The sequence below is a fragment of the Zea mays genome, chromosome 6, assembly GCF_902167145.1.
Source record: "Zea mays cultivar B73 chromosome 6, Zm-B73-REFERENCE-NAM-5.0, whole genome shotgun sequence".
NCBI lineage: Eukaryota > Viridiplantae > Streptophyta > Magnoliopsida > Poales > Poaceae > Zea > Zea mays.
Window position 1 is genome coordinate 91,566,191 of NC_050101.1, and position 72,089 is coordinate 91,638,279.

At 44.7% G+C, this 72,089-nt stretch overlaps 2 protein-coding genes, 1 long non-coding RNA gene and 1 other non-coding gene across 36 annotated transcripts; 2 read left to right on the forward strand and 2 right to left on the reverse strand.

Annotated features, from left to right (window-relative positions):
- Positions 1-22,331: 22,331 nt before the first annotated feature.
- LOC103629544 (vesicle-associated protein 3-1) lies at positions 22,332-26,176 on the reverse strand. Its single transcript, XM_020539802.3, has 8 exons — positions 25,964-26,176; positions 25,607-25,677; positions 25,419-25,500; positions 25,217-25,332; positions 24,993-25,115; positions 24,157-24,616; positions 23,539-23,621; positions 22,332-22,858 (listed from the first exon to the last, which is right to left on the reverse strand). The coding sequence occupies exons 1-6, from the start codon at positions 26,019-26,021 to the stop codon at positions 24,446-24,448; spliced, it is 621 nt and encodes a 206-aa protein (XP_020395391.1). The 5' UTR covers positions 26,022-26,176; the 3' UTR covers positions 22,332-22,858; positions 23,539-23,621; positions 24,157-24,445.
- Positions 26,177-27,134: 958 nt separating this feature from the next.
- LOC100384849 (uncharacterized) lies at positions 27,135-33,882 on the forward strand. 33 transcript variants are annotated; one of them, XR_002262633.3, is made up of 9 exons: positions 27,135-27,460; positions 27,561-27,613; positions 28,976-29,089; positions 29,191-29,234; positions 29,809-29,896; positions 29,984-32,643; positions 32,913-33,051; positions 33,134-33,293; positions 33,530-33,882. XR_002262633.3 is itself a non-coding variant. In XM_020539137.3 (9 exons), exons 6-9 carry the CDS (start codon positions 29,999-30,001, stop codon positions 33,728-33,730), a joined length of 3,108 nt encoding a protein of 1,035 aa, XP_020394726.1. In that variant the 5' UTR covers positions 27,159-27,460; positions 27,561-27,613; positions 28,976-29,089; positions 29,191-29,234; positions 29,809-29,896; positions 29,979-29,998; the 3' UTR covers positions 33,731-33,882. The 33 variants fall into 33 exon arrangements, 23 of the variants coding, with proteins under 23 accessions (XP_020394726.1, XP_008648216.1, XP_008648209.1 ...); XR_004849995.1 differs by having other exon boundaries at positions 27,159-27,460; positions 29,979-32,643; XR_004849993.1 differs by having other exon boundaries at positions 27,159-27,460; positions 30,011-32,643.
- A 2,978-nt stretch (positions 33,883-36,860) lies between these two features.
- Positions 36,861-36,932, forward strand: TRNAP-AGG (transfer RNA proline (anticodon AGG)). The gene has a single exon. It is a non-coding gene; the product is annotated as a tRNA-Pro (tRNA).
- A 25,963-nt stretch (positions 36,933-62,895) lies between these two features.
- On the reverse strand, positions 62,896-67,882 carry LOC109940170 (uncharacterized). Its single transcript, XR_002262709.2, has 3 exons — positions 64,147-67,882; positions 63,950-64,068; positions 62,896-63,867 (listed from the first exon to the last, which is right to left on the reverse strand). It is a non-coding gene; the product is annotated as an uncharacterized lncRNA (long non-coding RNA).
- Positions 67,883-72,089: the final 4,207 nt, after the last annotated feature.

Consider the following 72,089-nt stretch of genomic DNA (forward strand, 5'->3'; position numbering starts at 1 on the left):
TCTTTTTCTCTTTTGGACTTCGGCATCCTTGTCTAGCCGCTCGTAGTCGGGGTACTCAAAATCCAGAGCATCCATTACTCGATTTAACCTCCGCTTTGGACGGGTGCCGAAGGCCGCAGTCATCAATTGATCTTCTTTTTTAGAATAATTGCCGAGTATTTCATTGCACATTACTTCAATTGTGTCCAGCCACTCTTGGCAAGGCACTTTGAAATGTTTCTTGAATTTGTAATAGTAAGGCAACTGAACAAATTCCCCCTTCTTCTTTTCCCCTTCAGCTTCGGCATTTCCTACTCCTTCAAAGTTGGGAACACTCTGAAGGCCAAAAATTCTTGCACTAAGTCCCTAGTGCCAATATGATCTGCAATAACTCGAAATTCAGCCAAGGCGATTTGGCTCGGACTCCCTGGTGTCATGTCGCACCAGGGTCTGGTCTCTCCGAAGATCAATTCCAACTGACTCTGGACTAGCTTCTCCTTCTCTTCATCAACTTTGACGTAGAACCACTCAGACTTCCAGCCAGCTGGCCATTTGCTTCGGTAGCTAATCACTAGAAATTTTGTAGTCTTGCGATAGGCAAAGTTATAGCAGCCAAAATTTTCATGTAGCCCATCTCCTCTAGCTTTCGTCTGGTAATAGAGCTCGTGCACTCGGCAGAAGCCTTCGCCAAATGGTTCCACCCCTTGGCTTCGGATAGCCCAGATATAAACACTAAGCCTAACGATAGTGTTAGGAGTTAGCTGATGTAGGTAGATCCCAAACTTCTTCAGTACATCAGCAATCATCTTGTTCAAAGGAAATCTTCAACCATCTTTAAAGAAACTTTTAAAGACCACTACTTCATCCATTCCTGGCTTCGGAGTAGTCTCTTCCCTACCAAAACGAACCAGCTCTTTCTTCGCTTCATTAAAATAGCCCAAATTCAACAACTTAGGCAAATCATCTTCGGTGATGGTGGATTTCTCGAAGTCCAGATGGCTGGGTTTACTTGGCACCGCACTGTAATCATCTTCAGACTCAGTATCAACATCAGCTTGCTCTGCTTCAGCGGCAGGTGCATCCTCCGATGCTACTAGCCCTGAGCGCTGCATCACTTTAGAGATTGGGGCAGTTTCAGCACCTTCGGCTTCCTCTCCGTCGCGCGTAACCCTAGCTGTGGAACGCACTCTGGCCATCTGATGATTAAATTTCTTGTTTTTTGAATGAAGTTGAAATTTTTTTTCTTTACTTTGCCGAAGCTCTTTCTTGTTACGAAGCTTGAGAAAAGAAAATAGCTTCGGTTGAGGATGCAGCAAACAAGCTTCAGCTTTGGTCAATATTTTGGCAGCAAAACAACACAATAGCAATGAATGTTGTGGTAACTTCACACCTACCCCTCTGTTTATATAGTGCCGCAGGTGGGAAGGTGAACCGTCAAGGTCTTCCGCACCGAATAAACAGTCACCCGCACTCACTGAACGGTGGGCCACAGGGTCCGAGAAGGTGAATTGCCAGGGCGCGCGTAACTGCTGCAAGATGGGGCCACCTCGCGCGCGGATTATTTTAATCGTTTCTCGCCAACGAGCTCAGGGAAGGTGTTTTTCGGATCTTCGGCATCCCGAAGCCTAGAAGACTTTTTCACGGATCAAGTGAAAGGGAATTAGGCTTACACCTATTTCCTAAATGATTTTGGTGGTTGAATTGCCCAACACAAATAATTGGACTAACTAGTTTTGCTCTAGTATATAAGTTATACAGGTGCTAAAGGTTCACACTTAGCCAATAAAAAGACCAAGTATGGGGTTCAACAAAGAGAGCAAGGGATAACCGAAGGCACCTCTGGTCTGGCGCACCGGACTGTCCGGTGTGCCATCGGACAGTGTCCGGTGCACCAGGGGACTTCACGCTGAACTCCTCACATTCGGGAAAATCCAGAGGTGCTCCGCTATAATTCACCGGACTGTCCGGTGTACACCGGACAGTGTCCGGTGCCCCAAGGAAGAGCGGCTCTAGAACTCGCCAGTCTCGGGAATTAGCTCCGCTATAATTCATCGGACTGTCCGGTGTACACCGGACTGTCCGGTGAGCCAGCGGAGCAACGGCTACTTCGCGTCAACGGTCACCTACAGGCGCATTTAATGTGCGCCTGAAGCGCGCAGAAGTCAGGCACGCGCGAGACGGTGCACCGGACAATCTACAGTACTTGTCCGGTGTACACCGGACAGCTAGGCGGGCCCAGAAGTCAGAAGCTCCAACGGTCGAATCCCAAGGGCCTGGTGACGTGGCTGGCGCACCGGACATGTCCGGTGTGCACCGGACTGTCCGGTGCACTATACGACAGTCAGCCACCACCAAACGGCTAGTTTAGTGGTTGGGGCTATAAATACCCCCAACCACCCCACATTCAAGTCATCCAAGTTTTCACACTTCAACTACTTACAAGAGCTCTAGCATTCAATTCTAGACACACCCAAGTGATCAAATCCTCTCCAAACTCCACACAACGCCCTAGTGATTAGAGAGAGAGATTTGCTTGTGTTCTTTCGAGCTCTTGCGCTTGGATTGCTTTCTTCTTTCTTTGATTCTTCATTGCGATCAAACTCACTTGTAATTGAGGCAAGAGACACCAATCTTGTGGTGGTCCTTGTGGGAACTTTGTGTTCCAAGTGATTGAGAAGAAAAGCTCACTCGGTCCGAGGGACCGTTTGAGAGAGGGAAAGGGTTGAAAGAGACACGGTCTTTGTGACCACCTCAACGGGGAGTAGGTTTGCAAGAACCGAACCTCGGTAAAACAAATCCGCGTGTCACACCTCTTATTTGCTTGCGATTTATTTTCCACCCTCTCTCGCGGACTCGATTATATTTCTAACGCTAACCCAGCTTGTAGTTGTGATTAACTTTGAGAATTTCAGTTTCGCCCTATTCACCCCCCCCCTCTAGGCGACTTTCAATTGGTATCAGAGCCCGGTTCTTCATTAGAGCCTAACCGCTCGAAGTGATGTCGGGAGAACTCGCCAAGAAGGAGATGGAGACCGGCGACAAGCCCACTACAAGCAACGAGAAAGCTCTATCGGGAGAGTCCCGCAACAAGGAAAAGAAGAAGGAGAAGAAGAAGGAGAAGAAGACTTCTTCTCACAAATCGCATCGGAGTGGCAACAAAATAAAGAAGATGAGGAAGGTGGTCTACTACGAGACCGACACTTCATCACCTTCTACCTCCGGCTCCGACGCGCCCTCCATAACTTCTAAGCGCCATGAGCGCAAGAAGTTTAGTAAGATCCCCTTACACTATCCTCGTACTTCTAGACACACTCCATTACTTTCCGTTCCATTAGGCAAACCGCCAACCTTTGACGGTGAAGATTATGCTAGATGGAGTGATTTAATGAAATTTCATCTAACCTCACTCCACAAAAGTATATGGAATGTTGTTGAGTTTGGAGCACAGGTACCATCCATAGGGGATGAGGACTATGATGAGGACGAGGTGGCCCAAATCGAGCACTTCAACTCCCAAGCCACAACCATACTCCTTGCCTCTCTAAGTAGGGAGGAGTACAACAAGGTGCAAGGACTAAAAAGCGCCAAGGAAGTTTGGGACGTGCTCAAGACGGCGCACGAGGGTGATGAACTCACCAAGATCACCAAGCGGGAAACGATCGAGGGGGAACTCGGTCGCTTCCGTCTTCGCCAAGGGGAGGAGCCACAAGATATGTACAACCGGCTCAAGACCTTGGTGAATCAAGTGCGCAACCTCAGGAGCAAGAAATGGGATGACCATGAAGTGGTTAAGGTTATTTTAAGATCACTTATTTTCCTTAACCCTACTCAAGTACAATTAATTCGTGGCAATCCAAGATATACACTAATGACTCCCGAGGAAGTAATCGGGAATTTTGTGAGCTTTGAATTTATGATCAAGGGCTCATGGAAGATCAATGAGCTTGACGGCCCCTCCACGTCCGAAGCTCAACCGGTTGCATTCAAGGCGACGGAGGAGAAGAAGAAGGAGTCTACACCAAGTAGACAACCAATCGACGCCTCCAAGCTCGACAATGAGGAAATGGCGCTCGTCATCAAGAGCTTCCGCCAAATCCTCAAAGAAAGGAGGGGGAAGGACTACAAACCCCGCTCCAAGAAAGTGTGTTACAAATGTGGTAAGCCCGGTCATTTTATTGCAAAATGTCCTATTTCTAGTGACAGTGACAGGGGCGATGACAAGAAGGGGAGAAGAAAGGAGAAGAAGAGGTACTACAAGAAGAAGGGCGGTGATGCCCATGTTTGTCGGGAGTGGGACTCCGATGAAAGCTCTAGCGACTCCTCCGATGACGAGGATGCCGCCAACATCGCCGTCACCAAGGGCCTTCTCTTCCCCAACGTCGACCACAAGTGCCTCATGGCAAAGGATGGCAAAAAGAAGATATGAGTCTTCTAGTGATGAAAATGCTAGTGATGAGGAAGATAACTTACGCACTCTTTTTGCCAACCTAAACATACAACAAAAAGAAAAGTTAAATGAATTAATTAGTGCCATCCATGAGAAGGATGACCTCTTGGACACCCAAGAGGACTTCCTAATTAAGGAAAACAAAAAGCATGTTAAGGTTAAAAGTGATTATGCTTTAGAAGTTGAAAATGTGAAAAATTATCTAGTGAGCTAAGCACTTGCCATGAGACTATAGACAACCTTAGAAATGAGAATTTTAATTTGTTAGCTAAGGTTGATTCTATTGCTTGTAATGTTTCAATTCCCAATCTTAGAAATGATAATGATGATTTGCTTGCTAAGATTGAAGAATTAAACATGTATCTTGCTAGCCTTAGGATTGAAAATGAAAAATTGCTTGCTAAGGCTAAAGAATTAGATGTTTGCGATGCTACTATTTCCGACCTTAGAACTAAAAATGATATATTGCATGCTAAGGTTGTAGAATTAAAATCTTGCAAACCCTCTACATCTACCGTTGAGCACACTTCTATTTGTACTAGATGTAGAGATGTTGATGTTAATGTTATTCATGATCACATGGCTTTAATTAAACAACAAAATGATCATATAGCAAAACTAGATGCTAAGATTGCCGAGCATGACTTAGAAAATGAAAAAATTAAATTTGCTAGAAGCATGCTCTATAGAGGGAGACGCCCTGGCATTAAGGATGGCATTGGCTTCCAACAGGGAGGCAATGTCAAAATCAATGCCCCTCCTAAGAAGTTATCTAATTTTGTTAAGGGCAAGGCTCCCATGCCTCAGGATAACGAAGGTTACATTTTGTACCCTGCCGGCTACCCTGAGAACAAAATTAGGAGAATTCATTCTAGGAAGTCTCACTCTGGCCCTAACCATGCTTTCATGTATAAGGGTGAGACATCTAGCTCTAGGCAACCAACCCGTGCTAAGTTGCCTAAGAAGAAAACTCCTAGTGCATCAAATGAACATAACTTTTCATTTAAAACTTTTGATGCATCTTATGTTTTAACTAACAAATCCGGCAAAGTAGTTGCCAAATATGTTGGGGGCAAGCACAAGGGGTCAAAGACTTGTGTTTGGGTACCCAAAGTTCTTGTTTCTAATGCCAAAGGACCCAAAACCATTTGGGTACCTAAAGTCAAGAACTAAACATGTTTTGTAGGTTTATGCATCCGGGGGCTCAAGCTGGGTAATCGACAGCGGGTGCACAAACCACATGACAGGGGAGAAGAAGATGTTCTCCTCCTACGAGAAAAACCAAGATCCCCAACGAGCTATTACATTCGGGGATGGAAATCAAGGTTTGGTCAAAGGATTGGGTAAAATTGCTATATCCCCTGACCATTCTATTTCCAATGTTTTTCTTGTAGATTCTTTAGATTACAATTTGCTTTCTGTATCTCAATTATGCAAAATGGGCTACAATTGTCTATTCACTGATGTAGGTATCACTGTCTTTAGAAGAAGTGATGATTCAATAGCATTTAAGGGAGTGTTAGAGGGTCAGTTATATTTAGTGAATTTTGATAGAGCTGAACTCAACACTTGCTTAATTGCTAAGACTAACATGGGCTGGCTCTGGCATCGCCGACTAGCACATGTTGGGATGAAGAATCTTCATAAGCTTCTAAAGGGAGAGCACATTTTAGGATTAACCAATGTTCATTTTGAGAAAGACAGGGTTTGTAGCGCACGCCAAGCAGGAAAGCAAGTTGGTGCCCATCATCCACACAAGAACATCATGACGACCGACAGGCCACTGGAGCTCCTACACATGGACCTATTCGGCCTGATCGCTTACATAAGCATCGGCGGGAGTAAGTACTGTCTAGTTATTGTGGATGATTATTCTCGCTTCACTTGGGTGTTCTTTTTGCAGGAAAAATCTCACACCCAAGAGACCTTAAAGGGATTCTTGAGACAGGCTCAAAATGAGTTCGGCTTGAGGATCAAGAAAATTAGAAGCGACAATGGGACGGAGTTAAAGAACTCACAAATCGAAGGCTTCCTTGAGGAGGAGGGCATCAAGCATGAGTTCTCTTCTCCCTACACCCCACAACAAAATGGTGTAGTGGAGAGGAAGAATAGAACTCTATTGGACATGGCAAGAACCATGCTTGATGAGTACAAGACTTCGGATCGGTTTTGGGCCGAGGCGGTCAACACCGCCTGCTACGCCATCAACCGGTTATATCTACACCGAATCCCCAAGAAGACATCTTATGAACTCCTAACCGGTAAAAAGCCCAACATTTCATATTTTAGAGTCTTTGGTAGCAAATGCTATACTTATTAAAAGAGGTAGAAAATCTAAATTTGCTTCTAAGACTGTAGAAGGCTTTTTACTAGGATATGATTCAAACACAAGGGCATATAGAGTCTTTAACAAGTCCTCTGGACAAGTTGAAGTTTCTTGTGACGTTGTGTTTGATGAGACTAATGGCTCTCAAGTAGAGCAAGTTGATCTTGATGAGATAGGTATTGAAGAGGCTCCATGCATCGCGCTAAGGAACATGTCCATTGGGGATGTATGTCCGAAGGAATCCGAAGAGTCTCAAAATGCACAAGATCAACCATCATCCTCCACTCAAGCATCTCCACCAACTCAAAATGAGGGTGAAGCTCAAGTTGATGAAGTAGAAGATCAAGCAAATGAGCCACCTCAAGATGACCGCAATGATCAAGGGGGAGATGCAAATGATCAAGACAAGGAGGATGAAGAACAAAGGCCGCCACACCCAAGAGTCCACCAAGCAATCCAACGAGATCACCCCGTCGACACCATCCTCGGCGACATTCATAAGGGGGTAACAACTAGATCTCGTGTTGCACATTTTTGTGAACATTACTCGTTTGTTTCCTCTATTGAGCCACACAGGATAGAGGAAGCACTTCAAGATTCGGATTGGGTGGTGGCAATGCAAGAGGAGCTCAACAACTTCACTAGGAATGAGGTATGGCATTTAGTTCCACGTCCTAATCAAAATGTTGTAGGAACCAAATGGGTCTTCCGCAACAAGCAAGATGAGCATGGTGTGGTGACAAGGAACAAAGCTCGACTTGTGGCCAAGGGATATTCCCAAGTCGAAGGTTTGGATTTCGGTGAAACCTATGCACCCGTAGCTAGGCTTGAGTCAATTTGAATATTATTAGCCTATGCTACTTACCATGGCTTCAAGCTTTACCAAATGGACGTGAAAAGTACCTTCCTCAATGGACCAATCAAGGAAGAGGTCTATGTTGAGCAACCTCCCGGCTTTGAAGATAGTGAGTACCCTAACCATGTGTATAAACTCTCTAAGGTGCTTTATGGGCTTAAGCAAGCCCCACGAGCATGGTATGAATGCCTTAGGGATTTCCTTATCACTAATGGATTCAAAGTCGGAAAAGCCGATCCTACTTTATTCACTAAAACTCTTGAAAATGACTTGTTTGTATGCCAAATTTATGTTGATGATATTATATTTGGGTCTACTAACGAGTCTACATGTGAAGAATTTAGTAGGATCATGACACAAAAATTCGAGATGTCTATGATGGGGGAGTTGAAGTATTTCTTAGGATTTCAAGTAAAGCAACTCCAAGAGGGCACCTTCCTAAGTCAAACGAAGTTGTAACACTCCAGGTTCCACAAACAACCCGGTATGCTACTGTACTACACTTCCGACGTCCATATATAAAATTTCGGCAGCATCCCCTTTGCAAGATTGCATAAAAGAGGGAGCAACAGAGTATAAACATATATCATGACTAAAACATACTAAGTATTATTACTCGGCTAGCAAGGAAAGATAAACATACGACCTGAACTGAATTAACCAGTGCGCACGACCATATAAAAAAATAAACAAACTTCATTTGACAATAAGTTTCTAATTAAATCATGGCTGCGCCTGGGCAGCGTTATTGTGAGAGTGAAAGTGGACGTGCTGCTACTCCCCTCATTCCCAACATGTATCAAGTACCTGCATTGAGTAATGCAAGAGTGAGATGACACATCTCAGCAAGTAAAATAATATCAAACAGTTTAACCACATAAGAACATTGTTTTACCACCACTTAATTCCACAACCTTTTTATTACGAAGGTGCAGCACGTATACAACGTACAACGCACCTAGTTACCACACCTCGCAGGTAGAAACCACAATAGTAACATAGTAATGTCACACTTCATATATTCCTCATGAGTGCAAATGTCTGCAAATGCAAGGATGACTTCTGCCTTCATACCTCTAAGGATATGAAGCCGCATCGTACCCCTCCTCGGGCAACGTACGATGCTAAAAATGTACCGGTACGGTCGGACCATAAGATCACGACATAACTTCAAAATGCAAGATGGATGATGCGATGTGCATGTCATGCCTACAACACTTCATATAACATGATTCAAAAAGACACTTCAACTTCATCCAGATGGGAATCAACCACATATATCATTACCAAATTATGATCATCCACAATATTAGACAATTGAGAATCAATACTTCCAAACAAATAAACTTCATCATAGAATTCAATGATTAACATAATTAAAACTTATGCATACTCAATGACAGGGAATAGGATGCAAACCAAACGGTAGCAACCACCACTGTATTTACTTGCCTTTACCGGAAGTTCGGGCAAATCCCTAAGTACGATCCGGAAGTCCACCACCTGTTTTTGACACCCAACTTAGTACACCAATTTCACATAATCAGGCTCATAAGCGATGCCGCACCTACGCACAAACTCAAACCCCGCCGCGGGTTACATCTCTCCCTACACCCACCAAACTGCAGCGGCGCTGCTTAATAATTTCATAACTTTAAAAGTATGACAGCAGTGGTAACAAACAAAAACTCCAGAGGCATCTACATAAAATTCCCCACAAGTTTTGTATACAATTTATAATTAAATTCCAATATCTAATTAGCCTAAAACAGTCCACAAGATGAACCCTGTAATCTGTTTTTCTTTGTCTTTTGGACAGCGACATACCCAGATTCAAACAGCGATATCTTTTAAAATATAATTCCAAATCAAGCGCATAAGTACTCATTGGAAAGATAAGACAAATCCCTACATGATTACCATACTGGTTAACACTAATTACCCACGAAAAATTCCTAGAAACTGCTAATACCACTGCTGTTCACCCACCTGAAAAATCTGTTTTTTTTGGACAGCAACATAACCGGATTCAAACAACGATATCTCCTGAATTATAACTCCGAATCGAGCGCATAAGTACTTGTTGGAAAGATAACATAAAGCCCTACATGATTCTCATACTGATTAACACTAATTACCCACGAAAAATTCCCAGAAACTGCTAATACCACTGCTGTTCACCCACCTGAAAAATCTGTTTTTTTGGACAGCAACATAACCGGATTCAAACAACGATATCTCCTGAATTATAACTCCGAATCGAGCGCATAAGTACTTGTTGGAAAGATAAAATAAAGCCCTACATGATTCTCATACTGATTAACACTAATTACCCACGAAAAATTCCTAGAAACTGCTAATACTGCTGCTGTTCATCCCCCTGAAAAATCTGTTTTTTTGGACAGCCACATACCCGGATTCAAACGGTGGTAACTTTCAATTTATAACTCCAAATTGAGCGCATAAATACTCGTTGGAAAGGTAAGGTAAAGTTCTACATGATCCCCAAACTGATTTTCCTTAATTCCTCACGAAAAAAACACAGAAACTGCTAGACTACTGCTGTTCACCCACCACCTAAAATTCTGGACAGCCCCCTCTACCCCAATCGCAAACGTAACCTCTAATCAATTAAATTGCAGCGCAAATGAACAAGTGATGAACACAAAAATCACCTTGGATTCTCCCCCTTTCCTTCCTCCCTTCTTCCCTCCACCAAAACGATTGAAGACTCGCACCACGACGACGATGATCCGAGCGGCAAGGATTGGCACCTTGGGAGGAGGGGATTGAGAGGGGGGGCTAGGGTTTGGTGGCTGCAAGAATTGAGAGAGGAGGAGATGGGCAGGGGGGCGGCGGCCAAGGGGGAAGAGAAGTGGGGGGGCAGCTGCACATGGGGGGAGGGGGTTAGGAGGGAGGCGGCTAGGGTTTGGGAGGGTTAATGGGCCGAAACTCCAATTGCGGCCCAACTAATCCACGCAACAGCTCCCGACCGCAACGCAAGCGCCAAACCAAATAAATTCTACTGCCCTAGTTGTGAATGTTTTCCACAAAATCCCAAATCCCCAAAACAACAACCGGATGAGGAAAAAAACAAAAAGAACAACCCCCAACTTCTCTTCTTTGCAAACCGGGTATCACACTCTACCCCTCTTAAAAAGAATTCGACCTCGAATTCTGACGCTTCTATCGGAACAACAAAAGAAAGGTTAATGAATCAACAAAACTCACACATAAAGAAAAGTTCGAGTACTTCTGCCGTATCAGCTCCTCAAGCTCCTAGGATTCTAAGATACGCAGCAGACGACACTCTAGAGTCTGCTCTTGCTACACAGGAATCGGCTCTAGCTCGATTTGATGGTCTGGATTCCGCAAATACTTCCTCAACAAAAAGACATGGAATACTTGGTGTACTCTGATCACAGATTCCGACAATTACATGTGCTAAGCCCAGCTGCCAACTCGGCCAAGATAGCAGACGGTCCTATATACCTCGGATCAAGCTTTCCTGACACCAAATCAATCATTGACATATGCAAGTACTTCAAGGAATGTATATATGAATGCAAGGCATATAATGTTCCTATAGGCTAAACCAAACTTAGCCACACAAGAGCAACTTCAAGAGAGCAACTTAATGCTTGCATATTTCTAGATAGCAGCACAGCGGTTAATTGTTTTGCTCCTAACTCACAAAAATATGCATCGAAAATTAGTAAACTAGGACTTTATGGAAAACTTATAAAGTCCACTATACCCTTGGTATTATCATCACAACAAGATTTGGCACTTAGAAAGGTCAAACAGTGCTAAACGTAAATTCTGTCCAGACTTGGACATAATTCAACTACTCAATTCAAAAATCCATAATTGGGGTCTCAATCATCCAAATCAGGTGCTCCCAGACTTTTTAGAAAGCTAGTAGAATTGTCTATAATTCATTTATAAACATATCAAGTTAATTCAATGCATATTAAGGTCAAAAGACACGAGAAAGGCTCTGCTGTCCAAATTTGGACAGATTCAGAGATCACACTTAAAACAGCTGTAACTTAACTTATAGATCTCCAAAAAAAATCCAAAATTTGTTGTAACGATTAAGAAAAGTACTACAACTTATTTATAATTTATAATAAGTTATTCGAAGTTTAAATTGGGCAAACAAGGTCAGCTTCGAAATCTGTATAGAATCTGCATAGATTTCAAGACTGGACTTGAGAAAATCATAACTCCCAAACTACTAGACCTATGGTCATGAAATTTTTACACAAGTAAGATAAATAAGTTGGCTACAACTTTTATATATAACATCTCTACAGAAAAGATGGTTTACTTCACTGAACTAGCTGCATAACTAAAACTGGTCATGCAGTCCCAATAGCAAGCAATAGATTTTAACAGGTTCATTACTCTTCTAAGATTAAGCGTTCATTGAAAGACTAATAACTTTAGGTTCTTCATTACGAGACACCTAGAACAAATATAAGTATAGAAGCAATATGATAACTTTTTAAATCCTTTAAGCCTAATCTCACATCATGCAAACAAGAATCAATTTAAGCATGTTATGTCTGCCCACATATTCATCCAAGCACATTCTATACATGATATCATAACTCCCTGCAGCTAACAAAATTTTGCATATATAAACTCACTGAAAAGGTTATAACATTCCCTAGAACTTTTATTATAATGAGTGTCTCGGAATTGGTTTCCAAACCGATAAAACAATGCAACTCTTTTGTTTCAAAACTGATAAGATTAAAACAATGGACAACTAAAATTCAAAAACCTGTAACTCCTGCTATACTCAACTTAAACTACAACGAACACGCGTTGGAAAAGTTTTGAAAATTGTCCACGACTTTTGCAATAAAGTTGCACCCAAATTTATCCTTATAGCCCACAACTCTGCATGACCTACAGCTAAACTCAGCCTGAGATACTGCACATTAGAGATTCGACTTATATCCGGGAAACCACCTCTCCAAATCTATTTAACAGACAGTTACAAGTAAATACCCATTAAAAAGGTACTGAAAATACATACAAGTTTTGCTTAAAGAGAATTCGCAAATTTGTGCTCTGCAACTATCAAAACGCGGTCGATTCATTGGTGATTATAACGACGCCTAAAGTTTAGACACAACAGTGCAACAACTTCAGAGCAACCTAACTCCAATTATATGCAATGAGAATTAGAAACCCATACTCTTTGAAAAGATCATGAAATTACTAAAACTTTCATAATCCACAAAGACCAAATTATACCGTCTTCAATGTCTACTCTTCCGTACAAAATTAAAGACTCACTCTGCTAGAGACACCAACAAAGATGTTTTAAGAAACCCATATCTCTCAAATGTTTAGACCAAACATGGTGATTAAGCATCCTATGGAAAGATGCAGAAACATACTACAAAACATTCTAGATAAGTGAAGCCTGATTCAGCCTCCAACTAATTTAAAATGCCTCCCGAAACCAAACAACACATTATCAACAATAAAAAAACAATATAAAATGAAACCCAAGTCATTGGCAGGTGCCATCAACACTAAGATTTTCCACTACCAAACTGGGATGCAACTCCACAAAGTCTTTAAATAACACTCTACCAAATAGGTTAGAACACTAAGCACAACAATCAATGAATTCAACAACCTCGTTTGTTAATGTCACTAAGGTCAAACATCCATGTACCGACAATGTATGAAACACCTGACATACCCGTCTCCAGCTCTATAAAACATGGTTGTTATTACACTAGAATCCAACTACTAGAAATCTCCAAAACTATTCTGTTGACGTGAAGCAAATGGTGCTCATGTCATATAACATCTTTTCCCCCTCTCAAAAGAGATAAAATTTGCAATACTCATAAAGCAATGGAGGGATAACAACAAGAAAAAACTAATGTACTTCTTGACACAGACTCATGCAAAAGCTTCATAAATATTACTTTCAATACTAAAATAATAACACGATACTATGCTCAACAGGAGTAATTGGACTTCAATAAGATAATCCGCCTAACCCAACTACTTTGATTAACCTCACATACAACAATACCTCCTATTATTGCACTTGAACAATTTGTACCTAGTGATGTCATAGGATGAATTCAAGGTAGTAGACATACATGATCTATCAAACCATCATTCATATAATAAAAATCTCCATCTAATGTAACAACCACATCATTATAGAGATAGATGACTAACAAACATAAGCAATTTCCAGTTAAACATTGACTTTGTTTAAGATAAAGCGGTCCAAATAATAATTCCACGAGCATGCATAGAGAACTGATCACATAAAAAAAACTACCATGTATCATCGGCGATTAAAAATAATATAAAACGGGTTGTCCATATCGTCCGCATGACTAGCCTCCAACAAATAGAAATTATGCATAACCTTTTTGGCTATAGAAACAAACCATAGCAGGAAAACATGCATGCCTCTCCAACTATAATATAGACATAAAATCCACTTGAAATCACCCTATTTATTATTAAAGATAAGGTTGCACACAATAAGAAAACCTATCATGTAAACATGGTTGGACTTATCTACCCACGTTATCTTGCAAATTCACTTGAGTTCTTCTAGTCTCAAGATTTCATAGACAGTACAACATTGCCTTTGCTCTATGGAGACAAACCTATTGTACTCTAAGATCAAGTTGGCAAGTAGCCACACTAGCCAAAAAAAAGGTGAGGTGTAAAGCACTGCACCCCTGGAAATATTACATTGATAAGTTGGGTTGTAACCCAACAGTCAATCCAACTCAACAACACCATAAAACTTCATTGTATAGTGTTTTCACACTACACCAAGTCGGATTAGATCCTCTATACACAAGCTCAATAAACAATCGGTCCTACAAGTACTAGAACCCAAGAATCCTTTTGGGAAAAAAACATCCACAGTCAAGCATATAGAAATATATGATGGTAATAGCTCAGAGATTAGTAAACATTGCATCCCAAAAAACATCATGACGATATGTATATAAAACAAGTACATTAGTAGCTTCACTCGCATAATAATTTCAATAACAACCACATCAAGAAACCAATATTAAATAGAAGTAACATTTCATATCAAGCATTACGTCGTTAACGACATACCTCATCAAACCATAAAGGGGTTTGGAGTAAGGAAATTCTAGTCATCTATACAATAAAATACTAATATGAAAGATATATGAACCCATACCCTTCCTATATGTGCAAGTGTGTCAAATTTATCTTCAAATTGCGTAGAATCTAAAGCCTATCCTTTGATACCAACTGTAACACTCCAGGTTCCACAAACAACCCGGTATGCTACTGTACTACACTTCCGACGTCCATATATAAAATTTCGGCAGCATCCCCTTTGCAAGATTGCATAAAAGAGGGAGCAACAGAGTATAAACATATATCATGACTAAAACATACTAAGTATTATTACTCGGCTAGCAAGGAAAGATAAACATACGACCTGAACTGAATTAACCAGTGCGCACGACCATATAAAAAAATAAACAAACTTCATTTGACAATAAGTTTCTAATTAAATCATGGCTGCGCCTGGGCAGCGTTATTGTGAGAGTGAAAGTGGACGTGCTGCTACTCCCCTCATTCCCAACATGTATCAAGTACCTGCATTGAGTAATGCAAGAGTGAGATGACACATCTCAGCAAGTAAAATAATATCAAACAGTTTAACCACATAAGAACATTGTTTTACCACCACTTAATTCCACAACCTTTTTATTACGAAGGTGCAGCACGTATACAACGTACAACGCACCTAGTTACCACACCTCGCAGGTAGAAACCACAATAGTAACATAGTAATGTCACACTTCATATATTCCTCATGAGTGCAAATGTCTGCAAATGCAAGGATGACTTCTGCCTTCATACCTCTAAGGATATGAAGCCGCATCGTACCCCTCCTCGGGCAACGTACGATGCTAAAAATGTACCGGTAAGGTCGGACCATAAGATCACGACATAACTTCAAAATGCAAGATGGATGATGCGATGTGCATGTCATGCCTACAACACTTCATATAACATGATTCAAAAAGACACTTCAACTTCATCCAGATGGGAATCAACCATATATATCATTACCAAATTATGATCATCCACAATATTAGACAATTGAGAATCAATACTTCCAAACAAATAAACTTCATCATAGAATTCAATGATTAACATAATTAAAACTTATGCATACTCAATGACAGGGAATAGGATGCAAACCAAACGGTAGCAACCACCACTGTATTTACTTGCCTTTACCGGAAGTTCGGGCAAATCCCTAAGTACGATCCGGAAGTCCACCACCTGTTTTTGACACCCAACTTAGTACACCAATTTCACATAATCAGGCTCATAAGCGATGCCGCACCTACGCACAAACTCAAACCCCGCCGCGGGTTACATCTCTCCCTACACCCACCAAACTGCAGCGGCGCTGCTTAATAATTTCATAACTTTAAAAGTATGACAGCAGTGGTAACAAACAAAAACTCCAGAGGCATCTACATAAAATTCCCCACAAGTTTTGTATACAATTTATAATTAAATTCCAATATCTAATTAGCCTAAAACAGTCCACAAGATGAACCCTGTAATCTGTTTTTCTTTGTCTTTTGGACAGCGACATACCCAGATTCAAACAGCGATATCTTTTAAAATATAATTCCAAATCAAGCGCATAAGTACTCATTGGAAAGATAAGACAAATCCCTACATGATTACCATACTGGTTAACACTAATTACCCACGAAAAATTCCCAGAAACTGCTAATACCACTGCTGTTCACCCACCTGAAAAATCTGTTTTTTTTGGACAGCAACATAACCGGATTCAAACAACGATATCTCCTGAATTATAACTCCGAATCGAGCGCATAAGTACTTGTTGGAAAGATAACATAAAGCCCTACATGATTCTCATACTGATTAACACTAATTACCCACGAAAAATTCCCAGAAACTGCTAATACCACTGCTGTTCACCCACCTGAAAAATCTGTTTTTTTGGACAGCAACATAACCGGATTCAAACAACGATATCTCCTGAATTATAACTCCGAATCGAGCGCATAAGTACTTGTTGGAAAGATAAAATAAAGCCCTACATGATTCTCATACTGATTAACACTAATTACCCACGAAAAATTCCTAGAAACTGCTAATACTGCTGCTGTTCATCCCCCTGAAAAATCTGTTTTTTTGGACAGCCACATACCCGGATTCAAACGGTGGTAACTTTCAATTTATAACTCCAAATTGAGCACATAAATACTCGTTGGAAAGGTAAGGTAAAGTTCTACATGATCCCCAAACTGATTTTCCTTAATTCCTCACGAAAAAAACACAGAAACTGCTAGACTACTGCTGTTCACCCACCACCTAAAATTCTGGACAGCCCCCTCTACCCCAATCGCAAACGTAACCTCTAATCAATTAAATTGCAGCGCAAATGAACAAGTGATGAACACAAAAATCACCTTGGATTCTCCCCCTTTCCTTCCTCCCTTCTTCCCTCCACCAAAACGATTGAAGACTCGCACCACGACGACGATGATCCGAGCGGCAAGGATTGGCACCTTGGGAGGAGGGGATTGAGAGGGGGGGCTAGGGTTTGGTGGCTGCAAGAATTGAGAGAGGAGGAGATGGGCAGGGGGGCGGCGGCCAAGGGGGAAGAGAAGTGGGGGGGGGCGGCTGCACATGGGGGGAGGGGGTTAGGAGGGAGGCGGCTAGGGTTTGGGAGGGTTAATGGGCCGAAACTCCAATTGCGGCCCAACTAACCCACGCAACAGCTCCCGACCGCAACGCAAGCGCCAAACCAAATAAATTCTACTGCCCTAGTTGTGAATGTTTTCCACAAAATCCCAAATCCCCAAAACAACAACCGGATGAGGAAAAAAACAAAAAGAACAACCCCCAACTTCTCTTCTTTGCAAACCGGGTATCACAGAAGTATACTCAAGATATTCTAAGCAAGTTTGGAATGAAGGATGTCAAACCCATCAAGACACCCATGGGAACCAATGGGCATCTCGACCTCGACGAAGGAGGTAAATCCGTCGATCAAAAGGTATACTGGTCGATGATAGGCTCTTTACTCTACTTATGTGCATCTCGACCGGATATTATGCTTTCCGTGTGCATGTGTGCAAGATTCCAAGCCGACCCTAAGGAAGCTCACCTTACGGCCGTAAAACGAATCTTGAGATATTTAGTTTATACTCCTAAGTTTGGGCTTTGGTATCCTAGGGGATCCACTTTTGATTTAATTGGTTATTCGGATGCCGATTGGGCGGGGTGTAAAATCAATAGAAAGAGCACATCGGGGACTTGCCAGTTCTTGGGAAGATCCTTGGTGTCTTGGGCTTCAAAGAAGCAAAATTCCGTAGCTCTTTCTACCGTCGAAGCCGAGTATATTGCCGCAGGCCATTGTTGCGCGCAATTACTTTGGATGAGGCAAACCCTTAGGGACTACGGTTACAAATTAACCAAAGTTCCCCTTCTATGTGATAATGAGAGTGCAATCCGCATGGCGGATAATCCCGTTGAGCATAGCCACACTAAACACATAGCCATTCGGTATCACTTTTTAAGGGATCACCAACAAAAGGGAGATATCGAGATCTCATACATTAATACTAAAGATCAATTAGCCGATATCTTTACCAAGCCTCTTGATGAACAAACTTTTAACAAACTTAGGCATGAGCTAAATATTCTTGATTCTAGGAACTTCTTTTGTTGATTTGCACACATAGCTCCTTTACATACTTTTGATCATGTCTCTTTCATGTGCTATGACTAATGTGTTTTCAAGTCTATTTCAAACCAAGTCATAGGTGTATTGAAAGGGAATTGGAGTCTTCGGCGAAGACAAAGGCTTCCACTCCGTAACTCATCCTTCGCCATCACTCCGAGCAACTCTCCATATTTGGGGAGATAAGGACTCCGTTCTTTGGTATAATCTTCACTCATTTATTTATAACCAAAGAGGGAGAGAGTATTTCTAAGGGCTCTAATGACTCCGTTTTTGGCGATTCATGCCAAAGGGGGAGAGAGTATTAGCCCAAAGCAAAAGGACCGCACCACCACCTAATTTAAAAAAAGGAGTTTTTCAATTGGTATGATTCTCAATTGATAAATTTCAAATTGGTACCCTATTGTGTTCAAAAGGGGGAGAAAGTAGTATTTCAAAATTGATATCTCAAAACCCTCTTGAACACTAAGAGGAGGATTTCATTTAGGGGGAGTTTTGTTTAAGTCAAAGGAAAAGCATTTGAAACAGGGGGGTAATTTCAAATCTTGAAAATGCCTCTCGAAATCTTGTTCATCTACCTTTGACTATTTGCAAAAAGGACTTTGAAAAGGATTTACAAAAGAATTTGCAAAAACAAAACATGTGGTGCAAGCATGGTCCAAAATATCAAAAATTGAAGAAACAATCCATGCATATCTTACAAGTATTTATATTGGCTCAATTCCAAGCAACCTTTGCACTTACATTATGCAAACTAGTTCAATTATGCACTTCTATATTTGTTTTGGATTGTGTTGGCATCAATCACCAAAAAGGGGGAGATTGAAAGGGAATTAGGCTTACACCTATTTCCTAAATGATTTTGGTGGGTGAATTGCCCAACACAAATAATTGGACTAACTAGTTTTGCTCTAGTATATAAGTTATACAGGTGCTAAAGGTTCACACTTAGCCAATAAAAATACCAAGTATGGGATTCAACAAAGAGAGCAAGAGATAACCGAAGGCACCTCTGGTCTGGTGCACCGGACTGTCCGGTGTGCCACCGGACAGTGTCTGGTGCACCAGGGGACTTCACGCTGAACTCCTCACCTTCGGGAAAATCCAGAGGCGCTCTTCTATAATTCACTGGACTGTCCAGTGTACACCGGACAGTGTCCGGTGCCCCAAGGAAGAGCGGCTCTAGAACTCGCCAGTCTCGGGAATTCGCTCTGCTATAATTCACCGGATTGTCCGGTGTACACCGGACTGTCCGGTGAGCCAGCGGAGCAACGGCTACTTTGCGCCAACGGTCACCTGCAGGCGCATTTAATGCGCGCCTGAAGCGCGCAGAAGTCAGGCACGCACGAGACGGTGCACCGGACAATCTACAGTACTTGTCCGGTGTACACCGGACAGCCAGGCGGGCCCAGAAGTTAGAAGCTCCAACGGTCGAATCCCAACGGCCTGGTGACGTGGCTGGCGCACCGGACATGTCTGGTGTGCACCGGACTGTCCGGTGCACCATACGACAGTCAGCCACCACCAAACGGCTAGTTTGGTGGTTGGGGCTATAAATACCCCCAACCACCCCACATTCAAGTCATCCAAATTTTCACACTTCAACTACTTACAAGAGCTCTAGCATTCAATTCTAGATACACCCAAGTGATCAAATCCTCTCCAAACTCCACACAACGCCCTAGTGATTAGAGAGAGAGATTTGCTTGTGTTCTTTCGAGCTCTTGCGCTTGGATTGCTTTCTTCTTTCTTTGATTCTTCATTGCGATCAAACTCACTTGTAATTGAGGCAAGAGACACCAATCTTGTGGTGGTCCTTGTGGGAACTTTGTGTTCCAAGTGATTGAGAAGAAAAGCTCACTCGGTCCGAGGGACCGTTTGAGAGAGGGAAAGGGTTGAAAGAGACCCGGTCTTTGTGACCACCTCAACGGGGAGTAGGTTTGCAAGAACCGAACCTCGGTAAAACAAATCCGCGTGTCACACCTCTTATTTGCTTGCGATTTATTTTCCACCCTCTCTCGCGGACTCGATTATATTTCTAACGCTAACCCAGCTTGTAGTTGTGATTAACTTTGAGAATTTCAGTTTCGCCCTATTCACCCCCCTCTAGGCGACTTTCATCAAGCTCGTTACGAAAAACAATCTAGCACCGCGAAGGGGCTACTATTGGGGGTATGCTTCGTAGCCGAAGATCCTAAAGAAAGAGAACACCTTCGGCAGATCCTATCAGGAGCAGCGCCGAAGCTATCACCTATAAAGCTTCGGCACAATGACAGATCTTAAGACGAAGGGGTGAACCGACTTAAAGATGAAATGACTTAAAGACCCATGATGTTTTGTGTCATTATTGTAATCGATTGTAAAGGGCATAAATGTAATTTTACACAGGCTGCGCCCTGTGCCTATAAATAGATGAACAATACCCCTGTACTGTTCACGCAATCTTGTAATCGCTGGCACATTACGCTGGAATTATTACTTTCCGCCAAGGCGAAGCATTTGAGAACAAGTCCCCAACACTTATCTGCTCATTTCTATTTCATTATCATGGAAAAATAGAAATGATATCAAATTACAAATGTACCTTCAACTTGAAAGAAGGTAAAGGTACGAGTGTGACGCAAAAGCCAATGCCAAGTCCGCCCAAACAGTACGGGAGCACTGTTCATCTATTTATAGGCACGGGACGCAGTCCATGTAAAATTACACCCATGCCCTTTACATGTACTAATGACTCTATAGTGATCCATCGAGGTCTAAATAGCCTTTTCCCTTTTAAGTCGGTTTCCTTTTCTGCTGTCATGCCGAAGCTCCCTTGCGCGTAGCTTCGGCACTGCATCAACCTTCGTATTCTTTGTGCTTCTCCCACTGTGGTTCTGATTCGAATCCGAAGATACCTGTTCATGTATTACAACTCCAGAAATATTGTTAAATCATGTTTTTGAGGACCTTCGGAAGACGAAGGCTCCCAACAGCAGTTGTTGCCCCTAGTCCCTAGGTGTATAGCAGAGGATGTCTGGTACTAGAAAAGCCTCACAGATCGAAATGATCCCGAGCTCTGTTCTATAATATATATACTACAATGCATCAGGTTTTCTGAATTCCACCATTATTTCTTTTACAAAAAATGCTTATACTTCTTTTTAATCTAACATGTATCCCAAACTCTCTACTCTTATAGTGGTTCTACTGGCGTTGTGCGCCATCAAGTGACGTGGGACGTTACCTCCTAGATAGGCCGTGATAAAACACTAAAGCCTCACACGACATGAAGCCACATGTAACACAACACTCATGGATAGTACTACCTTGCTATATGAAGGAGGACGAGACCGTGCTAGCTATAAAAAAAGGAGTATGTCTCTTCTTCAACTCATATCTTTCTTAGCATTTTGGCTAAGATAAAGTACAATATCTTCAATTTAATATATGGTGCTAGGTCATATGTACACTTTAACTCTAATTTTTTTACGGGAGGGTCTATTTTATTTTTTTATAAAAGAGTCTATCACACTTGCTTGACACTGCGCCCTCTCATATTGTATAGCGTTGCACTGTACCATCAAATATAAGAGCATGATACTAATATATATATATATATATATATATATATATATATATATATATATATATATATATATATATATATATGACTAGGTGGGTGCCCGTGCGATGCCACGGAACACAAATTGCGAGCCTCTAACGGACATAGAGCCCTGGCAGAGCTCTAGGTACGTGCTCGTGCGTTGCCACGAGATAAAAAAAAGCTCGTGCATCGTGATATAATACCCGTGTATTGTGATGGCGACATAATTACTCACTTCCAGTGACATAGAGGAGCATCTAGGGCTAATGGATCCAAACAAGTTGTTATCCAAGCAAACATTATGCAAACATAGGCAGCCATTCCGCAAACTCACGCCAGGCAGAGAATCAACTAACATGCTCACATAATTTTTACAGTCACCAAAAACAATATCATTTCAAAAAAATACATTCAACATGAACCCAACAAAGCTTACATCAGGCATCCTATTAACCTGCAACTTGCAAGTTCTTAGATACGAGGAGATGGTTCAGTTCGTCCATATTAACCTGGAAGTTCTTCTAAGATTCAAAAAAATACACAAATGTCACATATCAGTTCTAGAGAAAAAAGATTGTTGTATTTTTTAGACACACTTTTTTCCTAGACCGTAGCATTTCACAAGACGTATGGATTAATGCATGCCTTAGCATTTAGTGTTTTATTCAACAATAAAAGAACACCGTAAATGTTCTGATAGAATTATGTCATGTTTTTTTCAAAAATTGTTATGCGAACGGCCAAAAAATTAGAACCTACTTATACAAGATATAGTGAAATTCTAGTTGTGTTGATGCATGCTACGAACAATACATCTTGCATTCAATCAGTTCCATCGAGCTGCCCTTGGAAGAGGTGTGTCAGATATGCTGAAACAAAAACACAGAGAAAAGCATGCATCAAACTTGCATATCATGCAGCAAGAATATATCCAAAACAGACATATGAAATTGGATGCTTCCTTCTAAAAACATATGTATTTCTAAATGGTAAGCATGAATCATAGACAAGTGTGTACATCCTTACAACACTGTAGGCATATGGTGGTTTCCCTTACTGGCCAAAATGTTTTGCCCTGATGGAGAACTCTATTGGGCCCCATTCATCTATTTCAAAACAATTGCCTAATGTAGCCATATAAAGCTATAGACCACCAAATAAAGTTGTGTAGAAAATAAACAAAATAGCACTTCCAAATCTACAATCATTGACAAAAGCTCCTTATATGTATTTCCATATCGACCATAACACAGCTGAGGAGACTTGTTAATTATACCAAACAACATGGAAGAATGGAGATTGTATTACATAACTTGTGCTTTTTATTGGCCACCCAGAAACGCGCTATTTATTCTAGAGACTGGTTCCCTTAAAAACATTTGGGAGGAACCTTAAACTGGCGGTATGGGGTAGAAATAATGAAGCACCAAAATGACCACATGTTTGGAGTAAGGCTATGTGCAAACAAATGTATAATAGTAGTCTACAGCATGAGTGTATTTGAGGTTTCAAGATTAACAGCACACAGGTCACAGAAACAAATGCACACCTGGGAAGAATGAGCCTAATGCAATTGGCCTTCTCTGAGCACTTTTCAAATAACGAGTCAAGAGTCCCGTTTCAATATCAAACCTGTGGATGGAAGCACATTTTAGAAACTTCATAATGATTGCTTTGCAGCAAAACCAAATGATAAAGATGTTTGTAGTACTAATTTGTTGTTATTTACAAAGTGGCGCAAGGAAGGTTTAGAGGATAAGTAACAACAGATCATTACCATTCTGAACTATTAAAACAAACATAATTAAAGTGATCTTGCTACTGTTTAAAATAAACTTGCTACTGTTATTTTCGAAACTGAATTACCTCTCTCTTTTTTAAACTGGCAGATTTGTACTCCTAGACATGGATTATAGCTACAGGTAATTACATTCTTTTTAAACTGGCAGAAACAAAAAAAGAGAGAGGATCGTGCCCCTAGAGATATATTGACTCATAAAAGAGTGACCACTTCAGATCAATCCGAGATATAGTGATTCACTACCTGAGGCACAAGCATCAATTGTATTCAAAATTAATCTATAGAGAACAAGACTTAAAAAGACAATTGTGAAACATGGTATCAATAATTCTAAAAACACGAACTGTAATAAGGATAAAAATTTACCTGGAGCAATATAACCATATGAGAGCAATTGCAGACATACACTGTGATGCGCCATAGTAATACATTCAGTCACCAGGTAGCACCATTTTGCCAATTCCAGGTTTGGCAAAATTGATTGCTTCAAGTATTGATTGCTTCAAGTAGAATGCAATTAGATAAACTATCTAAGATAGGCTATCTGTAATTTCTGAATCTTCAAAAGTTTTCATCCAATGGCAAACAGATACCGAAATGAGCTCAAGTGATACATTTAGAGCAATGATTAATTCCTTCTACTTCTTTGCAATATTTAAGCAAATGGATTGCTGACGCTACAAATTTGGTCACTTTTGAGGTATGAGTATTTCAAGTGCAAAAGTACTACACCTAGGATCTTTAGTAGGTACAGCTTGACAATGTTTATATAAAAGAGGTTCACCTCAGAGATTATTTTTTCTGATTCTTTGGGTTCTTTTGTTTCTTGCAAAGAAAGAACCACTTTCACTTTTAGAAGGTGGATATTGGAGAGAATCACTTATCAGTGCAAAATGCCAAAATGTTATAGTCAGGCAGTAGCCCAACTGTTCGTTGGCACAGATCATAAAATACATGCTGTAATTATATAAGAGTAAATTCAAACACCTAAAAAAGATTTTGACATTGGTTGAAAACTGCAACTTTTGGTGCCTATTTTAAAAACCTATAGTTATTTTGACATCTTATTGCAGAAAAACTGCAAGTTAGGTTTCTGCAATATGCCCCAAAAGTTGAAGTTTTTGCAACCTAAGTGTAAATACTTGTAGGTTTTTTTAAATCTACTCCTTATATAACAATCAATACTAAACTCAAATTCTTACCTCTTGATAACTCAAACTGCCGAGATTACCATCCTCAAATCCCTCGCTTTGAGAGGACGATGGCGCTGTATAAACTACCTTCAACTTCACTTCATCCACTATATTGCCTGAATCTTTGGTAAACTACATAACCCATCATTAAGATTTTTTTTAGTGAACAGAAGGAGCAACCCCCTATAAAATGATAAAGAAAACTACCAATACACTAAAATGTGACTTATTACCATGTCTCCAGTGACTTCCTTCGACATGATCTCCTTGGCCATGATGGCGCTCTGCACAAGGAATTTGTCCTTGCAATGCATGTATGGTGGCGCGTCCCATTGCGCTTGCATTGTGACTGAAAATCCAACGATTCACGGTGGGTATAAGATGTGGAAATAAAGGGCAGCTATGCCATGACAATCATGCGAGCCACTAAATTACCAACAATGTCAGCTTTGGACCGGGGCACCACCATGCTATTGTTTGGCCGAACACAGTACTTTTTGGGGCTCGTTGTCTTGACCTACAGTCGGCGGCGTCGCACAAGCTCAGTCCACTACGGGTACGGCACCATTTTGTTTCGCGTGGCTTCTCCTGCCTAGGAATGCGCAGGAAAGGATTCGTTTTACCTTGAACGCGACCTGCTTGTCTGTCTTGTTCGTGAGTTGCAGCGTGCAGGAGATCTGCTTATTTAACTCGACTGCATGATTCAGAGAGGAGAGGAAATCAGGAAACGAATGAACAATACAGGACGGGACGACTGAGAACACATGTCGAAATGAAACCCTAGAAAGGATAAAAAGATGATGAACCCGAGAAACAGCCAGTAGAAGATTATCGAATGGGCGTTCGACAGAGCGCAATAAAATTTCCCCGAATAGCTAGCGAAGCTGTGTTCGCTATGGCGACTACTGAGAAATTTTCAAGGAAATCAATAGAATCCACGAGGAAGGAAAAAATAAATAGCAAAAATAAAATACGCATACATGGGAACCGGAGCTCGACGGGGTCGATCCCGAGCAGCTCCCCTGACTCGGTGCTCATCCTGGAACAAAAACTCCTGCGCAATCGAACGGGACGCAATCCGCGGTGGTGGTGGGAGCGACGAGGTGGGGATTCGGAATTTCGATGCCTACCCTCCCCTTCTCTCTCTCTCTCTCTCTCTCTCTCTCTCTCTCCGTGTGTGTGTGAGGCGTTGGTGACCATTGAGAGCACGGTAGGCGGCGGCTGGGAGGAGTTTTAGGGTTGGGGCGGGGGCTGGGTGGAGCAATGTTCGGTGCCTGTCGGGGGTGGAGACCGCACGACAAGCAGGGGCACCGGATCCGGGGAGGAGGGGCGGGGGTGCCGAGGCAGGCCGTCTCGAAGGAAGTAGAGCACGACGGCGTTGGCGGTTGAGGAGTTTTAGGGTTCGGGGCGGGTGAGGGCAGCGGGGCTTTGTTGGGCGACGCGCTCACGATGTCTGCGCGGGGGCGCCTGTCGCGGCGAGCACCACGAGGGGTGGGGAGGGGGCTCTGGCGACACGGGCAGATGCGGGCGGGGCACGGTGGAGGTGCGGCATTGATGGGAGGCACGACGCAGGGACTGGGGAAGGGGATGAAATTCTGTGGCGGGTCTCGGACGCGATGGTGGCGGACTAGCGGGGAGCGGGGGCACGATGATGCCGTGTGGACGCCCTCGGTGGAGTCATATGGTGTAGTAGAGATTATTTTTTACTTTAAAATCACTAGTACAATGGATGTGCGTTGCAACGGCATATAAGAACCATTATTACATTTTAATTTTTTTTGCCAAAAGGTCTAGAAAGGTACGAGTTAAAGCGCAACACAACTTTTTTTATAGCTCACTTGGTCACTTGTTCACCTTTACCTAGCGGAGTAGTACTATAAGGGAGCACTATGCTATGTGTGGCTTCATGCCGTGTTAGGATTAAATGGTTCTCACAACCCATCTGTGAGTAACGATCCACTAATAGAGAATTGAATTATTTTTACGGCATATATATAAGGTAACGACCTACGGGGTAGGGAGAAGGGATTAGATCTACATACTTTTGACGTAAGACCATCGTTGAAACTCGTGTTTTTATAATAGTAGAGAAAAGAAAAGAAAAAAATAACAATTTAACAATTAATAATGATTTGTTAAGTCAGTCTTGGCATCGACATAGTTAGTTTGAAGCCTGCAGCTATTCTATCCTATTCTATTCTATATTTTATTTTTAAACTTTTTGTACGAATGCCGTATAAATCTCTCCATTTTATCTGATTTTTTTATAAATCTCTCGTTTTAATTGCTTCTACTGTTTCTATATTATAGCAGTCGGGTTTAATCAACAGTCCCGTGTATCCCGTGTATCCGTATACTGTTTCTATAAGCGCAGGGAGGCGAAAGAGGATGGATAATTGGATCGGATAGCCGTCCCCTGGGTTCTGTCTGGGGAGCAGGAGCAGCAGTCGCCGAGAGCAACCCAAAGCAAGCTGCAGGTATTTGCTTTCGTCTGCGTCTTCGTCTTCGTCGTCTTGGTTGCCGAAAGGTCAGCCACTCATACATCGATTGATCCTTCCCTCATCCCCTCCCATCCAGTTCGTAAGAGGATCAGGGGCCGGCGCCGGAGGAGATCCCCCGCGCTATTTGGAGTAAGCAAACCAACCATCCCCACGAACTCATCACCACTCTTAACTGCAAGCGTGCGCTGTGTGACACCTGTTTTTAGCGCCGGCTTTTTCCGGAACCCGCCAGTTTAGCTGCCCCGTTTCGCCCACCGAATTCTTCATCATTTTTCTTTCTGTTGTTTCTGTTAGTTATTATTGCCCATAAAAAAGAGAGATGCAGATTAGATTGCATCCTAGTAGCACTGTAAATCTATTCCTCATCCTCTCTAGGGATTTCCGCCGTTTTCCTCCCCAATTTCTTTTCCGCTTGGACTCCGCAACCGCCTCCGGCGATCGCGACGAATCGCTTAGGTTCCCCTTTTACCTCTTCATCTCCACCGTTTTTCCTTTCCCTTTGCTTCCTCATCGGGTGGGGTGGGCTGGGCTGGGCTGGGGGTGCCCCTAAAATCAATCTGCGTAGCTTTACTTTTATATAGGATAGGATGCCCTGCTTATTATTACTAGTACCGAGCACCCAAAGCTCGGTTCAGGAGCGACAGCTGCGTCCACAGGTGTCCTGTCTAGTCTAGTAAGGCCCTGTTTGTTTCCACTTATAGATTATATAATCTAAATTATAATCTAGATTATATAATCTGGATTATTTGCTCTGGATTAAATAAGCTAGGTGCTGCTGTTTGTTAGCTCAGATTATTTAGACTTGGCTTATTATTCATATGCATATGAATACAACAATACCCTTGGCTGTTTTACTTGTCTGGTGGGTGAGAACGTCTATGGACAGATGGATGGTAATTGGAAGTAATTTTAATCAACTTGCCATGGGTAGTGGGTCTTTCATAAAAAATAAGCTGAAATAAGCACCTTTTGATGAGCTTATAGATTATCATAATCCCAAGTGCTAGATTATATAATCTTATCAGATAAGTTGCTTGTTTGTTTCCTCACTAGCTTATTTACATTGGATTATATAATCTATCTAGATTATAATCCCAAACAAACAGGGCCTAAGTATGGGACTGTGCATTGCATCATGGGCCTGCTGCTTGCTTGCACTTATGATGCTACTATGCTCTCAGAAAGCCTTATGGGAGCATGCCGATTTGTTCCAGCACACATGATATGATTTTTCCTGTATAAATGTGGTCTTTGTGGATTTTTCTTTTTTGGTTTATATAATGGATAAGGTTCTTGTGGAGTGCATTTACTTCCTGATTGCTGTTTTTGTGGCTTATATATTGATTTAAATGCATGGCAAGTCCACCTATACAAGATATTGCACTTCCATATATATATAAATCTAATTGACCAGGACCTGGTAAAAATACTTATGTTAAACCATCTCGGAATAACATAAGCGTATGGCTTAAAATCCTCATGTGGTTACAGGCTCCCCAAGAAATGCCGTGTGCACTAGAAGTGATTGATGCAAGGTTACAGAGCACATCACATATTCAGTGCAGCAGATCATTTGACCAAAACATTGGAAGACGCTTTTCAAAGGTATGCATTATCCGCTATATGAGCGAGGGTTCTCTTGTGCTTTCATGGCATAGATTCCCAAGCTTCGCCCGTACTCATTCGGCGCTTTGTATTCTCATCAGGGCCATCTGATACAAAAACCTGTTGCCATTTGTCCTGAGAACAGGTAATTGGCTGTTGCCACTTGCTTTAATTACCAACAATCAACGGTGGGCTTTGTGTATCTAGTCTGCTGCTGTTATGTATACTACGTAACAAGAAATTGTAAACGAAGTGAACAACTTATAATTGAATGAAGAGACAAAGGGTTGATCATCAGGAAAGATCTAGTTGATCTTACTGTTGCTGGCATGTGTAAAAAATGCTTAAGCTACCTATCCACACAACTAAACCTATCTGGAAGTTTGCTGCCCTTGTTTGACAACTGTGGAGGTTAAATCTTAATTTGCTACAAAGTTTCTTGCGCTTGGTTGCGCAACAGAAAGTGGTGGGATAACTAAAACACAACTGTACTGATTTTTTTCACTAAAAGGTCCAATCTAGTGTCACCAAATCCTTTCTGGATCTCTTGTTTGTTGCCTTATTATACGTGTCAATTAGTCTACCACTCTACCATCATTTTCATTATGAAGCATTTTCACAGTACAATGTCACCAACCAGCATACCCAAACACCTTGAATCCCATCTGTTCTTCCATTTTCTAGGAGAGCTACCTGTTTAATGTGTTTTTGTGTGGCAGTGACACCTCATCAACAATACTTCTGTTTCGGCACGATCCAGACTGGAAACAAGCACCATTCTTGTCTGACACTCAAGAGGTCAACAAGGTAATCTCTTTGTCATCAGGAGCTCTTGATACAGATTGCCTTGAGCTATTATCTGAACAGCCAAGAATACTGTTTTGCTTAGATCAGCCAAATGAAAAGAACATGCATGATCAGGTTGATTCTTCTAAACCAGTTTCCAATGGAAACACACATGGGGGAAGCACCTTTAGACAATCTCAGCAAAGGGAAAACGTTTGTAATTCATTGATGGCAGTTCCTCCCTGCCATGTAGTTGCAAAGAAGTACTCCAGGTCTGTTGCTACTGCTCTGAGTCTGGGATCTGATTCTGATATTTTGCACAACGGTGACAAGCTTCCAAAAAGGAATTCTAGAAAGAGAGGAAAACAGTGCAAGCGAACAATCCGCAAAAGGCTGAATTTGGCATCAGAAACCATTTTTGAAGAGAGTACTTATGGTGCTTCTCCTGCGGAGGTAGTTCCGACCAATTTACTGGTTGATAAGTTGTCAGAGACCACATCCTCTGCTAGCTCATTGGTTAAAACTGATGGTCGGTACAAGGAGGACCATGTGGAATGTGGTATTATGTTGAATTTAGCTACATTGGGAACTGATGAGATGGATGGTTCTGGATGTGCTGGTTCATCTTATAATGATGCAGGAGGGAGATTAAGCTCCAGTTGTGTTTCTTACTTGAATGACAAATCCAATACGACAGATTCTTCAGAATTTGACGGATCCACCTTCACTGAACATGGCTTGGGAGAAGAAAGCAATAGCTACCAGAAGTTAACATGCCCCTATGTTTATAATCCCAGTTATGCAACCATGGATTCCATCTTTAGTAGGTGGAACAGCGACAACAGTGGGAACTACAGTGTCGATGTTGAGGCTAGGTTAACCGTCAAAGACGAAAATAGACATGATCATTCGAAACTGGGGGCTTCCACAGGGCGGAGTAATGTGAGGATGGAATGCCAGTTGATAGGGTCATGTTTTAGTGCTACTCATGCTGAAGACACAAACGATCCTCTAGGGATCAGATCATACTCCTCTAAGGATGTTACTGATAGTTGTAGCCATACTGAAATGGTTCAGTGCAGCAGCAAGTCCTTTCATTTTAAATCAGGGAGGAGGAACATAAAATCAAGTAAAACACCAAGCTATGTTGATTTGACTGCGTCTAACAGAGTGAGAGGTTCTAATAGGCACAAGAACAATGGAAAAGATAGTTCAGCAGTGTGGCAGAAAGTAGAAAGGAATGACAAGATGGTATCTAAAGCAGGCCATCCGAGCGATACACCTGTTCATGATAAGGGTGCAAATGAAGTTGGTAAGAAGGGTGTACAGGAAGATCCAACAAGAATTCGGGCAAAACATAATCCGAATAAGAAAGTGTGCAAACAGAAGCCTTCAAATGGAGCAGTTGAATTGGAGCCTGCCAAAGGAGAAGATGCATTGAACTCATGCCATACATTTTCTGGACCTTTCTACACGAAGCAAGCACCCTTTCTACGCCAGCAAAGAAACTCTTTTTCGAAACAAGGTTCTCAGTCATTGAAAAACTACTGTGCTCCTAGGAATGGTATCCCCAAGGTGGCAAAGGATTACTTGCAGCAAGAAGAATTACCTATGTTGGTGCTAGTTCATGCCAAGAACACCAGTGATAAATCAAGCTCATATTCAAGTTCAGCTGATGAAGTTGGTCTAACTGGAGTCAGCAACAACTATCCAACTGAGGGAAATGAGAGTTCACAACCTGATATTGAGGTAGCAGCGTCAGTATCTTGCAACTTGGTTCCAGATTTGGCTCCACAAGCTGCTTCTGATGATTTCCACATATCAGATCCTCACTCTTTACGTCCTGAAAACAAGGGTGCATCCAACAGTCGGAGCTCCAATAACTTGTGCACAGATCCTTTTGCTGCAGAAGCAAAGGAAGCTCGATGTGTGAAGCTACTAACAGAGAATAATTCCCAAGAACCCTGTAAGTGGTATTCTGCTGCTGGACACTTGTCACAGAAGTGGGTTCCTGTTGGAAAGAAAGAGACTTGCAATGGGATCTGTTTAGATGTCTCAGCTAATGGTGATGACAGCAACTTGCCTAGTGAAAGGACTTATAAACTGAACTTATCTGAACATGCTGCAGCAGATAATGCAGCTGAGACCGATTACAGCAAGATGAAAGAAGTCATCAGCTATGTTTACACAGCACAGCAGCGAGTGGAAGACATCCAACTTTGCATTGGTAGGCCTATTGCTGATTTTGAAAATTTTGTTTACTCTGCTTCTCCAGTTGTGCACTGCAGCTCGTGCTCTGTTGGCTGTAAATCTTGCCTGCAAGAATGTGTGAAGGATGGCTTATGTTTGCATCAGACTCCAGATATCACTCTAAGAACTGTCTGGCAGTGGTACGAAGAGCCTAGTTGCTATGGTTTGGATGTAAAGGCACAAGATCTCTGGAGGTCAAAAGCCTTGTGGAATAGTCATTGTCAGTTTACAACATATTTTGTACCATATCTATCTGCTGTTCAACTCTTCAGTCAACCTAAAAGAACCAGTGGTGGAAGCATTGATAAGGAATCAATCCATAGGGATGTGACATGTGAAACATCTCCACAGCTGAACCTGCCCCCAATATTTGCAAAGCTTTTTCCAAAACAATCTGTTCCAGTAAATAAACCATCTACTCTGCGTACTGAAGATGATCAACAGTCAGCAGATGGGGAGCTGGTATTTGAATTTTTTGAATATGAACAGCCATACTCACGGCGACAATTATTTGACAAGTGAGTCTAGTTACATAACAAGGTGCCTGTGTGCTTATTCTTAGTATTTTACATGTCACATGTGATGATGGTCGGAATCTTGTTTTGTAAACGTGGTGACCTATACGGCCATACCCAATTCAATTTTCGCCCCCACCATGTTTTTGGACATAGACATTCCTTGTAATGGTTTCTGATTTTTCAAGCTGTGGTTCATTCCTGTACATTGAGAGAAAAAGGTGCTTGTTCTTTGAAATGTTCTTATGGAAGACTCGTTGCGCTTGTACTAGGGTAAATGAGCTGATTGCCGGTGCGAAACCGTCAAATTGCCAAATATCTGGGGACCCAAAGAATCTGGAGGCCAGCCTGCATGATCTCCATCCAGCGTCTTGGTATGCTCTCTTTTCATGGAACGTGCACTTGTATCTGGTTAGTAAAACCTTTGCCGGGGTGGGGTGGGGTGGGGGGTGGGGGGGTCTTGTGCTGAAAACGGGCCTCTCTTGAATTTCAGGTATTGTGTTGCATGGTATCCCATATACCGGATACCTGATGGAAAATTCCAGGCTACATTCTTGACATATCACTCTCTTGGCCACTGGATTCGTCGGAGCAGCTCAGCAGGTGGGGCCGCTGTTTTGCCAGTCATGGGCCTGCAGTCTTACAATGCCAAGGTAAGGACTAACATACCGCATGATACATGAAAATGGCGCAAATTGGCGGTGCTGGTAGAACCGAAACGATTTATTACCTGTTTCTTACATGATTTGAGTTTTCCAAGCTTTTATGCTTCTCTGTTTCCTACTTGGCCATATCTGTCAGATGTTTTGACAGCCAGCCAGGTTATTGTTTCACCGCCGTTAGTAGGTTGCGTACACTCTTGTACTCAAACTCTTCTCTGGTAATGCAGGCAGAGTGGTGGTTTGAGATGAGCAAGTCCGAATCTGAAGGCGGGCAGTCGCAGGCCAGTGAAGCATCCGAGATTCTGAAGGAGAGATCGCGCACGCTGAGTGAGGCTGCGGCCGTGTTGTCCAGGGCCAGCGTGCTGAAGAATGGGCAGATGAGTAGAAACAGACATCCAGACTACGAGTTCTTCCTCTCCCGGAGCTGATTTGGAAGTGCCTCTTCGTACTCGGATTTAGTTAGGTTTCAGTGTATGTATGTGTTGTTGACACTAAAGCTTATTCTGCAACCGATGACTGGAAGCTGTTTGCTTAGCTTAGCTTAGCAATATAATAATAATGCTAGTCAGTTCTCATCCAAGTGTCATGTCACTGTTATTGAAGTAGATCAGAGATGAAACAGGAAGGACCACGAAGATCCATCGGAACTGCACCAAGAAGTCCACCAAAGCCTTCTTCCTCTTGCGGCGCACCAAAGGTTCATGCATGTCCGAAACAGCAAACTACATATATCATATTATGGAAGAGCTTCTACACTCGATGGAAGAAACGACTGAAGGAAACACATTGTTATCTTTGACTGCAAGGAGATATCTCACCAACACCTAGCTGTAATGATAAAGCTACACCATCACACTCTCATTCCACCATATACTAATGTTTCAGGAAACATGTAGAGACAGTGCAGCAACACAGATAAATGAATGAACTAACCATATAAGGTCCAGATGAAAGAACCTATCAGGCCAGGGGCAGCAGGGCATTCACATGCAATGCAATGGTCAAAATTGGAGTGCCAATAGTTGTATGTCAAGTAAGTATCTCTTGCACAACTAGAAGCAATTCCTAAGACCCCAGCCTTGCATTATCATTAAAACACAAACGATGCACGCCCAACAAAGTACTTCCCTTGTCCTAAAATATAATTCGTTTTAGGCTAAACACACACATTAATCAATCTATAAATGTTGTTTGTATTTACGTCTATATTCATTACCATTAATTCGAATGTGGTAGAAAAAAAGAGACCTAGAAAGAACTATATTGTTAGAATGAAAAGAGAGCAGCACATAGTATGTGGGATAGTTTGATAAGATTGTGCAGGCAACAACCAGCAGCCAAAAGGAAGCTTCATAAAACGAGTCTGTGCACGTAAATTTAATTATCAGGTGAACTCGTTCTTTGTTGTTGAAGCTAATCCTTTCTTAAATGAGGAGGTACTAAAACCTTGCGACGATGGTTAGAAAATGGTTGGAGAACGACATTGGTTGCCCGACTACCACAACCAAGATGGTGTGGCGCCTTGAACGATAGGTACATCGTCTCCTGATAACTACGATTTAGGGTGAAGGTCGACGTTGTGCTATCCAACTACAACAACCACAAGGGTGCTGCGTCTTAGCGATAGTTACACCAGCTCATGTTGTTGCTGCTCTTGTCATGCCAAGAACAGTCTTGAATCTGCAAGCAATCAAGAACAAGTAAGAACAAGATAACAAGTAGACAGTCACGGATCTGATGAAGTTGGGGCCCTGTTTCAAGTAACCGGGTGGTCTAGCCAACACATGCGTTTAAAAGGAAGTAGCAAGGGCTAAACTTACATCAAACAAAACCTCAGTTCTTTGGTGACTGCTAGTTCCTTAAATAGAGGTATAGAAATAAGCAGTTCTTATGGAGTAACGATGCTCTCTCGACAATTCATGGACGCTTCGGTTGGTATCTCACAATGATTCTGGATCCACCAGAAAAAAGACGAAGAGAGCTTTCCAACAAGTACTTATTTGCATTAAATGACCTTAGGAGTTGAAAGGTATGCTCTATTTAATCTAGTGCTTGCTGCAGTTACGAAATCCCCTCGAGCTAGTGGAGTCATGAAGTTGTCTCTTCCGTTCCTGGACGCCTTGGATGCGTTCTCTCATTGATTCTTGATCCACTAGAAAGTAGACAAAGAGGCATTTCCAACAAGTGATTATTTGCATTAAACAACCTTGAGAACTGAAAGATATGCCCTCTTAAACTTGCACTTGTTGTAGTTTCGAAATCCTCTCGGGTAGAGCAGCTTTTATTGCCTTATTGCCTTCTCAACTCCTAGATAGTTCACCTCCCAAACACCTAAACATAATAAAGTCATCACAAGTTTTTAGTACCTCATTCAAGGAAGGATTAGCTTCAACAACAAGGAACAAGTTCACCTGATAATTAAATTTACGTGCACGGACTCGTTTCACTGTTCGTTGGTTAAATGGTGAAGGGGATCGCTCGTGTGGTGTATTGATGGCAGTGATGTCCTCATCACATGTTAGTCCTTTAATTGGGTTAGTCCTTACTTATTTCTAATCTAACCCACGATCCAAACATCTTTATCTTTATATCTCTTCCATACTCTTTTAAAGCACGAGTTTCCACCGCCATGCATCACGCCCAAAGCGCCTAACAACCAGATAAAATAATCAAGCAACAATCATGGGTGCTTCCTTCTCCTCTTTCTTAATACTGTCATATATTAATCCCTTTCTATCCCTTTCCTCGTCTCCGCCTCTTTCACCAAGATTCTTCCGGATCGCCACAGAGGACCTAAAGGACATCGAGCGAACCATCCTACTGGGCCTCTGACTTGTGAGTCGCCGTCGCATCGTAGGTCTATTTTTCTCCACACACGTCTCACCTAACAACTAGATAAGCACCACGAGCGCTTCCTCCTCCTCCTTCTTGTTGTTGTCGTATTTAATCCCCAACTTTCCATCTCTTTCCTCGTCTCCCTACCTCTCACCCAAAATCTTCCATATCGAGTAGGCCATCCTGGTGACCTCCAACTCATCAGACGTTGCGTCGTAGCATAGATCTATTTTTTTATCCCCATAGCTTGCCAACAACTAGATAAGATAAACCCTATATCCCGTATGAGCAACCAACCATACAACCACCATGAGCGCTTCATTATCATCATTCTTGTTGTCGTCGTACTTAATCTCCAAATTTCCATCTCTTCTGCATCGAGGAGGCCATCCTGTTGGCCTCTAACTTGATAACATCCTCAAACTAATGTTGTGACACTCGCTGTCATGTGATATGTGACTGAACAGGCGAGGGAGAAAGAGAGGAGGCACATGTAGCACCGCCATCGATATTGTTGGCAAAAAAATTGTGAGGTATTGAGGTCAATGATAATATATGAATTGTTTATTTTATATAGTCATTTTTCGCTAACATTTTATCGAATATTTATGTGTCGTCACAATACATAAGCATTTTTTTAATTGCAAGAGTTTATTATGAAGGGAATTGACAAGGCGCTGGTTTTTTCTCTAGTAATCTACAAAATGAGGAGAAGTAAAAACAGGGCATTTGGTCTAGTGGTATGATTCTCGCTTAGGGTGCGAGAGGTCCCGAGTTCAATTCTCGGAATGCCCCCGCGTTGCGTTTTTTTTTTTGCCTTGTGGCTTGCAATAGGGCGCTGGTACTGACTACTGAGTACTGCACCAGAGCAAGATGGCTTTGCAGTAGGGTGCAAAGTTGTATACTGGGCTGGGCTTCAGAGAATCAATGCTCCAAATTAGGTTGCCCACAAACATATGAGAGTGTGATCGAGTCCAGAAATACCACAAGCTGTGTATGTATGTCCCTTGCCCGCTTTTTGGTAGCAGACGAGAAAGTGTCTTAACAATCACATTGTCGGTCAAAAGAAATTGTCCGGCATCTCCATCACATTATTGTGTGACAATCCGATTTCACTGAAGGTCACTGACTGTCGCCTCTTCAAATGCCATCGAGTCAGCTTCATGTTTGCGTCCAAATCTCAACCATTAATTCAGAATTCCTTGGGGCCGACCACTGTACTTTCATTTCCCAAGCCTGCCCATGCTTCCCTCATTATCGATGACCATAACACTGTGGTATTGTTTGGTTCACGGATTATAACGTAAATAACAACAGTAATAATTCACGCTCGAGTGACAACGGTAATAAGTTTGAATACAGTTTCTAGTGTGATATCTGATTACGGTTACACTTAAACAAACATAATTTAACGCTATTTGTTACCCGTCACATTACAATTATGACAACACCTATGTGTCCTCATGATAATAATAACAGCTCGCACGCGCTGCTGGTTTGTTCCGGGACACTGCTGGTTCTCCGGTGGATCACTTTTCAATTGTAAACACTGAACCGTGATGGGTTTGGACACCTGGAGCGTAAAATCTTGGATGCTGGTGCTGCTAGCAGAGAATATACAACACGCTTCCTACTTTTGATATCCCAAATCTTGAATCCAGCTACTGAAAATCTGGGGTCAAATCAGAGTGTTTCCCTGCAGACACGAAGTGTCTGAAACCTTTGACTGTTTAGTGTTCCAACAAGGAGGTTAAGTTTGGAAAAGGCAGCAGCAGCATGTATACGTACCATTTCCCCTCACCAGGAAGTACGTTCCCGCTCCTGTCGACTGAAAAAGGACCTGGTATTGTGCCGTTTCTGGACCACCATAAAAGTCACCTACGGTTGGTAAGTTGCTTCCAGCATGTCACACCCGGTTCTAGGGGTAGAACCGAGTGCATACTATATGTGCGCCAGGATCTATTTCCACATATATGTTGACGTCACAAGTGTAATATATCAAAAGAACAATGCATAAAAGCGTAAATAAAGATTATATTAACATATTACACTTCGAACAGACATAATGTCTTAACCTTTATTCATCAAAGTACAACGAAACAAGGACATCCATCCACAGGAAGATGACCGGGATATCACTAGACTAGCATCCATAGAGCTCAGCAATATATCTTCATCTACAAACTTCTGATCAAAATTAAGCAAGGGTGAGCTCACTTATGGTCGGGGCTTAGCAAGTGGGAGAAAAACTAATGCAAGTTTAACAAGGTGAGGCTGAGGTTGAGCAGTAAGCATTTTAGTTGGTCAACATTTTATTAACAACACATGTCTTACTAATAAGTGTGAATCCCAAGTATTCCCATTAAACAAAGGTATAAGAGTATATCAAAAACACTTAAGTGAAACCACTTAAGCAAACCATTGACAGATCATCGGATCTCGATTTATTTCCATCTTCAAGTTCAATTATCATGTGAGGAGTCCAGGCTGCTCATAACCGTGAGCACGACTGATATATCAGTTTTACACTCTGCAGAGGTGGTACAACTTTACCCACAAGCCGTGTATCCCCTCTAGCCTGGGTCGGCCAAAACCCATAAACACTTCCGAGGTGAGTGGCTAGGGATCCACTATGAGGCTTTCACAAAATACACTTAATACAAAGCAACTCGCTAAGGTTTCTAAAGACGATGGTGGTGGCCCCCTGGGTGAGGTACCTTAGCCAAGAATACGTCCCCATGTTAACGTGGGCTGCCAACACCTACCGCTCCCCCTCTTGCCCATATTTCAGGTAAGGTTGCCAGGCACTAAGCATATAAAGCTAATTACCAAAGTCAGAGCCATGATAGCACTCGTGGTTGCACTGTTTTCCCGGGTGGTCACTCCATGTTCCAATTATTTTGTAATAATGTTACCTTAACCATCGGGTTAATGTCATAATTGCCAATTAACATTTTTGCAACATTAAAACCAATTAATGAGTGACATTAGGAACCATTAAGTTGAGCGGTAGCATAAATCTTGCACAACTTAATTATTTTCCCAGGTTAAACAAGGAATACAGGTAGTAAATTTAGGAAATCCTTAATTAGGTTATCCCATCAAATTATGCAATATATCAAAAGGTAAACATTATTATATGCAATGAATAGGTACAAACAGAATATGCAGAGGGAGAATCCACTTGCCTTGCTTATTGAAAACTTGAGACTCTTCCACAGATCTGAATAGATCTTGATTCTTAACTACTAGATCAACCACTGAATATCACACAAACAAACAAGAAGAACAAACACCACTCAATAACATACAACATTCACCATACGTAAAGCTAAAATAAAGCCTAACGAAAAGAGTGTTCGCTTTTCAAAAACATTACACGCAAGGGTTATAATAAAAAGGTATTCTTTTCAAATATGTGATCTATTCTTTATAAAATAAGACATGAGCTTAAAATATCATAATTAAAATATACAAATATTAGGTTCATCAAATTAATCTTTTATAAAACGTCATATTTGATATGTCTAAGATTAAGGGTTTATAAGACGATAAAACATGTTATAACAATATTAAACCTTTTTAACATTTTAGAAAAGATACATGTTATATATCTAAGGTTAATGGGCTACTAATCACGTTTTTAATTGTAGAAGCATTATGGAGCATATTATAAATATTGTTAATCAATCACTTATGACAAATTAAGATATAAGTCTAAATAGGTTTTATGTGAAAAGATCATTATTGTTAAACACCTATTTATGGAAAGTTATGATATATGCCTTAAATGAACTTTTATGTAGGAGACAATGAACACACAACTATATTTTATTTTTATTATAAAGTACATGTCCTATATTCTTTATTAAGAAAGCTATATACAAAACAATATAAACTAACATTTTAATTATTATTAAAGAACATCAGAACTAATTCCTTTATTTTATCTTTTAGAAAAACTAAGTGATATATATAAATAACATGGATTCAATTTGATGAACAGATTAATCACACTTTTATTACCAGTTATGGACAAACTGAAATATAAGTCTAATTAATAAATTATAAGAAAAGATAATTAATCTATTGATTATATTTAGTTTCAATTTAGGAACATATGATCTAAATCATTTGAAAGAAAACTGTATAAACTATTATTTTTATAAAACTCTAGGCAATATATTTATATATATCGAACTTGAACATGAAACTAAATTATATTTTATGAACAAAGATATCTAACTAAATAAATAACTATATTATATTTTGCTGATAAAACATATGTGCTACCTTTTAAATTTCTTGTTAACAAAAACAAAAGTCCAATTTAAATTACGAAAATACGAAAACCAGTTTAAATATCAATTGAAATTGTTAATCACATAATTATGAAATTAATCGAACTGTTTCTAAATTGTTTAGATTCCAAATAATCAAAATTACGTAATTAAATTCGGCGTAGGGACTAGCTTCTATTTATCTATTACCAGCTAGACTTAGTTGATACATTTATATTTTTCTATACATATCTCATTATAAATAATTATCTCTTGTTTTATTTGTTATAAAACATAAGGCTATAATTCTATTTAATTTCTTAATTTGAAAACTACATATTACAACAAACATAATACATATTAATTTACAAAAATAAGTAAATCGTTGCAACTATCAATTCAAACTGATCAGCACACTAACACATAGCTATCTAAATACTATTTAATTTATTTAGATATTGAATACACATGTAAATTATTGCAAACACTGATTTCAAATGTTTAACATAAATTTACAAAGTTAACAAATTAATATTTAATTTATTTGAGCCTGACATGCGTATTCTAAAATGGGAAAAATTATCGCAGTGGTTAGATCTAAATTAAACGTACACGATAGGAGGTAGCGTATAAAAATCGGACCTTTCTTCTACCTTCGGATGACATAGGAAGAGAGCAGAACACGAGATCTACGGGGGCACGATGACGCTTTGATGACGGTGCTTGACGTGGTGCGATGACGGCGCAGCTGCTGGTGCGATGGCGCGGCCACGAGTAGCGAGGTTTTGACGATGAGGCACAACGGGTTCTGATGAGGCGCATAACCATGGCGAAGCAGTTGCAGAGCAGGGGCTGGCGCTGGGACAGAGATCAGGCACAACGTCGGCGACGGCGCGAGCAGGGCGACTACTCCGGTGAGCTGCGGCACTAGAGCCTGGTGACGATGGCAAGAAGCAGCAGTGCACGACGTGTGCTACCATGAGCAGCAACAAGCCGCGAGGTGAGCGAGCAGGGAAATGAGGGAGAGCTCACAGTGTGGCACGTTTTATAACCGAGCGAGGGGAGCCAAGGCGATGCTGGGAAGGTTATACACAGATCCAGCGACGTTACTGTCTATTGATGGCGTCGGCGTTTTATTAGGAGACGAACAGTTTCCGGTGACAACAGTAGTGCACGTCAGTACCCTTAGGGGGTGTTTGGTTGCTCCTGCTAAAGTTTAGCCCGGGTCACATCAAGCGTTTGACTTTTAAATAGGAGTATGAAATATAGACCCAACCAACTGGACTAGATTCGTCTCGTCTTTTAATCTTCGGCTGACAAATTAGTTTTATAATCCGACTACATTTAATATACAGAATGGAGGTTCAAACATTCGATGAGACAGAGGCTAAATTTTAGCGGGGTGTAACCAAACACCCCCTTAGCATGCGAGTGGCGGGAAGGGGAGGAGGCGCAACACCAAGAGCTGGGCTGACAGCAACGTGGTGGCAACAGAACCGACGGCACATAGAGACGTACGAGCGAGCGTCCAACTTCTGGTGTTGGGAGAAGAAGACCTTACAAACGGACCCCACATGGCATAAAGAGAGAGTGAGCGAGAGAGAAGATACTGGTATAGGCGTCGGGCTGCAGTAGGCCAAGGCCGATCGGCCAATGGTTGAGCATGAGAGATTTTGTTTTTTTTGTTTTTCTTTCTCATATTTTTTAGATGGCCGACGGCTTAGATTCTTCTTTTAACTTTCAAATTTCAAATCTCTTAATAATTAATTCATAATATATGCTTAAATATTTCAAAAACTAAAATAAATTTAAAAGATAATACTTTATAGATAAAAATACCTGATTTTCAAGAATAAATAATTTTCGTCAAAAGTCTATTATTTAAATAGATTGGGCTAAAAACAATAAAATACAATTCTCACAAATACAGACAAATGAAAATTATTAACCTATCCAAAATGCATATTCAAATGAGGGTTGTTACAACAAATTAAATCCAAAAAAATGGATCTGAAAATCAAATCAAAAGAAATATACGCGACAGAATGAATACGTCAAACACTTCATAAAATTTTATCTCTTAAGTAAATCATTCAATTTATTTATATTACCATTTTCATTGTTTGAAAACAGAAAGTTTTTTTAATGGAAACTAATTAAGTAAAACTAGATTGCTTTCAATTGATAGATTTAGGGTGTTACAAAATCTACCCCCTAAAAAGAATCTCGTCCTCGAGATTAAGGAAGGCTAGTATGAAAGCAAAGAAGATACATGGTTATTTGTTGGTTCTTGGTTCACACTTTAACTAATCTAAATATAATAAACTTATTATTTCTTTACTTCGCATTGAATGCTAATCAAGCGATCTTCATCATCGTACTTATAACTGGTTGGTCTTCTGGATTATTGTTTGGGTCTTGCTTCACCGTCTTATTCTTTAGTTGGTCTAGACGCTTCTTGGGCACATTGGCGAATAATATGTCCTTAGTTCTTGCAGTAGTAGTAAGCACATCTTGCTTTGAGCACCTTGTGAGCCAACTTTGTTTGACTGGCGACAGATAATGGCTAATTGGGTATTTGCATCTTAAACAGTTGAGCCTAATTTGATTCTCTTATTTGGGTATAGGAAGGAAAGAGAGGATGAAAAGGTTGAGCAAAGACAGGATATAGAGAGCAGATAAAACCCAACTATCTAAGGTTTTACATAGCTAACTGATGCCATTGTGGACAAAAGTCACACAATACACCAACAATCATTTCAAAGAAGCAAATCAAACAAGAACACAAAGGACAATGAACTCAAGCATACCAACACAACACAATCCAATTCTACTCATTCAACCAAAACAAAAGGTGAGACAAGGATTGAAATAAGAAAGATATTATAACATCAAGGAGTTGGGTAAGAATTATCAAGGAGTTAGACAAGACATATTTGTTGATGGCCAAGAGTGAAATAAGATAACCATGAAATATTAAAGTGAGGATAAATGATACAACCAAGGATATGAAGTGAGTTAGGGAGAAAGCATTATCGAGGAGACAAAATAGAGAGGCATTATCAAGTAGGAGTAGGGAGACAAAGAATTCGGTATATCCAGGTAGTTATTGCGCAAGGGTGGCAATACAATGGCAAGAAAGCAAAAGTATAAGAAGTCAAGGGTTATATAGCAATATTAGGGATTAGAAAACCACTTGTAATATAATATAATATCGTCCTTACCGATCTAGTCGAAAACTTAACACTATAGAACTATCCTATCAACCTAACCAAGAAGAATGGTAATAGATCCAAGAGATCTATAACGAAACTTCTTGCGGGGCGGGGATAAGATAGAGAATGGGGCATCTTCCATAGCTTATAAAGGGTTCCTTTCGGTAGACTTCACTTCAAGTTCCTCAATCCTAACTTGATCATCTTGTAGTGCTTCTATGTAGAGTCTTCTGATAGACCAAAATCAGACTAGAAGAGTTGAAAATAAAAGAGACGAGTTTTGATATAAAGTAAGTTTTTATGGAGGAAAATATATCAAGCTTTGAAAGACTGACTGGGCTTTCCATTTCTAACTAATCTAGCGACCTACAGTCACATTGCTTTGATACCACTTCTGTCACACCCGGTTCTAGGGGGTAGAACCGAGTGCATACCATATGTGCGCCAGGATCTATTTCCACACATATGTTGACGTCACAAGTGTAATATATCAAAAGAACAATGCATAAAAGCGTAAATAAAGATTATATTAACATATTACACTTCGAACAGACATAATGTCTTAACCTTTATTCATCAAAGTACAGCGAAACAAGGACATCCATCCACAGGAAGATGACCGGGGGTATCACTAGACTAGCATCCATGGAGCTCAGCATTATATCTTCATCTGCAAACTTCTGATCAAAATTAAGCAAGGGTGAGCTCACTTATGGTCGGGGCTCAGCAAGTGGGGGAAAAACTAATGCAAGTTTAACAAGGTGAGGCTGAGGTTGAGCAGTAAGCATTTTAGTTGGTCAACATTTTATTAACAACACCTGTCTTACTAATAAGTGTGAATCCCAAGTATTCCCATTAAACAAAGGTATAGGAGTATATCAAAAACACTTAAGTGAAACCACTTAAGCAAACCATTGGCAGATCATCGGATCTCGATTTATTTCCATCTTCAAGTTCAATTATCATATGAGGAGTCCAGGCTGCTCATAACCGTGAGCACGGCTGATATATCAGTTTTACACTCTGCAGAGGTGGTACAACTTTACCCACAAGCCGTGTATCCCCTCTAGCCTGGGTCGGCCAAAACCCATAAACACTTCCGAGGTGAGTGGCTAGGGATCCACTATGAGGCTTTCACAAAATACACTTAATACAAAGCAACCCGCTAAGGTTTCTAAAGACGATGGTGGTGGCCCCCTGGGTGAGGTACCTTAGCCAAGAATACATCCCCATGTTAACGTGGGCTGCCAACACCTACCGCTCCCCCTCTTGCCCATATTTCAGGTAAGGTTGCCAGGCACTAAGCATATAAAGCTAATTACCAAAGCCAGAGCCATGATAGCACTCGTGGTTGCACTGTTTTCCCGGGTGGTCACTCCATGTTCCAATTATTTTGTAATAATGTTACCTTAACCATCGGGTTAATGTCATAATTGCCAATTAACATTTTTGCAACATTAAAACCAATTAATGAGTGACATTAGGAACCATTAAGTTGAGCGGTAGCATAAATCTTGCACAGCTTAATTATTTTCCCAGGTTAAAAAAGGAATACAGGTAGTAAATCTAGGAAATCCTTAATTAGGTTATCCCATCAAATTATGCAATATATCAAAAGGTAAACATTATTATATGCAATGAATAGGTACAAACAGAATATGCAGAGGGAGAATCCACTTGCCTTGCTTATTGAAAACTTGAGACTCTTCCACGGATCTGAATAGATCTTGATTCTTAACTACTAGATCAACCACTGAATATCACACAAACAAACAAGAAGAACAAACACCACTCAATAACATACAACATTCACCATACGTAAAGCTAAAAGAAAGCCTAACGAAAAAGAGTGTTCGCTTTTTAAAAACATTACACGCAAGGGTTATAATAAAAAGGTATTCTTTTCAAACATGTGATCTATTCTTTATAAAATAAGACATGAGCTTAAAATATCATAATTAAAATATACAAATATTAGGTTCATCAAATTAATCTTTTATAAAACGTCATATTTGATATGTCTAAGATTAAGGGGTTTATAAGATTATAACAATATTAAACCTTTTTAACATTTTAGAAAAGATACATGTTATATATCTAAGGTTAATGGGCTACTAATCACGTTTTTAATTGTAGAAGCATTATGGAGCATATTATAAATATTGTTAATCAATCACTTATGACAAATTAAGATATAAGTCTAAATAGGTTTTATGTGAAAAGACCATTATTGTTAAACACCTATTTATGGAAAGTTATGATATATGCCTTAAATGAACTTTTATGTAGGAGACAATGAACACACAACTATATTTTATTTTTATTATAAAGTACATGTCCTATATTCTTTATTAAGAAAGCTATATACAAAACAATATAAACTAACATTTTAATTATTATTAAAGAACATGAGAACTAATTCCTTTATTTTATCTTTTAGAAAAACTAAGTGATATATATAAATAACATGGATTCAATTTGATGAACAGATTAATCACACTTATATTACCAGTTATGGACAAACTAAAATATAAGTCTAATTAATAAATTATAAGAAAAGATAATTAATCTATTGATTATATTTAGTTTCAATTTAGGAACATATGATCTAAATCATTTGAAAGAAAACTGTCGGCGTTTCGAGACAGGGGGGTCCCAAAGCCGACGAGTGAGTGTGCTGCGTGCCCCAGCCCAGATGGGTCGAGCGCGTGGGCGAGCGCGAAGGGGGGAGAGGCGAGGTGGCCGGAGTCGAGCGTGAGAGAGGTGGAAGTCCCGCGGCCTTCGTGTTCGTCCCACGCCCAGGTCGGGTGCGCTTGCAGTAGGGGGGTTACAAGCGTCCACGCGAGTGAGAGAAGCGAGCGGCCCCAAGAGAGCGCCTATCCCGTCCTCGGTCCCGCGCGGCCAACCTTCTCTAAGAAGGCCCTGGTCCTCCCTTTTATAGTCGTAAGGAGAGGATCCAGGTGTACAATGGGGGGTGTAGCAGAGTGCTACGTGTCTAGCGGAGAGAGAGCTAGCGCCCTAGGTACATGCCAATGTGGCAGCCGGAGAGGTCTTGGCACCTTGCTGGCGTGATGTCGTGGCTGTCGGAGGTGCGACGGAGCCTGGCGGAGGGACAGCTGTTGGAGCGGTCGAGTCCTTGCTGACGTCGCCCTACTTCCGTAAGAGAGCTGGGGGCCGCCGTCGTCACAGAGCTTGTGGAGCGCCATCATTGCCCATCCGGCGGAGCTGGCCGGATGGGACGCCGGTCCTGTTCTCCGTGACCCGAGTCGATTCGGGGTAGGACGATGATGACGCTTCCTGTTGACGTGGCGGGTCTGTGCCCTAGGCGGGGTGACATGGGGGCTCCTCCGAAGCCGAGGTTGAGTCTGTCTTCTGTTGCCGAGGCCGAGTCCGAGCCACGGGGTCGGGCGAAGCGGAGGTCATTTGGCCGAGGCCAGGGCGGAGTCCGAGCCCTGGGGTCGGGCGAGGCGGAGTTTCGTCGTCTTCCGGGTCTTAGCCCGAGTCCGAGCCCTGGGGTCGGGCGGAGCGGAGTTCGCCGTCTTCCGGGTCTTAGCCCGAGTCCGAGCCCTGGGGTCGGGCGGAGCGGAGTTCGCCGTCTTCCGGGTCTTAGCCCGAGTCCGAGCCCTGGGGTCGGGCGGAGCGGAGTTCGCCGTCTTCCGGGTCTTAGCCCGAGTCCGAGCCCTGGGGTCGGGCGGAGCGGAGTTCGCCGTCTTCCGGGTCTTAGCCCGAGTCCGAGCCCTGGGGTCGGGCGGAGCGGAGTTCGCCGTGGCGCCTTTGGCAAGGCCTGACTTTCTGTCTGACTCACTCTTTGCGTTAAATGCTCCTGCAACTCGGTCAGTCGGTGTGGCGATTTAGTCAGGGTCGCTTCTGAGCGAAGCCAAGGCCTCGGGCGAGCCGGTGATGTGTCCGCCGTAAAAAGGGGGGCCTCGGGCGAGACGGAAGTCTCTCGAGGTCGGCTGCCCTTGGCCGAGGCTAGGCTCGGGTGAAGCGTGATCGAGTCACTCGTGTGGACTGATCCCTGACTTAATCGTACCCATCAGGCCTTTGCAGCTTTATGCTGATGGGGGTTACCAGCTGAGAATTAGGCGTCTTGAGGGTACCCCTAATTATGGTCCCCGACAGTAGCCCCCGAGCCTCGAAGGGAGTGTTAGCACTCGCTTGGAGGCTTTCGTCGCACTTTTTTGCAAGGGGACCAGCCTTTCTCGGTTGCATTTTGTTCCGGTGGGTGCGCGCGAGCGCACCCGCCGGGTGTAGCCCCCGAGGCCTCGGAGGAGTGGTTACACTCCTTCGAGGTCTTAATACCTTGCGTAATGCTTCGGCTGGTCTGGTCGTTCCCTCATGCGAACTGGCCGTAGCCCGGGTGCACGGTCGGGGCCCAAGCTCTCGGGCTGGTATGTTGACGCTGTCAACGGTTTGGCCGGAGCCGGTTTTTGCGAGAGCAGCCCCCGAGCCTCTACACAGGGCGAGAGGACGATCAGGGACAGACTCGACTTTTTACATACGCCCCTACGTCGCCTTTCCGCAAGGAGGGGGGGAGTGCGCCATGTTACCCTCGATGGGCATCGAACATGGTGTCTCCGGTGAGCTGCAAGCGGGTAATCCGAGTGGGCGTCCGTGCCCCGTTCGTTGGGGGTCGGCTAGGGGCCCAGAGGCACGCCCAAAAGTACCTGCGGGTGATTTGCCGGACCCGGTCCCCTGGCGACGGGGTCCGAGGGCTCGATGCCTCCCTCCGATGGGATTCCGTTACAAGATCGTTCCCGCTGGTCTCGGAAATGTCCTAGGGTACCTCGGGAGCGCAGCCCGAGCCTCGGTTATGTATCGAACGTACCCCTGGTCATCCCTCGCTCGGTGTCTGAGGCGACTGTGAACCCTTCGGGGGCCAGCCTTCGAACCCCTGATCAGTAATGGGCGCGGAGCCCGAGTAGCCTGAGGCGGCCATGGAGCCCTTCGGGGGGCTGGCCTTCGAACCCCTGACCAGTAGTGGGTGTCGGGCCCACGCGATCTGAGGCGACTGTTGAACCCTTCAGAGGGCCAGTCTTCGAACCCCTGATCAGTAGGGGGGCTCGGAGCCCGGTTCCTTCGCGGAAAAGGATCCTTTTCGGGGTATCCCCCTTTCCCGGTCCCTGTTGCCAGAGATAGAGAAAGAGGAAAAAGGAAAAGGAAACAAAATCGAACGACGTGGCGTACCTCTTTTTGGCGCGGTTATTACGGCGAAGGTGAAGCGTCGCGCGCTTCTCCCGCAAGAGGCGCCGCGTGTCCCGCCGCGGAGTTAATGCGACGGGGCGAGTGGTTGGCGAGGCGGCCGTTGCGCGTGCGCGATTCGTTCGAGGAACGGGTCACGGGCGCACCGTCTTCACACCGTGGGAGGAGGCTCTCTTGCTGCCCCAGGATGAGACGTGAGTCTGGCTGACGACGTGACTGCTGCGCCCGCCCGCTTGCCACCGCCATTACTGCTGGCCCACTTTCGGTCGCTTTGACCAACGCGCCAGGCTAGCGCTGCTGGGTCGCCTCGAGTCGCGGCATAGGCTCCGCAACCGAAGAGGCGCGACGGTGGCGCAAGTGGCGGTGCGGTTGCTTGCATGCAGCAACTGGCGCGCCGGTTGCTTGACGCGTGGGCCTGGGCTTCCAAGCTGGCGTGTCAGAAGTCGGAGAAGCGCGTCCACCTGGCGCGGTTGCATGCCGTCTGCATAGCTGCCCGCCCCTTTCGCCCGTTGGTCTGGACAAAAGTGGGGGGTCGCTTGTAACCGCTGGACAGTCGTGCGCACCACGCGCGGCGGTTTGGCTTCTTCTGCCCTGAGCTGGTTTGCATGACATGCGGGACCCAGCCCCCGAGTCGCAGGGGAGGGCCTTGGAGCGTGTTGGAGAAGACTCAGCCCGCGGCGTCTGGGGGCGCACGTAGGGAGAGTTGCCTTTAAAAGGAGGGAGACTCCTTTCAGAAGGCAACCATGCCTTCTTCCTCCCTTATGCGTTGTGTCTTTCCATCTTCCAAGCCCCCGGATGGGGGGTACCCGCCGCTTTTCTGCCTCCTCGTTGGAGGAACGCAACTCCATGGGAGTTGGTACCTCTCAGCCATCGTTTGGCTTCAAGGATTTTCATCATGCAGCCCGGCTGCTCCCCTCCACCGGCGGTCACCCGAGATGGTGACCTCCGGCTTGATGGTGGGGGAAAGCGAGCCGGGCTGCGGCCTCTGCCCCTCCCCCAGCCTCAAGGATTTTCATCACCAGGGCTGGGGAGGGGAGTGCGCCGAGTTGAGGTCAGCCCCCGTGTGGGCGGCGACCCGCTCCTTCACTCAGTGATGGGGGGGAGGAGCGGTTGTTGTCCGTGGCGCTGGCAGCTGCAGCGTGACCGGTCTTCAGACGCGAGTGGCTTTGGAGCCGCTCGCGGCGCCGGCGTCCGCCACGGCAGCTGGAAGAGGTTCTTCCGCCGGCACGATAGCCGGGGCCGGCCACGGACTGACCTCCAACTCTACGGCCTTCTGTCCGTCCTTGCCTCACGAGTTTTGTCGTGGGCGGGGGCCTCCTGGCAGCAGCATCTGTCCTAGGGTCAGTGCTGCCGCTGTTCGACCCCCCGGAGCAGAAGTCGTCGTCGTCGCCGCTGCTGGAGCAGGTGACGGCGCGCCGTTCGTCGGCCTTCTGTTGCTCCGCAGGCCTTCCCCCTCGGAGTGGGGTTGTTCGTACCTGCGGAGGGGGAACCGGAGTTCCGTTCGTAATGGCACTTCGAATGCCAGTGTGTTTGTTCATTGTGGCTGTCGAGGCCTGAACATATATGTAATTTCGGCACGGAGCCGTGTTTTTTCTTCATTTTCGAGCACTAAGTCTCGCCTGTTGATTATCTGAACCGCTTTACCAAGCATGAGTCGCCCCGTGTCAAGGTGACAAATGAGGTATCCGTATCCCGGAGGCGTGGGAATCCCTCGGCCCGATCGGCCTTGTTGTCTGGGGCTCCTCTAGCTTAGTTAAAGAGACCCCTCGGCCGCCCTTCGATGAGCCGAGGCTAGGGGTAGCGATATCAGTATGAACAGAGGCGGAGTTGGCTCGAGAATGGGAACCTGGTTGGCCGGAGCCTAGCCGTGTTGTCCGTCAGCGGAGCCGACGCCAAAGTCGATCCGCCGAGGCCTCGGGTCGGGCTGGCGCCCTTGGAAGCTGGTTGGCCGAGGCCCCAGGGGTAACCGGCCGAGCCGCCTGCTCGGGCCGGATTCCTGGAGGGGTCCCTGGACCGCGCCGCCGTCCGAGGCTGGGTCGGACATAGCTGAAGACGTCGTCGATGCCGAGGGTGCTACGGCTCCCTTCAGCGTGAAGACCCGAGCCTGCAGGATCAGATCGTCTTGTAGCGTGTGCCTTCTGCGGCCGCCGAGGCCAGAAAACACACCCTCGCCGTGCTTGCGAAGCTGCGTCTTTTTTCCTCTTGTTTCGAGCATCTGGACTCTGTCGGTAACAGGGATGTTTGTGTGAGCGAGAGTTACTTCTCGCGGAAGGGACGAGTGAGGTATCCGTATCCCAGAGGCGTGGGAATCCCTCGGCTCGGTCGGCCTTGCCGCTTACGCGTACTTTCACCCGTCCATGAGGCCCTGTCCCCGACTTAGTCGAGAAAGCTTGAAGGACTGCTTCGGCAGGAGAGCTTCCGAGCATGAAGACTTGTTCGGTCCACGGAGTCGCTTTATCCGAGCGTGAGTTACTTATCGCAGAAGGTGATGAGTGAGGTATCCGTATCCCGGAGGCGTAGGAGTCCCTCGGCTCGGTCAGCCTTGGCTGCTTACGTGTACTCCGTCGTTTCCAGGATCCGCTTTCCGAAGTAGTCAAGAAGCACGAGAGTAATCCTGCTAGAAAGAGATCCTTTTTCGAGGAAAAATTCGACGCAGAGGGGGTCTCTCCCCTTTTAGCCCCCGAGGGAGGGTCGGGCTTTGCCGGGGCTAGGCCGATCCTTCCTTGACGACTAAACTTTGCGTAGGTGCGAGGTGTATGAACAACTTGGAAACATCTTAAGGGTAGAAGCGACGTAGCTGTTTGATGTTCCAGGCGTTGCCGTAGATCTCGCCTTGATTGTTGGCCAGCTTGTATGTTCCGGGCTTCAGAACTTTGGCGATGACGAATGGCCCTTCCCAGGGGGGCGTGAGCTTGTGCCTCCCTCGGGCGCCTTGCCGCAGCCGAAGCACCAGATCGCCCACCTGGAGGTCTCGGGACTGGACCCCTCGGGCGTGGTAGCGTCGCAGGGACTGCTGGTACCGCGCCGAGTGTAGTAAGGCCCTGTCCCGAGCCTCCTCCAGCTGGTCCAGCGATTCTTCTCGGCTAGCTTGGTTGCTTTGATCGGTGTAGGCCCTCGTCCTCGGGGAGCCGTATTCCAGGTCAGTGGGCAAGATAGCTTCAGCCCCGTAGACCAGGAAAAACGGCGTGAAACCCGTGGCGCGACTCGGCGTCGTCCTTAGGCTCCAGACCACCGAGGGGAGTTCCTTCATCCACCGCTTGCCGAACTTGTTGAGGTCGTTGTAGATCCGAGGCTTGAGCCCTTGTAGAATCATGCCGTTGGCACGCTCTACTTGCCCATTCGACATGGGATGAGCCACGGCGGCCCAGTCCACCCGGATATGGTGATCCTCGCAAAAATCCAAGAATTTTTTGCCGGTGAACTGGGTGCCGTTGTCGGTGATGATGGAGTTCGGAACCCCGAAGCGATGGATGATGTTGGTGAAGAACGCCACCGCCTGCTCGGACCTGATGCTGTTCAGAGGTCGGACCTCGATCCACTTGGAGAATTTGTCGATGGCGACCAGCAGGTGCGTGTAGCCCCCGGGCGCCTTCTGCAAGGGACCGACGAGGTCCAGACCCCATACGGCGAAGGGCCAGGTGATGGGTATCGTCTGCAGAGCCTGAGCGGGCAGGTGGGTCTGCTTCGCATAGAATTGGCACCCTTCGCAGGTGCGGACAATTCTAGTGGCGTCAGCCACCGCCGTTGGCCAGTAGAAGCCTTGCCGGAAAGCATTCCCGACAAGGGCTCGGGGCGCCGCGTGGTGGCCACAAGCCCCCGAGTGTATTTCTTGCAGCAGTTCCCGACCTTCGGCGATGGAGATGCATCGCTGGAGGATGCCCGAGGGGCTGCGATGGTAGAGCTCCCCTTCATCGCCCAGCAAGACGAACGACTTGGCGCGTCGCGCTACCCGCCGAGCCTCGACTTGGTCGGGGGGTAGCTCTCCTCGACGGAGATATTGCAGGTACGGGGCCTGCCAATCTCGATCAGGCGTGGCCCCGCTCTGCTCTTCCTCGACGTCCAGTGCCTCGCCCTCGAGGGCCGAGGGTACCTCGGGCTGAGCCGAGGGTGCCTCGGGCCGAGCTGAGGGCGCCTCGGCTTGAGCCGAGGGTGCCTCGGGCTCGGGCACGTCGTCGATCTTGACAGAGGGTCGATGCAGATCTCGGGAGAAGACGTCCGGTGGGACCGTCGTTCGCCCCGAGGCTATTTTAGCCAGCTCGTCTGCGGTTTCGTTGTAGCGCCGAGCGATGTGGTTGAGCTCGAGCCCGAAGAACTTGTCTTCCAAGCGCCGAACCTCGTCGCAGTAGGCCTCCATCTTCGGGTCGCGGCAGTGGGAGTTCTTCATGACTTGGTCGATGACGAGCTGCGAATCACCACGGGCGTCGAGGCGTCTGACCCCTAGCTCGATGGCGATTCGCAACCCATTGACCAGAGCTTCGTACTCGGCCACATTGTTGGACGCCGGGAAATGGAGGCGCAGCACGTAACGCAGGTGCTTTCCAAGGGGCGAGATGAAGAGCAGGCCCGCGCCGGCTCCTGTCTTCATCAGCGACCCGTCGAAAAACATGGTCCAGAGCTCCGGTTGGATTGGAGCCGTCGGCAACTGGGTGTCAACCCATTCGGCCACGAAGTCCGCCAACACCTGGGACTTGATGGCCTTCCGAGGGGCGAACGAGATCGTTTCGCCCATGATTTCCACCGCCCACTTTGCGATCCTGCCCGAGGCCTCTCGGCACTGGATGATCTCCCCCAGGGGGAAGGATGACACCACAGTTACCGGATGAGACTCGAAGTAGTGTCGCAGCTTCCGCCTTGTCAGGATCACAGCATATAGCAGCTTTTGAACTTGTGGGTAGCGTATCTTGGTCTCGGACAGCACTTCGCTGACTAAGTAGACCGGCCTCTGAACGGGCAATGCATGCCCTTCCTCTTGCCTCTCGACCACAATCGCGGCGCTAACCACCTGAGTGGTTGCGGCGACGTAGACCAAGAGGGCTTCTCCATCCGCCGGGGGCACCAAGACAGACGCCTTCGTAAGGAGCGCCTTCAGGTTGCCGAGGGCTTCCTCGGCCTCAGGGGTCCAAGCGAAACACTCGGCCTTCCTTAAGAGGCGGTACAGAGGCAGACCTCTTTCGCCGAGGCGTGAGATGAAGCGGCTCAGGGCCGCGAGGCATCCCATGACCCTCTGTACACCTTTTAAGTCCTTGATGGGCCCCATGCTGGTGATGGCCGCGATCTTCTCCGGGTTGGCTTCAATGCCTCGCTCGGAGACGATGAACCCTAGGAGCATGCCTCGGGGCACCCCGAAGACACACTTCTCAGGATTGAGCTTGACTCCTTTCGCCTTGAGACATCGGAATGTCACTTCAAGGTCGGAGAGGAGGTCGGAAGCCTTCCTTGTCTTGACTACGATGTCATCGACGTAGGCCTCGACTGTGCGACCGATGTGTTCGCCGAACACATGGTTCATGCACCGCTGGTACGTCGCGCCCGCATTCCTCAAACCGAACGGCATGGTGACATAGCAGTACATGCCGAACAGCGTGATGAAAGAAGTCGCGAGCTGGTCGGACTCTTTCATCCGGATCTGGTGATACCCTGAGTAGGCATCGAGGAAGGACAGGGTTTCGCACCCAGCGGTGGAATCCACGATTTGATCGATGCGGGGCAGAGGGTAGGGAACCTTCGGACATGCTTTGTTGAGACCAGTGTAGTCTACACACATCCGCCATTTCCCCCTTTCTTCCTCACAAGCACAGGGTTGGCGAGCCATTCGGGATGGAATACCTCTTTGATGAACCCTGCTGCCATTAGCTTGTGGATCTCTTCGCCAATCACTCTGCGCTTCTCCTCGTCGAATCGGCGCAGAGACTGCCTGACGGGTCGGGCTCCGGCCCGAATATCCAGCGAGTGCTCGGCGACATCCCTCGGTATGCCGGGCATGTCCGAGGGACTCCACGCAAAGACGTCGGCGTTTGCGCGGAGAAAGTCGACGAGCACTGCTTCCTATTTGGGGTCGAGCCCGGAACCGATCCGGACCTGCTTGGTGGTGTCGCCACTGGGGTCAAGAGGGACGGCCTTAACCGTCTCTGCTGGCTCGAAGTTGCCGGCATGGCGCTTCACGTCTGGCACCTCCTTGGAGAGGTTCTCCAGGTCGGCGATGAGGGCCTCGGACTCGGCGAGGGCCTCGGCGTACTCCCCGCACTCCACGTCACATTCGAACGTGTGTTTGTACGTGGGGCCGACGGTGATGACCCCGTTGGGGCCCGACATCTTGAGCTTCAGGTAGGTGTAGTTGGGGACGGCCATGAACTTTGCGTAACATGGCCTCCCTAGTACGGCGTGGTAGGTTCCTCGGAACCCGACCACCTCGAACGTCAGGGTCTCCCTTCGGAAGTTGGAGGGCGTCCCGAAGCAGACGGGGAGGTCGAGTCGCCCGAGGGGCTGGACGCGCTTCCCAGGGATGATCCCGTGGAAGGGCGCAGCGCCTGCTCGGACGGAGGACAGATCGATGCGCAGGAGCTTGAGGGTCTCGGCGTAGATGATGTTGAGGCAGCTGCCCCATCCATCAGGACCTTGGTGAGCCTGACATTGCCGACAACGGGGTCGACGACGAGCGGGTATTTCCCCGGGCTCGGCACATGGTCGGGGTGGTCGGCCTGGTCGAAGGTGATGGGCTTGTCGGACCAGTCTAGGTAGACTGGCGCCGCCACCTTCACCGAGCAGACCTCCCGGCGCTCTTGCTTGCGATGCCGAGCCGAGGCATTCGCCGCATGCCCTCCATAGATCATGAAGCAGTCGCGGACCTCGGGGAACTCTCCTGCTTGGTGATCTTCGTTCTTGTCGTCGTTGCGGGCCCTGCCACCCTCGGCGGGTGGCCCGGCCCTGTGGAAGTGACGCCGAAGCATAATGCACTCCTCGAGGGCATGCTTGACGGGCCCCTGATGGTAGGGGCACGGCTCCTTGAGCATCTTGTCGAAGAGGTTCGCACCTCCAGGGGGCTTCCGAGGGTTCTTGTACTCGGCGGCGGCGACAAGGTCCGCGTCAGCGGCGTCGCGTTTCGATTGCGACTTCTTCTTGCCTTTCTTCTTGGCGCCGCGCGAAGCAGACGCCTCGGGAGCCTCTTCCGATGGGCGGCCCTGGGGCTGCTTGTCCTTTCGGAAGATAGCCTCGACCGCCTCCTGGCCAGAGGCGAACTTGGTGGCGATGTCCATCAGCTCGCTCGCCCTGGTGGGGGTCTTGCGACCCAGCTTGCTCACCAGGTCGCGGCAAGTGGTGCCAGCGAGGAACGCGCCGATGACATCCGAGTCGGTGATGTTGGGCAGCTCGGTGCGCTGCTTCGAGAATCGCCGGATGTAGTCCCGGAGCGACTCTCCCGGCTGTTGCTGGCAGCTTCAAAGGTCCCAGGAATTCCCGGGGCGCACGTATGTGCCCTGGAAATTCCCAGCGAAGGCTTGGACCAAGTCGTCCCAGTTGGAGATCTGCCCCGGAGGCAGGTGCTCCAACCAGGCGCGAGCAGTGTCGGAGAGGAACAGGGGGAGGTTGCGGATGATGAGGTTGTCGTCGTCCGTCCCACCCAGTTGGCAGGCAAGGCGGTAGTCCGCGAGCCACAGTTCCGGTCTCGTTTCCACCGAGTACTTCGTGATAGTAGTCGGGGGTCGGAACCGGGTCGGGAATGGCGCCCGTCGGATGGCCCGACTGAAGGCCTGCGGACCGGGTGGTTCGGGCGAGGGACTCCGATCCTCCCCGCTGTCGTAGCGCCCCCCACGCCTGGGGTGGTAGCCTCGGCGCACCCTTTCGTCGAGGTGGGCCCGACGGTCGTGTCGATGGTGCTCGTTGCCGAGGTGGCCCGGGGCCGCAGGCGCGGTGTTGCGCGTGCGCCCGGTGTAGACCGAGGCTTCCCGCATGAATCGGGAAGTCGCGACATGAGGTTCCGAGGGATATCCTTGCCTTCGGGAGGCAGTGCTCTCGGCCCGTCGGGCCGCAGCGCCTTCCAGGAGATTCTTGAGTTCTCCCTGGATTCGCCGACCCTCGGTGGTTGATGGCTCCGGCATCGCGCGGAGGAGCATCGCTGCGGCTGCCAGGTTCTGACCAACCCCGCTGGATGCGGGCGGCGGCCTGACCCTGACATCGTTGGCGACGCGGTGCTGGAGGCCTTGGGGCAGGTGACGTATTTCTCCGGCCAGGGGTTGGTCCGCCCATACCTGCCCGACGTCCCGACGGATCGGCTCAAGCGCTCCTGTTCCCTCGTTGAGCCTGGCCTGCGCCTCGCGGACTTGCTCGAGTTGTGGGTCGTAACCCCCCGCCGGAGCGGGGACCACAGCTAGCTCCCGTGGGATGTCGGCGCGAGGCACCGACCTAGGAAGATCACCGTCCTCCGGCATGCCGAGACGGTTGCCTTCGGAGGGATCCCCTAGCTCGATGTAGAAACATTCGCGGCTTGGGCCGCAGCTCTCGTCGCCAAGGCTGCGGCTTCCGTCGGAACAGTCGGATAGGTAGTAGTCGCATGCGGTCATGAAGTCCCGCATGGCACTGGGGTTGCCAAGTCCGGAGAAATCCCAACAGACGCTGGGGTCGTCATCTTCCTCGGACCCAGAGGGCCCGTAGGTCGAGACGTCCGTCAGCCGGTCCCAAGGCGACCGTATACGAAACCCCAGTGGGGTTGCACTCGCCTCAATGAGAGCGCCCGCCAAAGCGAGGTCGTTTGGCGGGTTGAGGCCGAGTCGAAATGACGTAAGATGGGAGTTAGTCGGTACCTTTTGGTCGACGAGGAGCGACGTAGTCGCATCGGGGACTGGTTGCACCGTCATCTCAGGTACGAGGGCGACGTCCTGCAGGCTTTCCGCGAGCGCGCCGGCGTCGTCTTCTTGCTCGGGGTCAGCGTGTCGCGGGGGGGACGGCGCTTGCCTTCGTCTTGAACGCGAGGTCGACGTCCGGCGTGCCTTCCGTCGGGGCGTCGGGGGCGTCGATTCGCTCGACGGCCAATGAAGCGCGGCCTCCCGCTTGGCCTTGATGGCCCCGCCTCCTCCTCCGTTGGCGGGGGAGAGAACGGAGCGAGCTCGAATGTTGTTCTTCCACCACGCGGGGAAGGTGTCGTCGATTCCGCCGCCGGCGAGCGGGTTGTCGGCCGCCATTGTCGTTGTCGCGCGGCGGTGGAAGAAGTATCATGTCGTAGCTGCCGTCGAAGGACATGAACTCAAGAGTCTCGAAACGAAGCACCGCCCCGGGCCGGAGAGGTTGCTGGAGATTGCCCATCTGGAGCTTGACGGGGAGCTGTTCGTCAGCACGCAGCAGCCCCCTACCTGGCGCGCCAACTGTCGGCGTTTCGAGACAGGGGGTCCCAAAGCCGACGAGTGAGTGTGCTGCGTGCCCCAGCCCAGATGGGTCGAGCGCGTGGGCGAGCGCGAAGGGGGGAGAGGCGAGGTGGCCGGAGTCGAGCGTGAGAGAGGTGGAAGTCCCGCGGCCTTCGTGTTCGTCCCGCGCCCAGGTCGGGTGCGCTTGTAGTAGGGGGGTTACAAGCGTCCACGCGGGTGAGGGAAGCGAGCGGCCCCAAGAGAGCGCCTATCCCGTCCTCGGTCCCGCGCGACCAACCTTCTCTAAGAAGGCCCTGGTCCTCCCTTTTATAGTCGTAAGGAGAGGATCCAGGTGTACAATGGGGGGTGTAGCAGAGTGCTACGTGTCTAGCGGAGAGAGAGCTAGCGCCCTAGGTACATGCCAATGTGGCAGCCGGAGAGGTCTTGGCACCTTGCTGGCGTGATGTCGTGGCTGTCGGAGGTGCGACGGAGCCTGGCGGAGGGACAGCTGTTGGAGCGGTCGAGTCCTTGCTGACGTCGCCCTGCTTCCGTAAGAGAGCTGGGGGCCGCCGTCGTCACAGAGCTTGTGGAGCGCCATCATTGCCCATCCGGCGGAGCTGGCCGGATGGGACGCCGGTCCTGTTCTCCGTGACCCGAGTCGATTCGGGGTAGGACGATGATGACGCTTCCTGTTGACGTGGCGGGTCTGTGCCCTAGGCGGGGTGACGTGGGGGCTCCTCCGAAGCCGAGGTTGAGTCTGTCTTCTGTTGCCGAGGCCGAGTCCGAGCCACGGGGTCGGGCGAAGCGGAGGTCGTTTGGCCGAGGCCAGGGCGGAGTCCGAGCCCTGGGGTCGGGCGAGGCGGAGTTTCGTCGTCTTCCGGGTCTTAGCCCGAGTCCGAGCCCTGGGGTCGGGCGGAGCGGAGTTCGCCGTCTTCCGGGTCTTAGCCCGAGTCCGAGCCCTGGGGTCGGGCGGAGCGGAGTTCGCCGTCTTCCGGGTCTTAGCCCGAGTCCGAGCCCTGGGGTCGGGCGGAGCGGAGTTCGCCGTCTTCCGGGTCTTAGCCCGAGTCCGAGCCCTGGGGTCGGGCGGAGCGGAGTTCGCCGTGGCGCCTTTGGCAAGGCCTGACTGTCTGTCTGACTCACTCTTTGCGTTAAATGCTCCTGCAACTCGGTCAGTCGGTGTGGCGATTTAGTCAGGGTCGCTTCTGAGCGAAGCCAAGGCCTCGGGCGAGCCGGTGATGTGTCCGCCGTAAAAAGGGGGGCCTCGGGCGAGACGGAAGTCTCTCGAGGTCGGCTGCCCTTGGCCGAGGCTAGGCTCGGGTGAAGCGTGATCGAGTCACTCGTGTGGACTGATCCCTGACTTAATCGTACCCATCAGGCCTTTGCAGCTTTATGCTGATGGGGGTTACCAGCTGAGAATTAGGCGTCTTGAGGGTACCCCTAATTATGGTCCCCGACAAAAACTGTATAAACTATTATTTTTATAAAACTCTAGGCAATATATTTATATATATCGAACTTGAACATGAAACTAAATTATATTTTGCTGATAAAACATATGTGCTACCTTTTAAATTTCTTGTTAACAAAAACAAAAGTCCAATTTAAATTAAGAAAATACGAAAACCAGTTTAAATATCAATTTAAATTGTTAATCACATAATTATGAAATTAATCGAACTGTTTCTAAATTGTTTAGATTCCAAATAATCAAAATTACGTAATTAAATTCGGCGTAGGGACTAGCTTCTATTTATCTATTACCAGCTAGACTTAGTTGATACATTTATATTTTTCTATACATATCTCATTATAAATAATTATCTCTTGTTTTATTTGTTATAAAACATAAGGCTATAATTCTATTTAATTTCTTAATTTGAAAACTACATATTACAACAAACATAATACATATTAATTTACAAAAATAAGTAAATCGTTGCAACTATCAATTCAAACTGATCAGCACACTAACACATAGCTATCTAAATACTATTTAATTTATTTAGATATTGAATACACATGTAAATTATTGCAAACACTGATTTCAAATGTTTAACATAAATTTACAAAGTTAACAAATTAATATTTAATTTATTTGAGCCTGACATGCGTATTCTAAAATGGGAAAAATTATCGCAGTGGTTAGATCTAAATTAAACGTACACGATAGGAGGTAGCGTATAAAAATCGGACCTTTCTTCTACCTTCGGATGACATAGGAAGAGAGCAGAACACGAGATCTACGGGGGCACGATGACGCTTTGATGACGGTGCTTGACGTGGTGCGATGACGGCGCAGCTGCTGGTGCGATGGCGCGGCCACGAGTAGCGAGGTTTTGACGATGAGGCACAACGGGTTCTGATGAGGCGCATAACCATGGCGAAGCAGTTGCAGAGCAGGGGCTGGCGCTGGGACAGAGATCAGGCACAACGTCGGCGACGGCGCGAGCAGGGCGACTACTCCGGTGAGCTGCGGCACTAGAGCCTGGTGACGATGGCAAGAAGCAGCAGTGCACGACGTGTGCTACCATGAGCAGCAACAAGCCGCGAGGTGAGCGAGCAGGGAAATGAGGGAGAGCTCATAGTGTGGCACGTTTTATAACCGAGCGAGGGGAGCCAAGGCGATGCTGGGAAGGTTATACACAGATCCAGCGACGTTACTGTCTATTGATGGCGTCGACGTTTTATTAGGAGACGAACAGTTTCCGGTGACAACAGTAGTGCGCGTCAGTACCCTTAGCATGCGAGTGGCGGGAAGGGGAGGAGGCGCAACACCAAGAGCTGTGCTGACAGCAACGTGGTGGCAACAGAACCGACGGCACATAGAGACGTACGAGCGAGCGTCCAACTTCTGGTGTTGGGAGAAGAAGACCTTACAAACGGACCCCACATGGCATAAAGAGAGAGTGAGCGAGAGAGAAGATACCGGTATAGGCGTCGGGCTGCAGTAGGCCAAGGCCGATCGGCCAATGGTTGAGCATGAGAGATTTTGTTTTTTTGTTTTTCTTTCTCATATTTTTTTTAGATGGCCGACGGCTTAGATTCTTCTTTTAACTTTCAAATTTCAAATCTCTTAATAATTAATTCATAATATATGCTTAAATATTTCAAAAACTAAAATAAATTTAAAAGATAATATTTTATAGATAAAAATACCTGATTTTCAAGAATAAATAATTTTCGTCAAAAGTCTATTATTTAAATAGATTGGGCTAAAACAATAAAATACAATTCTCACAAATACAGACAAAAATGAAAATTATTAACCTATCCAAAATGCATATTCAAATGAGGGTTGTTACAACAAATTAAATCCAAAAAAAAATGGATCTGAAAATCAAATCAAAAGAAATATACGCGGCAGAATGAATACGTCAAACACTTCATAAAATTTTATCTCTTAAGTAAATCATTTAATTTATTTATATTACCATTTTCATTGTTTGAAAACAGAAAGTTTTTTTTAATGGAAACTAATTAAGTAAAACTAGATTGCTTTCAATTGATAGATTTAGGGTGTTACACAGCAGCAGATCGTGCATAGTGGTGATTGAAATAAAAGATGAGAATGAGTAACATCATCAACACCTGACCAACATAAATTTAAACCCTGTCAGAAGTAACCACGTAATGAATTTAAAACCTGCGTTGATGAAACGATTGCCATGTTTCTGGTATGTCATTTGTAGTTGTAGCTCATGCAACATATAGTAAGCAATAAGAGAACTTTAAGGATGTATATGCAGGCAATAAGAGAACGCACCAGTGACCACTGGCCAGGCCATAGTACTCTCGTGCTCTCTTAGGAATTCTAGGCAACCCCAGACCCGTATCCTTTTTTAGACACTGAGGGCTTGTTCGGTTATTCCTAATACATATGGATTGGATGAGATTGGAAAAAATTAAGAAGAAGTTTGACTTGTTTGGGATTCAAACCCATCCAATCCCACTCAATCCACATGGATTGAGAGCTAACCGAACGAGTCCTGACATGGAACTTGATTGGTACAGGTTCCTCCCTTAACTAATATAAGGAGGGTCTCAGTTTTACTCTTTCAGACAGATTATTTACAAGTTGTTGCTTGCAGTTTAAAAAGACTACTATGGCGGTATGGCCCTTTTTTTTGTCAAGTGTGCGATGGGATGGGATACAGAGGTAGTGTACCTGCCGCGTTCCTTTTTTGACCCAAACATATATGGGCGGATAGGCATTGACTTTTGTTGTGTCCTTTGCGTCTCTCCCACAGCAATACAGCATCCACCACACCTGCATCTGCAATTCTGCATGCATGACCCCTGCACATTACATGATGAAATATAGACTAGACTAGTTTGGCTCGTATCCAGCTAGACTTGTTTGGTTAAAGCTGGATTGAGAGGGATTGAATCTCTTCCTATACATGATGATATACCCCCTCCCCCCACACACACAAACACACGTGATGCAGATCGTGTAGTTAGCCAATAAATAGTTATACAAGACTAAAGGTCAATAATGAGAGCAAGTTACATATCATACCACTGGGAATCCTGTCTTATCTAGCAAATATAGTGCCAATGCATGTGACTGTCTAGATAATTGACATGTTTATTACTGTAAACTTTTTATTCATCCAGTGGAGTTCGAGCAAGCAACTGTACCAGTGTTTTCTCCTAAAATCAAAGCTGACAAAATTGACCGAATACAGAACAAAAGGTATTAATATCAATGGCGTGTGTAATAATTATGGTTGGATTGGCTGGGTAGTATACTACTTGCATTTGCATAGATAGATACATATTATCAAGGTTTTCAAGTCGATAAGTCGAGTCAAGTCGACAAGGTACCGACTTGGTGACTAGTCGATTAGTCAGTCGACTAGTCGTCGACTTGCCAATATAGTGGCTGTTTTGCCTATATAATGGCTTCATATAGACAATATAGCATTTATATATATGAAGAAAGAGGATATTTTACCTTATTTGAAGTCTGAAATTGAACGAAACTGAAATAAACAGCAAGTCTTACCTCATTTGAAGCCTCAAACTGAACCAAATCAGTCACATAAGTGATAAGTCATAAACTCATAAGTCATAACAGCCATATAGTTCAAATTGGAAAACAAATAGTAAGAAAATATAGTTCAAACCTGAAAGAAAATAAGCTCCATTAGATAGCTAAGCTGCTGCTGTAGCTAGATAGATACTAGATACCCTAAATATCTCCCAAATCAAGATCATCCATTGCATTTTCTTCACCACCAGCACCAGCTTGAGTTGGACTGCTATGTGGGGATTCATCAAAGTCATCCACTTCATCATCATTAGGCATGTACTCTTCATCATCTTGTTCATTGCCCTTGTTGCCTTGCTCTTCCTCTTCCATAACTCTCTCCTCCTGTGTAGCAGCAGCTTAACAACGCCTTGAATAAACAGACTCATATCGGGCTCTTCTTGGGAAGTTGCGACCTTGAAGTGAATTAGAAGCACCGATTGCATCATCCACATGAGCCCATGCAAGATCATCCCCTTCTCTAACTGTTTCATTTTGATTGTCCACCCACTCATTGTCCCATTGGAAATCCTCTAAAATTAAAGGGTTACCAATATTTCCCTCTTCACGCAATCTTTGGAACTTAGTTGTCATCTTTCTATTGTATTGGATATAAACCAAATTGTTTAACCTTTGGTGCTCCAATCTGTTCCTTTTTTTGGTATGCATCTGTGTTAAATAATGAATCAGTGGTGGTGTCCTAGAATCAATTAAAACAAGATAGAAACTAAAATGACAATTTTTTACTTACAAATTCAAAAGTGCTCCAATTGCGCTCACATCCGGAAGCGGAACAACAAAGGCTAACAATGCGCTTTGCAAAGGATTGAATCTCAAATGCAAGGCCACCATATGCATCCCACCAACAAACTAAAAAAGAGAAGAGAAGTTGGATTAGTGTTGTCAACCATATAAAAATTAAATGATTAATGAGGTAATGGAACTTACTGGGGCTCTTTTTTTGCTGTTCTCTAATTGCTAATGGCGATGAGAAGGCAGGGTCATCCATATTCATATACTCATCAGCTTGTTTACTGATTATAGCTTGAAGGTCATAATCTTCAACCATCTTCCATAGCACCTCATGGAATGCTGCCCTCAGCTTACCAACCTCCCTTTTTTGTTGGATCATTTTTTTGAAGTTCAAAGAACTTATTTGGATTTAAAAACAATGCAGCCCCATACAACTTCACCTCCATTTGATCTTGCCACTTCCGATTAATAATAGCAAGCAACTTCCTCTTCATTGCCTCTCTACCTTCAAAACCCGAAGTGATCTTTGCTTTTGCCATATCCATGGCAGCGGCAACCTCTGGTATGGCTGGCTTTTCATCACCATCAACAATTCGCAACACAATGAGTGGACAGTGGTTGTGATGCAAGAATACAATCTTGGACTGAGTTCCAAAAGTTTGTAGAAAGAAGTATCTCTGTGACCTTCTTTTCTCCTTTTGTGCTTGATAACTTGGACCTAGTCCAATCATCACTAACAGAGAGGCATCTCAAAGCTTGCTTATGCTTATATATGGACTGGAGAGTTAGGAAAGATGTAGCAAATCTTGTAACTGCAGGTCTCACTAAATCACCCCATATCTTCTCCCTCATGGCATCAAGAAGTTTGCCATGCCCATATATGAAGGTTGTCACTTGGCGAGCATGGGAAATGCATTTCTTGAACTCTCCAATTTTCCCAATGTCCTCAAGCATGAGGTCCAAACAGTGAGCAGCACATAGAGTCCAAACCATGACCACCAACAAGGTGCTGCTTCAACCTTCTAACACCTGCATGAACAATTTTGCCACAAAGGATGCACTTCACCACATATTTTTGTTCAAATCCGGCCAATAACAATAGTTCCATGCTGGATCCTTCGATTTTGCCTTTCTCTTAGGATCTTTGATCGTATGGCTGCTGGCTTCCTAACTCCCCTTGTGGTCGATCTGCAGATGCATCTTCCATCTCTTCAAGGCCTCCTGCAGATCGATGAGAGGGCGGGGGAGGGTGAGCAGAGGCCGGGCGAGCTTGTTGCGAGGGCGGGAGAGGGGGAGAAGCACTCACCAAGTCACTAGGTTCCTGCAGATTGATGAGGGTGGCGTGCAGACTGCAGATTGCAGTGGAGGGGCGGTGTGAGAGGAAGGGCGGCAAGCGAGGAGGGGTGGCCGACGGCGTGAGAGGGGCGGCCGGCGGCGTGAGAGGAGGGGCTTCCGACGGCTTGAGAGGAGGGGCGGCCTGCTCTGTGCAGAGGAGGGGCGGGCGGCTGCAGATGAGGGGCGGCTTTAGGTTAGGGTTTAAGTTGTGTAATGGGCTGCTTGGGCCGAATTGGGGACAAGTCGGCCGACTAGCTAGAACAAGTCGACGATTAGTCGTCTGAGAAATTCCAGTCGTCTGAGAAATTCCAGTCGTTGACAAGTCGCCCGACTTGCCAGAAAAGGCGAGCCGGTTCCCAAGTCGATCTCTCAAAACCGAACGGACGACTAGTTGCCGACTAGTCGCGGACTAGTCGACGACTTGAAAACAGGGCATATTATTTTATCTGTACTTGGTTAAGTTATAAAAGAGTTTGACTGTAACACCTCAAATCCATCAATTAAAAAAAATGATGATTCAATTTTAGTTGTTGAATGTATTAGATAGGAAAATGTTATTCTCAAGAATTAAAAAAATGATAAATAAATAATTAACTTTTGAATATATATTGGTCACAAATGTTTGATGCATTCATTTTTTAGGAGCATGGTTTTTTTGTTGTTGTTTTGTTTGTTAATGAATTGCAACAAATTATTTTAATTTATTCTTTTTTGTGAGGCCAAATTTATATAAATAATAGAAATTTGCCTAAAGATTATTTACTATGAATTTTATTATTAGATTTATAATACTTTTGTAATATTTAAAGTATATTTATTAATGAATAACTTATTGAAAAAAATAAAAGAAAAAAAGAATTTCGAAATTAACAAAAAGAAAAAAAAAGAGAAATGAAAAAAATGAAAAACGGCCGCTCGGCCAACTAACCTGGGCGGACAGCTTCTTGCAGTCACGTTCCTCTCCCTTCTTTTTGTCTCTCTTACTTGTGGACCCCACACGTCAAGGCTATTTTCTTCTCCATCGTTGCTTCCAGAATCCAGACCACACGAACGCGCCGCCGCTCGCATGGACTCGTCAAGCACCACGCTGGCTCATCCCTGCGTCTCCTCGACTGCTCGCCTTACGTGGAGCGCCTTCGGCTACCGTTTCTCCTCTTCTCTCCCCACTCACGTCCTCATTCAAGCGACCGTTCCTCTGCAGTAACACCGCCACCGCGCCATTATTGGCCAATGAAGCTCTACCGGCGTCTGTTACACCTTCCCACACCTCTACAAAACTCGACCGTGCCCCCATAGAGCCAGTCCCCATCCGTCCCAAGCCCACTCCGAGCTCCCCAGCCGCACCTCCATCGAACTCCCTCCTCTGTGGCTTGGTCCTCGCCGTTCACCGCTGACCGGAGCCGCTCCCGATAGCTGTTGTGCTGTCGACACCGGAGCCGCTCGCCGCTAGAGCCGTTCACCGTCGACCGGAACTCCGAAGCCGACACTGCGTCCCAACGACCTTCCCCCGACACCCGACTACCTGCCCCATTCGTCCTCGTTCACTGCACAAGAGAAAGGAGAGGTAGAAAAAGAATATTTTGCTGTCTAATCCCTATAGATAGATTATTTTGCGTGAGATTATTTCTTAGTTCAAAAGAGTTAGTTAATCACGATCTAACTTCTGTGGCGAATTATAATTTTTAGTTGTGAATTTTGAGTCTGAAATCATGTTTATACTGAACGATTAATTTCATATGTATGTGATGATCTATTTTAATTAGTGTATGCTGTCTTTCGCCTTTGTGTATTTTAATTTGATTATGATTGTTGACATTAATTTAAATATAGTTTGTTAGAGTAAAAGATTAAGGGATAGGTAAACCATATATTTGTAACAATAATACTAGATGAATAATTCTACGGTTGTCTTTGCTCAGGATGAATTATATATTTTAGTCACACCGTATGTGTTCGTATGTTCGATTATACACAAATTGCTTATTCACTAAGTCACGCTGGAGTCTCGATTAATATTAAAATAATATAGCGACTATGTCCACTATAATCTAAATAGTACAATTAAATTAGTAGTTTAATTTAGTTCTGTTAATATTAAGGTTATGTGACTTCTAAATAATGTTGTAACGTCTACTATAATTTTTCTTTTAGAAAGAAATAACAAAATATTACCCACATCCTTTCGGTAGAAATACAATAATTAATTAATTAATTAATTTTCTAGATTCTATAAAGTTTGAATTAGCGCCATATTTATGTATTTTAAAATGAATCCATATAGTATATACATCCATAGTCAATTTGCCATATAGTTTCCTCTAGTGTATTCTCGAGACTAAATTATTAGTAGTTTACCTCGTAGCAAATGAGACGATCGTCGATATGGATGGACTTATATTATAATTACAAATCAAGTTTTATTTCTAGACGTCTTCCTTTTATATGTATGATTTGTAAAGTGTATGTTTTATTGTTTGTTGAATGGTGCATGTTTATTTATTGGTGTATGTTTTCTCTTTGTATGGCAACGTACGACGTTATTAGAAGCTGATTGTGTGGTAGAGGATCCGAACTCGTTCGAGGACGATCCGCAGGACTCGCTTGAGCAAGGCAAGTGGATTCTCCCTCTGCATATTCTGTTTGTACCTATTCATTGCATATAATAATGTTTACCTTTTGATATATTGCATAATTTGATGGGATAACCTAATTAAGGATTTCCTAGATTTACTACCTGTATTCCTTGTTTAACCTGGGAAAAATTGTTAAGTTGTGCAAGATTTATGCTATCGCCCAACTTAATGATTCCTAATGTCACTCATTAACTGGTTTTAATGTTCCAAGGATTTAATTGGCAATTATGGCATTAACCCGATGGTTAAGATAACATTATTACAAATTTAATTGGAACATGGAGTGACCACCCAGGATAACAGTGCAACCACGAGTGCTATCATGGCTCTGGCTTTGGTAATTAGCTCTATATGCTTAGTGCCTAGCAACCTTACCTGAAATATGGGCAAGAGGGGGAGCGGTAGGTGCTGGCAACCCACGTTAACATGGGGTCGTATTCTTGGCTAAGGTACTTCACCCAGGGGGCCACCACCATCGTCTTTAGAAACCTTAGCGGGTTGCTTCGTATTAAGGTATTTTGTGAAAGCCTCATAATGGATCCCTTGCCATTCACCTCGGCAGTGTTTAAGGGTCCGATCAACCCGGGCTAGATGGGATACATGGCTTGTGGGTAAAGTTGTACCATCTCTGCAGAGTGTAAAACTGATATATCAGCCGTGCTCCCGGTTATGAGCGACCTGGACTCCTCACATGATAATTGAACTTGAAGATGGAATTAAATTGAGATCCGATGATCTGCCAATAATTTGCTTAAGTGGTTTCACTTAAGTGTTTTTGATATATTCATACTCCTTTGTTTACATGGGATATTTGGGATTCACACTTATTAGTAAGACAGGTGTTGTTAATAAAATGTTGACCAACTAAAATGCTTACTGCTCAACCTTAGCCTCACCTTGTTATACCTGCATTAGTTTTTCCCCCACTTGCTGAGTCCCGACCATAAGTGAGCTCACCCTTGCTTAATTTTGATCAGAGGGTGATGCTGGAGACTTTGATGGAGATTTTATCGACGACGATGATTTCTAAGTCTAACGATGCGCCGGTCATCTTCCTGTGGGAGATTGCCCAGTTGTTTATTTCCGCTTTACTTTGATGTGATACTTGTTAAAGATACAATGTTTCAGATGATGTAATAAAGTATTATACTCTCTTTACGCCTTTATTGCATTGTCTTTTGATATATTACACTTGTGACGTCAACATATGTGTGGAAATGGATCCTGGCACACATATGGTATGCGCTCGGTTCTACCCCTGGAACCGGGTGTGACAGAAGTGGTATCAGAGCTATGCTGACCCTAGGTCGTTAGACTAGTTAGAAATGGAAAGCCTAGTTAGTCTTTCAAAGCTTGAGTTACTTTCCTGCATAAAAAAACTTATTTTATCTCAAAACTCAACTCCTTCATATTCAATTCTTCTAGTCTGATTTTCTCTCGTCTATCGGAAGGTTGCTATCAGAAGAACTGCTTACAAAAGTATCGCCTATGTTGCTCAAGATCGGCCAACACCCTCTACCCCACCTTTGGATGAAGAAGAAACGTCTTTCTCTGCCTTATCCTCATTCTTTTTGGAAGGCTTTGTTATGGAACCCCTAAGTCTATCACCATACTCCTTCAGGTTGATAGGATAGTTTATTGAAATAAGCTAGATGCGATAGACGATAAAACAGTGTTATACTATAATAATAACAACAATGTGATGGTGATATTTGATATGTTTGAGTTGGATTTTTGTTTGAGTGCAATGGTCTGATGGCCATAAGAGCATTAAAAAAACATAAACTTAAGAAATTTCCCTCTAGATTCTTTTCTACTCCCCACTTCTCTAAGGACTTCACCTCCTAACCAATCAGATGGTGAACGCTCGTCAAGGACCCAACAACAACCGGAACCAGCGTGGTCAACAAGCACCACCACCACCACCACCAAATCCCAATATGGAGCAGTTCATCGCCGCCCAGATGTAGATTCTGCAAGGACTCACTGCGGCTGTTCAGCAATTACAACAGAACCAACAGAATCAGCAACCCCAGCAGCAGCAGTATGCACCCCCGGCCAGAGATAAACACCGGGATTTCATGAGTCATCACCCGCCGACATTTTCTCATGCGGTTGATCCTCTGGATGCCGATGACTGGCTCAAGGTCATTGGAAAGAAGCTGGACATCACTCAGTGCAACAACTGGGAGAAGGTCTTGTACGCCTCGGGAAGACTCGAGGGAACTGCGTCCGATTGGTGGGATGCCTTCACAGCGGCACATCCCAATGCGGATACTATAACTTGGCAGGAGTTTCAGGAGAACTTCCGCGCTCATCACATCCCCTCTGGAATCATGAAGTTAAGGAAGAAGAGATTCGTAAAGGACAAGAGTCTGATGAGAAAATCAAGGAAATTAAAACTTTGATTGGGATGGGTAAAGCCCCAGATTTCACGGAAGATGATCAAGGCACAGTATGGTTTAAGAAAAGAATCTGTGTACCAGAAATTGAGCACTTGCGCCAACTTATTTTGAGAGAAGCTCATGATTCAGCTTACTCTATTCACCCGGGAAGTACAAAGATGTACCAGGATCTTAAGGAAAAGTATTGGTGGTACGGTTTGAAAAGAGATGTTGCTACTCATGTTGCATTATGTGACGTGTGTCAGCGAGTTAAAGCCAAACACCAAAGACCAGCAGAATTGCTACAACCTCTCAAGGTACCGGAATGGAAATGGGAAGAAATCAGTATGGATTTCATAGTTGGACTACCCCGTACTCGAGATGGCTATGATTCAATATGGGTCATAGTAGACAGGTTAACTAAAGTAGCACACTTTATACCTGTGAAGACAACTTACTCGGGAGCCCAGTTAGCAGAGTTATACATGTCGAGGATTGTTTGTCTGCATGGAGTACCGAAGAAGATCGTATCGGATTGAGGAACCCAATTCACCTCGCGCTTTTGGAAAAGACTTCATGAGTCCATGGATACCAAGCTAAATTTTAGTTCAGCTTATCATCCGCAGACGGATGGGCAAACAGAAAGGACAAACCAAGTATTAGAAGATATGCTAAGAGCTTGCGCTCTAAAGCATGGTAGAAGCTGGGATAAAAGTTTGCCTTATGCAGAATTTTCGTATAACAACAGTTATCAAGCAAGTCTCAAAATGGCACCATTTGAAGCACTATATGGACGAAAGTGTAGAACACCGCTTTATTGGAATCAGACTGGAGAAAGTCAAGTATTTGGACCAGAAATACTCCAAGAGGCCGAAAAGCAAGTGCAGATTATCAGAGAAAATTTGAAGACAGCACAGTCAAGACAGAAGAGCTATGCTGATAATAGAAGAAGAGAATTGATGTTTGAAGTAGGAGACTTTGTCTACCTTAAAGTTTCATCGATGAGAGGAATGAAAAGGTTTAAGGTTAAAGGAAAATTATCACCTCGCTATATTGGCCCATTCAAGATTTTGGAAAGAAAAGGTGAAGTAGCCTATCAGTTAGAGCTACCCGATAGATTATAAGATGTGCATGACGTATTTCACGTATCACAACTTAAGAAGTGCTTAAGGGTACCAGAAGAACAGTTACCTATGGAGGAATTGAATGTCAATGAGGATTTGACCTGTTCGGAGTACCCGATCAGAATTTTGGAAACATCTCGCAGAATTACACGGAGTAAAGTCATTAACATGTGCAAAGTTCAGTGGAGTCATCATTCGGAAGATGAAGCCACTTGGGAAAGAGAAGATGAACTCAGAGCAGAATTCCCCCAGTTATTCTCGGAAGTTTCTTAATCTCGAGGACGAGATTCTTTTTAAGAGGGGTAGGTTTTGTAACACCTCAAATCCATCAATTAAAAAAAATGATGATTCAATTTTAGTTGTTGAATGTATTAGATAGGAAAATGTTATTCTCAAGAATTAAAAAAATGATAAATAAATAATTAACTTTTGAATATATATTGGTCACAAATGTTTGATGCATTCATTTTTTAGGAGCATGGTTTTTTTGTTGTTGTTTTGTTTGTTAATGAATTGCAACAAATTATTTTAATTTATTCTCTTTTGTGAGGCCAAATTTATATAAATAATAGAAATTTGCCTAAAAATTATTTACTATGATTTTTATTATTAGATTTATAATACTTTTGTAATATTTAAAGTATATTTATTAATGAATAACT

Coding starts and splice junctions, on each gene's coding strand:
- LOC103629544 (XM_020539802.3), bottom strand. CDS start 26,021: ATGAGCACCGAGTCAGGGGAGCTGCTCGGGATCGACCCCGTCGAGCTC. Junction 25,333..25,418: donor GTCCAAAGCTGACATTGTTG/GTAATTTAGTGG, acceptor TTGGATTTTCAG/TCACAATGCAAGCGCAATGG. Junction 25,116..25,216: donor AGGAAGTCACTGGAGACATG/GTAATAAGTCAC, acceptor TGGGTTATGTAG/TTTACCAAAGATTCAGGCAA.
- LOC100384849 (XM_008649987.4), top strand. CDS start 28,988: ATGCCGTGTGCACTAGAAGTGATTGATGCAAGGTTACAGAGCACATCA. Junction 29,235..29,808: donor GCCATTTGTCCTGAGAACAG/GTAATTGGCTGT, acceptor TTTGTGTGGCAG/TGACACCTCATCAACAATAC. Junction 32,644..32,912: donor CGGCGACAATTATTTGACAA/GTGAGTCTAGTT, acceptor CGCTTGTACTAG/GGTAAATGAGCTGATTGCCG.